At 44.6% G+C, this 72,089-nt stretch overlaps 1 protein-coding gene across 1 annotated transcript; it reads right to left on the bottom strand.

The window, feature by feature from the left end:
* Positions 1-32,823: 32,823 nt before the first annotated feature.
* On the bottom strand, positions 32,824-46,172 carry LOC109897425 (extensin-like). Its single transcript, XM_031813735.1, has 3 exons — positions 46,163-46,172; positions 44,881-45,966; positions 32,824-34,043 (listed from the first exon to the last, which is right to left on the bottom strand). The coding sequence occupies exons 1-3, from the start codon at positions 46,170-46,172 to the stop codon at positions 32,824-32,826; spliced, it is 2,316 nt and encodes a 771-aa protein (XP_031669595.1).
* Between the last annotated feature and the right edge of the window lie 25,917 nt (positions 46,173-72,089).

Here is a 72,089-nt window from a genome sequence, read left to right as displayed (position 1 = left end):
AGAATCTTGTTTCTCATGGCCACTCTACCATAAAGCCCTGATGGGAATAGTCTTGGTGGTTCCAAACATCTTCCATTTAAGATTAATGGAGGGCTCTGAATTCTTGTGGACCTTCAATGCTGCAGACATTTTTATGTATGACACAATCCTGTCTCGGAACTCTACGGACAATTCCTTCAACCTCATCGCTTGGTTTTTGCTGTGACATGCACTGTCAACCGTGGGACCTTTTATAGACAGTTGTGTACCTTTCCTGTCCAATCAATTGAATTTACCACAGGTGGACTCCAATCAATTTGTAGGAACATCTCAAGGATGATCAATGGGAACAGGATGCACCTGATCTCAATTTCCAGTGTCAGAGGGTCTGAATACCTGTGTAAATAAGGTATTTCTGTTTTGTTTTTCTGAAAACCTGTTTTCGCTTTGTCATTATGGTGATTTATGTGTAGATTGCTGAGGATTTAATTTAAAAAAAAATCAATTTTAGAATAAGGCTGTAACATAACAACATTTGGGAAAAGTCAAGGGTTCTGAATACTTTCCGAAGGCACTGTAAATGTTGATAGTATCTAAGATACTATGTCTCATAATCAATATTATATAACAGGCTTAGGCTTAACGAGTTGGTAACATAGCAACCAGACATAATAAACAGCCATAATAAATTACACTTATCAATCATGACTCTGGAGTTAGTGATTATGTATCAGTTAATTGCAACGGACAACGTAATTATATTTATGGTAATGCCAGCTGCAGGGATGGGGATCGCTCATGGTTTCTATTGTCACAATATAGTAGTAACCGCGGAGCTATCAACATGTCATTTGTAATGCTAACAACACCACAGATTATATACTTTGTATTGGTAACAAAACCACAGATGATGTTTGCCCTTGTATAATATAAAAGAACCACAGAACCATGTATCTGTCCACCTCAGTGTTTAGTACATGAGGCTACAGATACAATACCACAGATGATATCACATTCAGAAACGTAAATGTTTGCAAATGACAAAAGCATTGGAACAGAGCACCGGGGAAGCAGTGAAGCCACGTTACTTCTGCACTGACGTTATGCAGAAAACATTTAGCTTGTGAAGGTGCAGGCAGAAAGCAATGATAGTATAGTGATTCTTCTAAATCTACCAGTGCATGATGGTTATGTGTACATTTAGCCTGTGTCATAGGGTAGGGTTGGGCCGGTGGGTGGTGATAGTTAATTGTGCAGCTAGCCTTAGACAGGATGATGAGAGGCGGAGACAGAGACAGAGGCAGAGACAGAGGCAGAGGCAGAGGCAGAGGCAGAGGCAGAGGCAGAGGCAGAGGCAGAGGCAGAGACAGAGGCAGAGACAGGGGCAGAGGCAGAGGCAGAGGCAGAGGCAGAGGCAGAGGCAGAGGCAGAGGCAGAGGCAGAGGCAGAGGCAGAGGCAGAGGCAGAGGCAGTGAGTGAGTGAGTGAGTGAGTGAGTGAGTGAGTGAGTGAGTGAGTGAGTGAGTGAGTGAGTGAGTGAGTGAGTGAGTGTCAGTGGAGTGAGTGAGTGAGTGTGTCAGTGGAGTGAGTGTGTCAGTGGAGTGAGTGGAGTGGAGTGGAGTGTGTCAGTGGAGTGGCCCTCCACCCCTCTGCCCTCCACCCCTCTACCCTCCACCCTCTGCCCTCCACTGATCGCCTCAGATTAAACAAACCTAATATCGTACACTGGCTCTGTAAGAGTGAATTAAGGTTTCTTCCCAAGAGGGTGGCTGTAGTGGATGTTTTCAAACATTTGGGGGGGACATTTTACATAAGCAAATGGCATTGAGAAACTCGCAATTGCATGTCATGCACTGTGCAGTTTACTAATGTCTGGTTGAATTACTGTCACCTCAATGCACATTGTCTGAAAAAAGTTACAAATGGAATCGTGCTACAGATTAAAATGACTTTTATAGTTGTTTTGCAGATATCTTACGAAATTGTTAATGATTTCGTAAGCTCATCAGGTATGCAGTGATTCTTTGTTATGGTGGTTAAATCTGCTTTGTTTTGGTTTTACACAAGGTCAAGGATCAACAAGTTGCAGGTAAACCAAAGAGTACCTTTAGACAGAAACTAACATCAAAGGAAAGTGTTATTTTACAAGATTGTTGCTATAGTGAAACTCGCGCCCTTTGACATAGTGAAGTAATCAATAATGTATTTTTGAGGTACATCCCATGGCACAAGACTGATTGACTGGTGACCTCAATAAGAGAGGTGCCAGAGAACGGGCAGTTGTGAGCATGTGCCAACTTAAAGGTTTGCTGCACTGCACTGTCACCACTCAGAATCTTCTAAGAACTGCTTCGCTCCCATTGACTATTTTATCATGGCCCCTCCCCTTCTCGCCACATTGAAATATGTTAGCGATTCACTTCATTTGTCTCCTAGAAGCTCATTGGCTGCCGGGGAACACCTGTTGATGAACAGAAGGCAGTGTTGCTATGCTGACAATGTTTTTTTATGAGACGTCCACAGACCGCCGGTGTGGAAATCTTGACTACGTCCCAAATGGCACCCTTTCCCTATATAGTGCACTACTTTTGACCAGAGTCCTATGGGACCTGGCCAAAAGTAGTGCACTACATAGGGAATAGGATGCCATATGGGACGCAGACAGAGTCTGATGTAGTAATAACCCTGGCTAGACTGATAATGACCTGATTAAGGAAGAAAGATCTGAGGAAAGAAGAACAGATCTCTCAGACGATGACGCTCCAACGGGATGTGGTTAACGTTACGCTGTACCTGTCTTGTCTTTCCTCAGCCGTGCAGCAACGCCTGATCCTTGGCAAAATAGTCAAATAGCTGAAAATGTAGTGGTCAGTCAGTCCATGCTTAGCATTTTCACAGTTGCTGACCAATGTTGATAATTCAAACCAACGGTGACCACAGTACACCCTCGGGGTTCATCTCACAGCTAGTGTTGATCAGCATTTTAGCGGACACAGTATATCTCCTTAGAAATACGATCAGAATGTTGACAGTAAAATGTGACAGTATTAGTTATACATTACTATGATGAGTCTGACACTACATACAACATGGATTGGGAAGCCAAACATTGCCATGTGAAAGACTCAGTAGTTAGTTTCGTTCCATTCCATTCCATTTGACGAAAGTCAAATGTCAGCTGTAGCATATAACCACAGTGGTGAAATGACACTATTTTGACATACTCCTATTTGGGCTGTTATTGAGATCCTGTGAAATGTTTCTTCTCTCTTCCATGTATCTTTTTACTGTAGAGTTGCATTGAGTAGGCCTACAGTACAGTACTTTACTGCAGAGTTGCATTGAGTAGGCCTACAGTACAGTACTTTACTGCAGAGTTGCATTGAGTAGGCCTACAGTACAGTACTTTACTGTAGAGTTGCATTGAGTAGGCCTACAGTACAGTACTTTACTGTAGAGTTGCATTGAGTAGGCCTACAGTACAGTACTTTACTGCAGAGTTGCATTGAGTAGGCCTACAGTACAGTACTTTACTGCAGAGTTGCATTGAGTAGGCCTACAGTACAGTACTTTACTGTAGAGTTGCATTGAGTAGGCCTACAGTACAGTACTTTACTGTAGAGTTGCATTGAGTAGGCCTACAGTACAGTACTTTACTGCAGAGTTGCATTGAGTAGGCCTACAGTACAGTACAGTACTGTAGAGTTGCATTGAGTAGGCCTACAGTACAGTACTTTACTGCAGAGTTGCATTGAGTAGGCCTACAGTACAGTACTTTACTGCAGAGTTGCATTGAGTAGGCCTACAGTACAGTACTTTACTGTAGAGTTGCATTGAGTAGAGCTACAGTACAGTACTTTACTGTAGAGTTGCATTGAGTAGGCCTACAGTACAGTACTTTACTGCAGAGTTGCATTGAGGAGGCCTACAGTACAGTACTTTACTGCAGAGTTGCATTGAGTAGGCCTACAGTACAGTACTTTACTGCAGAGTTGCATTGAGTAGGCCTACAGTACAGTACTTTACTGTAGAGTTGCATTGAGTAGGCCTACAGTACAGTACTTTACTGTAGAGTTGCATTGAGTAGGCCTACAGTACAGTACTTTACTGTAGAGTTGCATTGAGTAGGCCTACAGTACAGTACTTTACTGTAGAGTTGCATTGAGTAGGCCTACAGTACAGTACTTTACTGCAGAGTTGCATTGAGTAGGCCTACAGTACAGTACTTTACTGCAGAGTTGCATTGAGTAGGCATACAGTACAGTACTTTACTGCAGAGTTGCATTGAGTAGACCTACAGTACAGTACTTTACTGTAGAGTTGCATTGAGTAGGCCTACAGTATAGTACTTTACTGTAGAGTTGCATTGAGTAGGCCTACAGTACAGTACTTTACTGCAGAGTTGCATTGAGTAGGCCTACAGTACAGTACTTTACTGTAGAGTTGCATTGAGTAGGCCTACAGTACAGTACTTTACTGTAGAGTTGCATTGAGTAGGCCTACAGTACAGTACTTTACTGTAGAGTTGCATTGAGTAGGCCTACAGTACAGTACTTTACTGTAGAGTTGCATTGAGTAGGCCTACAGTACAGTACTTTACTGTAGAGTTGCATTGAGTAGGCCTACAGTACAGTACTTTACTGTAGAGTTGCATTGAGTAGGCCTACAGTACAGTACTTTACTGTAGAGTTGTATTGAGTAGGCCTACAGTACAGTACTTTACTGTAGAGTTGCACTGAGTAGGCCTACAGTACAGTACTTTACTGTAGAGTTGCATTGACAGTGTGATGGAAAACCCAGAGCCCTGGCTGACTCCTCCTATGCACCAGTCTTTCAGGCGATAACAACAGTACAGCCACACTGAGTAGGCCTACAGTACAGTACTTTACTGTAGTGTTGCATTGACAGTGTGATGGAAAACCCGGAGCCCTGGCTGACTCCTCCTATGCACCAGTCTTTCAGGCGATGACAACAGTACAGCCACACTGAGTAGGCCTACAGTATGACTGAGACAGGACCCGGCATTCCTGTTGTCTGCTCCAGTCACAGCCACTGTCTGACAACACAGCAGTGAGACTCATTAAACAAACCGCAAGAGCACTCACTACTGATAACCTCTGTTTATTCATTCACATGGACTTCAGACAGCTTTTGTTGTCCGCCGCCTGTCTGCCACAGTAACATACATACCACACATTGCTGAGTGAGGAGAGTCTTATGACAACAGAACGATACAGTAGGTATAGATGCTCAGGGAGATTTATGGTTGTTCAAGTCACCGCTCAGCCAAACAAAAGGGAATCATGGAGTATAGCTGCAAATGGGATTTTCCCCTATGTGACCCTCAAAAGTGACATATAAGTAGTACATAAACCTAGGTGACATAAAACTACAAAGGTTAAAGGTCGCTATTTTGGCATATTCTAATGAGAAACAGGTAATACTGTACTGTACAGTTTGTGGTTTAGTTTTGAAAGGTAGGTTAAGACCAGATCTCAGGTGGAATTAGTATTGTTTCCTGTGCTCTGCACTCTACTCACAGTAGGGTCCAGGCCTGTTCTGATTTCACCAGTAGCCCAGGACTCTAGTCCACTAGAGGCCTGTTCTGATTTCACCAGTAGCCCAGGACTCTAGTCCACTAGAGGCCTGTTCTGATTTCACCAGTAGCCCAGGACTCTAGTCCACTAGAGGCCTGTTCTGATTTCACCAGTAGCCCAGGACTCTAGTCCACTAGAGGCCTGTTCTGATTTCACCAGTAGCCCAGGACTCTAGTCCACTAGAGGCTTGTTCTGATTTCACCAGTAGCCCAGGACTCTAGTCCACTAGAGGTCTGTTCTGATTTCACCAGTAGCCCAGGACTCTAGTCCACTAGAGGTCTGTGTGATTTTACCAGAAGCCCAGGACTCTAGTCCACTACAGGTCTGTTCTGATTTAACCAGTAGCCCAGGACTCTAGTCCACTAGAGGTCTGTGTGATTTCACCAGTAGCCCAGGACTCTAGTCCACTACAGGTCTGTTCTGATTTCACCAGTAGCCCAGGACTCTAGTCCACTAGAGGCCTGTGTGATTTTCTGTAATGTAAAGGACTCTCTGTCTCTCAGATGGAAAACTGGCCAATCAAAACCCCCAGATCTCCAAGTAATCAGACAGGAAGGCTATCAACGCTGACAGAGCTGTTATTTTTAGGGGGTTTTATGGGCGACAAGCTTGTCCATTCTCCCTTGTTGACATTTCAAATGTAAAAGTATCTAATAAATTGTGCGTTTTACCTTCTTTTTTATTTGGAAGGCATGAAGCTGGGACAGGACGACCACAGACAAGGTACTGAACCACATTGGGAGAAATGGACAGTCTTTTTTTAAACAAGACAAATCAAGGACTCAGTTATGTCTACTGACCATGAGGAAACTTTACTACTTCAGAACACCACATGAGACAGTTTGACTCCCAGTGTCTTACTCTACATAGTCACACTGTGTTAAATACATAGACCTTATTGGATGGCATAACGTGTGACATATTTAGAGCTGGGCTTCTGAACCCTGAAGTACAGTAGTCATACACAGTAAACTGATGAAATGCTGTGGTTAGATAGTGATACAGTGACTTCACAAAATATTCAGACCCCTTCACTTTTTACACATTTTGTTATGTTACATCCTCATTCTAAAATGGATTAAATCGTTTTGTCCCTCATCAACCTACACACAACACCCCATAGTTGACAAAGCAAAAACAGTTTTTTTAGAAATGCTTGCAAATAAAAAACGGAAATATTACAATTACATAAGTATTCAGACCCTTTACTCAGGACTTTGTTGAGGCACCTTTGGCAGCGATTACAGCCTTGAATATTCTTGAGTATGACGTTACAAGCTTGGCCCACCTGTATTTGGGGAGTTTCTCACATTCTTTGCATATCCTCTCAAGCTCTGTCAGGTTGGATTGGGAGCGTTGCTGCACAGCTATTTTTAGGTCACTCCAGAGATGTTCCATTTAAATCCAGGCTCAGAGACTTGTCCCGGAGCCACTCCTGTGTTGTCGTGGCTGTGTGCTTAGGGTCATTTTACTGTTGAAAGGTCTGAGGTCCTGAGAGCTCTGGAGCAGGTTTTCATCAAGGATCGGATCTCTCTGTACATCTTTGCCTCTCCTGACTAGTCTCCCAGTCCCTGCCGCTGAGAAACATCCCCACAGGATGATGCTGCCACAAACATGCTTCACCGTAGGGATGGTGCCAGGTTTCCTCCAGATATAACGCTTGGCATTCAGGCCAAAAAGTTCAATCGTGGTTTTATCAAATCTGGTTTCTCATGGTCTGAGAGTCATTAGGTGACTTTTGGCAAACTCCAAGTGGGCTGTCATGTGCCTTTTACTGAAGAGTGGCTTCCGTCTGGCCACTCTACCATAAAGGCCTGATTGGTAGAGTACTGCAGAGATGGATGTCCTTCTGGAAGGTTCTCCTATCTCTACAGTGGAACTCTAGAGCTCTGTCAGAGTGATCATCAGGTTTTTGGTCACCTCCTTGACCAAGGCCCTTCTCCCCCGATTATTCAATATAGCTGGGCGGCCAGCTCTAGGAAGAGTCATGGTGGTTCAAGACATCTTCCAAAAAAGAATGATGGAGGCCACTGTATTCTTGGGGATCTTCAATGCTGCAGAATTTTTTTGGTACCCTTCCCCAGATCTGTGCCTAGATACAATCCTGTCTCTGTGCTCTACGGACAATTCCTTAGAACTCATGGCTTGGTTTTTGCTCTGACATCCACTGTTAACTTTGGGACCTTATATAGACAGTTTTGTGCCTTTCCAAATCATGTCCAATCAATTTAATTTAGCACAGGTGGACTCCAATCAAGTTGTAGAAACATCTCAAGGATGAACAATGGAAATAGGATGCACCTGAGCTCAATTTCGAGTCTCATAGCAAAGGAGCTGAATTCTCATGTAAATAAGGTATTTAGGTATTTATTTATTTTTAAAAACCTGTTTGCACTTTGTCATTATGGGGTATTGTGTGTAGATTTCTGAGGATTTTTTTGTTATTTAATCAACTTTAGAATAAGGCTGCAACGTAACAAAATGTGGAAAAAGTCAAGGGGTCTGAATACTTTCCAGAGGCACTGTACATTCAGCAAATTACTGAATCCCTGTAGTGTTACCAGGGAGACCGAATAGCTTAAAGAAAATGTGTAAACAATCACATTTTCTGGAAAACAAAGCAGAAACAAAACACCTCGAAGATGATTTTTAATAAGGTCACAATATATCATGTCTTACAGCATCTTGTTTCAGCTTTCCCTTTTCAATGAATCTTCTTCTGGAGGCACCTCTGCAAAGTGGTCCCCAGCTGGCACAGCCACAAAGTCATCACATCTGGAGGCACCTCTGCAAAGTGGTCCCCAGCTGGCACAGTTACAAAGTCATCACATCTGGAGGCACCTCTGCAAAGTGGTCCCCAGCTGGCACAGCCACAAAGTCATCACATCTGGAGGCACCTCTGCAAAGTGGTCCCCAGCTGGCACAGCCACAAAGTCATCACATCCGGAGGCACCTCTGCAAAGTGGTCCCCAGCTGGCACAGTCACAAAGTCATCACATCTGGAGGCACCTCTGCAAAGTGGTCCCCAGCTGGCACAGCCACAAAGTCATCACATCTGGAGGCACCTCTGCAAAGTGGTCCCCAGCTGGCACAGTCACAAAGTCATCACATCTGGAGGCACCTCTGCAAAGTGGTCCCCAGCTGGCACAGTCACAAAGTCATCACATCTGGAGGCACCTCTGCAAAGTTGTCCCCAGCTGGCACAGTCACAAAGTCATCACATCTGGAGGCACCTCTGCAAAGTGGTCCCCAGCTGGCACAGTCACAAAGTCATCACATCTGGAGGCTCCTCTGCAAAGTGGTCCCCAGCTGGCACAGTCACAAAGTCATCACATCTGGAGGCACCTCTGCAAAGTGGTCCCCAGCTGGCACAGTCACAAAGTCATCACATCTGGAGGCACCTCTGCAAAGTGGTCCCCAGCTGGCACAGTCACAAAGTCATCACATCTGGAGGCACCTCTGCAAAGTGGTCCCCAGCTGGCACAGTTACAAAGTCATCACATCTGGAGGCACCTCTGCAAAGTGGTCCCCAGCTGGCACAGTCACAAAGTCATCACATCCGGAGGCTGGTGGTCACTTCAACTGAGGAGGATGGGCATGTGGTAATGGCTGGAGCGGAATAGTTGGAAAGGTATCAACAACATCAAACACACGGGTTCCATGTATTCTGCCTCCAGGACAAGACAATAAACGTCAACCTGCCTTTTGCAGATGAGGACACTTGGACAAGAGGGGCAGGACAAAAAAAGTTCAGCTAGTTTCATGGTTGACTCTTTCATGGTAGTAAAAAAAAATAATCCAAGACCTCGCTGTACATCATATGTCATTTTAGATTCCTGAATCCTGTTAAACCACATGTAGGGAATTCTCCACATTTTGGGCCAGAGCATCTTGTTTTCCTGTTTGAATAATTAAACTGTCAACATTTTGACCTGACCATCAGTCACAGACATTAGAGCAAACTACTTAATAAATAAAATAATCCAAAGGGCTGTTTACACTCTAATTTGTTGTCCTGACCGATATTAATAACGTGGATTGTAAACTTGACTTTTTTAGAAGGAAAAGTTGTAAATGATGAATGCAGTGAATATGCCTGCTAGGAATGAACAGTACAAAGAGGTCTGTGTTGGAGACTCGGGGAACTTGGTAGGAACAACTGTTGTACATCTCATTAGAACATGTCATGAAGATGGTTCTTGAAATGTTTCAGTAGATACATTACAAACAAAGTATGATAATATGTATATATATATATTTATGTATAACAGGTAAAATAGTCAAACCTAGGATGGCTTTGCCATAATGTTCAGTAAAAAGATTGACCTCCATATTTGAAACATCACCTATCTCACAATAAGCTGCACGGTGTCTATATTAAGACCTGTGTGACTAATATGGACATTGTGAAAATGTGTCATTACTGTATGTGGGGGTGAAATGAGCCATCCTTTAACCCCACAACTTGGATAATAAGATCATCTTTCCTAACCTCATCACAACAGCCCTTACACAGTAACTGTACACTGTTCACATTCCATGTGTTTTACATTTCCTTTTGGGATCAGTGTGAAATTGAGCATTCTTCCACAACTGTCACACAGTTTACTCACGTGTGGTTTGGGAGGCCTGACCTATTATCTGAGCATGTGCCTATCAGACAGCGGAAACTTTTCCCCCTGCAGCTCTAAGGGGGACTTTTTCACCTCTCAATGCATGTAGACGGATTCTGGTACATCAAGCCCTTAATGTAAGGCCAGCCAATCCAAGTGTCACTGGTGTGACAAACACATCTATTTTAAATGGACTTTGTGCTGATGGTACTGACGGTGAGAAAGCAAACACAGGCCTTGGCACGTCAAATATTTGCCAAAGTCAGTGAAGTGGCATGTTGTTGGCTTGCGTCTCCAATCTACTAGTTTCTCTGAGATGGCTGGTGGACATGCTGGCTTATAAAGGTCTCTGTGTGACAGACTGCACCTTCTGTCTACCACAAAACTGTGTTAGCCTGCTGAGCTAAAGCCTAGGTATTAGCTTGAGCCTAGCTAAAGCCTAGGTATCAGCTTGAGCCTAGCTAAAGCCTAGGTATTAGCTTGAGCCTAGCTAAAGCCTAGGTATTAGCTTGAGCCTAGCTAAAGCCTAGGTATTAGCTTGAGCCTAGCTAAAGCCTAGGTAAAGCAAGTCTTCTTTTCTCAAAGATTGTTACTCATCACGCAATTATGGTTTACGAAAACATGCTACATTTGCATATAGAAATTGTATAAACAAATGTGTCCCAATGTTATTGTTATATTATAACAATAATAATTGTAATATTAATATTTTCTGCCAATTGTGGAACCCTATGATTGTAAATCTAACAAGTAAAACTTTTCCTTGATTGTGGCTTATTCTGTGACAACAGACAACAGTTCAGTTTGATGTTTATTGTTGAGATGGGTTTCTGTGTAAAGAAACACAGCATATCATTTGCTCAGAATGTTTATTTTTACACACCTTTTCATCCCCCATACTGGTTTCCTTGTCTAAACATCTCTAAACTCTCCTCCACCATTCACCACCATTCACCATTCACAACTCTACCTTTTCATCCCCCATACTGGTTTCCTTGTCTAAACGTCTCTAAACTCTCCTCCACCATTCACCACCATTCACCATTCACAACTCTACCTTTTCATCCCCCATACTGGTTTCCTTGTCTAAACGTCTCTAAACTCTCCTCCACCATTCACCACCATTCACCATTCACAACTCTACCTTTTCATCCCCCATACTGGTTTCCTTGTCTAAACGTCTCTAAACTCTCCTCCACCATTCACCACACATCAAATTAACTCAACAACTAATTTCCTCATAAACCAACCGTTGCCTTCACATTGCCTTTCTGTGAGTCAACAAAGATACTATTACCTGACTGCTCTATAATTAGCTGTGTTCCTACCTGGAGGCTGCACACACCCTTTCTCCTACCTCCGACTGTATTACAGCCTTAAACTGTCACCCATCCTCCTGCAGTACACAGTGGTGAGAAGTTCATTCATCTGATCCACATTTGCCCTCAAGTAAGTCTCCAATGCAACAAAAGGAAAAAAAGCACTTTAAAGTGACAGTCAGGGATTTAAACAACAAGAAAGTGGTCACCCGAACACCTTTTTGGGTAAATTCAAAAGTTTCGTTTTAAGCATATATGTAAGCTGTTGATTTACAATTGCATTGTTTACAAAAAATGGGAATAAAATAAGATAAGCTTGTATTTTGAGTTCTGATGGGGTAAGATAAAGAATAAATAACTACACATATTTAATTTAAAGTCAACAAAAATAAGTGATGTACCAATCCCAGATTGCCCCTTTAAAATGTTCCAGAAGGGTGGAGGGCGTTCTCCTTTTACCATACATATGGCCTGCAAATAATCCAGTGGAAAAACATATTCAGCTATTTTGGAAGTCGTTTGTGGTCATCCCCATGTTTGCTTTAATAACTGAGCATTCAACTTATTTATTAGATCGAACATAAATATATATATTTTCCCCTGCAGTTAGTTATCACTGAGACTAGTCGTTGGTAATAGATGGAATACTATTCCAAATGTATTACGCATACAACTCATCACACAATCATGCATACACAACGTACATACATGCACATGCACGGACACATACAGTGCATTCGGAAAGTATTCAGACCCCTTGACATATTCCACATTTTGTTAATTAAGTTACAGCCGTATTCTAAAATCGATTCCCCCCCCAAAAATGCATCGATGTATACACAATACCCCATCATGACAACACAAAATGCATTAAAAAAATACATGTAAATATCACATTTACGTAAGTATTCAGACTCTTTACTCAGTACTCTGTTGAAGCACCTTTGGCAGCGATTACAGCCTTGAGTCTTCTTGGGCATGACACTACAAGCTTGGCCCACCTGTATTTGGGGAGTTTCTCCCATTCTTCTCTGCAGATCCTATCATGCTCTGTCAGGTTGGATGGGGAGAATCAATACAAAGCAATTTTTCGGTCTCTTCAGAGATGTTTGATCGGGTTCAAGTCCGGGCTCTGGCTGGGCCATTCAAGGACATTCAGAGACTTGTCCCTAAGCCACTCGTTGTCTTGGCTGTGTGCAGTCTGAGGTCCTGAGCCCTCTGGAGCAGATTTTCATCAAGGATCTCTCTGTACTTTGCTCCGTTCATCTTTCCCTTGATCCTGAATAGTCTCTTAGTCCCTGCCGCTGAAAAACATCCCCACAGCATGATGCTGCAACCACCATGCTTCACCATAGGGATGGTGCCAGGTTTCCACCAGACGTTACACTTGGCATTCAGGCCAAAGAGTTAAATCTTGGTTTCATCTAAGACCAGAGAATCTTGTTTCTCATGTTCTGAGAGTCCTTTAGGTGCCTTTTGGAAAATTCCAAGCAGGCTGTCATGTGCCTTTTACTGATGTCATGATGTTGGCCTGGGTAGGTTTATGACCATCATAAATACCTCTTCCCCACTTTTTCCTCTCTATACCCTACTGATGTTACATTTGCAAACACCTTGGTTAACGTAAAGATTCTGGGATCATCAGAAGGTGGAGGGAAATGAACTATATTCTGGTAATCCGACCAATTGAACATATGCGGTGGTACTTAATGAATATGATGTCAGGTCGGTTGTCATCTGAGACATTCTCATCAATGATAAGAGGACATGAACTCTACAGTGGAAAGTCTACACATCGGAGTTATCGGATTCACATGGAAATGTTTTTCAATTTAAATGTTTGAATATGAAATTATTCGTGATGGGATGAAATGTGATTTTAGCTTCTAAAATGTGAGATTTGGGTTTTCATAAGGTAGGGCTCTGCTCAATCAGTGGTCCGCCCCTGTGAAGGGACATGGGCTATAAAACCTTTCAAACACGCCCTTCTCTCCCTTCCTATATAAAGCCTTGACGACAATATAACCTCCTGTTCCGAGGATGTGAGGACGACTGTTACGATCAACTAGGAGTGGTGGTGGGTGGAATCAGGCGCAGAGAGCAGGGTTCAGTCTTTCCTTCAAATTTATTCCCCAGTACAACAAAACAGTCACGCCAACACACAGGGCGTATAATAAGTTGCCGGTCCAAACAACAGGACAAAATAGTCCGGAGAATAAATGTACGAATAACTCACACCATCAAACACAGAGTAACACAAACAAGCCCGCACAAATACCCAGCGGGCCTAGTGCCCTTAAATACCCTACAAACAAACCCTAATACAAAACAGGTGTACCCAATTACCCAATAACCAAAAACAAACGGAAAGGAAATCGATGGCAGCTAATAGGCCGGCGACGACGACCGCCGAGCACCGCCCGAACAGGAAGAGGCACCGTCTTCGGCAAGGTTCGTGACAACGACGGTCCGATGTCAGAATGGTACAGATAATAACTACAGAACGAAGCCAACATCATCGTGAGCTTGGTTGTGAATGGTATGAACTTTGAACTCTTATACACTACAGAAGTGATACCTCCTAGCCGTTTAGTTAGCAACAGCCGCTGCAAACGAGGGTTAGGAAGGAACAGACAGAGTATCCCGTCTATCAAACAACAATGTTACTACAACGTATCCAATTGACCACCATAGACATTCTTCAAAGGACAAAGGACTCGGTTTGGCAACACGGCCTTCCATCTACCACCAACCTACGGAAGCGTAGCTCAGAGTAAATATTTATTGCATTTTCCTTTTCCAAATGGGCGGTAATTTAGAATGCATAAGATACTGTATTTACCATAGCACAGCTTTGCCCTTTGTTCCTCAGTCTTCCCGCTCTTTCACTCAAACCCAGCCTCTTTTCTTTTGTGTAACAAGCTGTCATATCTGTTCCGCCCGCTAGGGACGTTTTCCTTTATGGTGTAATTTGTAATCAAGTTATGATTAATTATGTGTATGTGTAATTCTGTGTGATTAGTTAGGTATTTAGTAAATAAATAATAAACCCAATTTTGTATTGCTGATTCAACTTGTTAGCCAGGGTTCGTGAAGATAACCAAGAATTTACAACTTTCAAATGAAACTGAATTAAGATGACGATTAATATTGACTGCTATTGATGTAAAATATTACTAGGTCTTTAAGAGTTTATTCGGAAGATAACAGCTCTATAAATATTATTTTGTGGTGCCCAGACTCTCTAGTTAATTACATTTACATGATTAGCTCAATCAGGTAATATTAATTACGCAGAAATTATTTTATAGAATAGCATGTCATATCACTTAATCCGGCATAGCCAAAGACACGACACTGAGGAATGGCTTCCGTCTGGCCGACGACAATAAAGCCCTGATTTGTGGAGTGTTGCAAAGATTGTCCTTCTGGAAGGTTCTCCCATCTCCACATAGGAATTCTGGAGCATGACCATCGGGCTCTTGGTCACCTTCCTGACCATGGCCTTTCTCCCTGATTGGTCAGTTTGGCTGGGCGGCCAGCTCTAGGAAGAGTCTTGGGGGTTCCAAGCTTCTTCCATTTAAGAGTGATGGAGGCCACTGTGTTCTTGGAGACCAACAATGCTGCAGAAATGTTTCAGTCCCCAGATCAGTCCCCAGATCCCTTCCCCAGATCTGTGCCTCGAGACAATCCTGTCTCGGAACTCTATGGACAATTCCTTCGACCTCATGGCTTGGTTTTTGCATTGTCAACTGTGGGACCTTATATAGAAAGGTGTGTCCAATCAATTTAACTAACCACAGGTGTAGAAACATTTCAATGGAAACAGGATGTACCTGAGCTCAATTTCCAGTCTCAAAGCAAAGGGTCTGAATACTTATGTAAATGAGGTCTTTCAGTTTTAAATTTTTTATACATTTGCTAACATTTCTATCTGTTTTCACTTTGTCATTATGAAGGTATTGTGTGTTGATTGATGAGGGAAAAAAATAAGGCTGTAATGTAACAAAAGTCTACGGTTCTGAATACTTTCCGAATGTACTGTACATGCACACACACACACACACACACACGCACACACACACACGCACACACACACACACGCACACACACGCGCACACACACGCACACACACGCACACGCACGCACACACACGCACACACACGCACACACACACACACACACACACACAATCACAATCACAATCTCCCCCCACCCACCCACACACAAACGCTATTGTGTTTTTCCAGTTTTTGTCCTCCAGACAGTTTAGTGTAGTGGGCGTGGTGACAGGTGTTCTGCAGGGTATGTTATGAACCAGACACAGACAGACAGTAGTGTAGTGGGCTGCTCTCTCATGCTAACACCAAGAAGACATACGCATGTTCCAGACGGCTGTTGTGAATGAATCATTCCTTTGCTGTTTCCTGGACTGGTAATCCTGTTTATTTTTCTTCACATTCCCCTTATAGATGCTCAGTGGTACGTTGTACATTTCAGGACATCCCTACTCCGTAGGAGGTCCTAAAATGTACACCGTGCAGCATACTTTAGGTGTTACCCAGCAATGATCTGATGCATAGAGCATACACGTTTCTCCCCAAACCTGGGCACGAGGAGGTAAAGGAACTCTGTATCAAAACGGAGAGATACTGAGTGTAGCTGCTGTGTGTCCAGTGTGACAGGCTGATTTCAAGATGTCGTGCAGACACTCCCAGGCCTACACATGTTTTGCTGGTGGCATTCACTACGTTCCCCTGCTATTTGACAGGAAAACCCCAGCTTGTCATGTATCAGTTTCTGTTGTAAATCTTTTTTTTTTAAAGTCATCATTTTCTATTCTTTATAGGCACTATACAGACATGGAGCTCTAATTACTGTAGATTGATAGGAACCATGTCACCAGGTGTAAACTGGGTGTTGAACAGGTGTCAGTGTAGCTCTGATTACTGTAGATTGATAGGAACCATGTCACCAGGTGTAAACTGGGTGTTGAACAGGTGTCAGTGTAGCTCTGATTACTGTAGATTGATAGGAACCATGTCACCAGGTGTAAACTGGGTGTTGAACAGGTGTCAGTGTGAACAGGTGCTGAACATCCTCACATCAAAGATAGGAGCTGAATGAAACTAATCATTACAGTAAAGTAACCTGGGAGCAAGAACATACAAGGTATATGTAGTGTGTGTGTGTGTGTGCTCATGTGTTTCTGCTCCATACTCCTCCATACTGCTCCATACTGTTCCATACTGCTCCATAGTCCTCCATACTGCTCCATAATGCTCCATAGTCCTCCATACTCCTCCATAGTCCTCCATACTACTCCATACTCCTCCATACTGCTCCATAGTCCTCCATACTGCTCCACAATGCTCCATAGTCCTCCATACTCCTCCATACTCCTCTATACTCCTCCATACTGCTCCATACTGTTCCATAGACCTCCATACTGCTCCATACTCCTCCATACTCCTCCATACTGCTCCATAGACCTCCATACTGCTCCATACTGTTCCATACTGCTCCATAGTCCTCCATACTGCTCCATACTGTTCCATACTGCTCCATAGTCCTCCATACTGCTCCATACTCCTCCATAGTCCTCCATACTGCTCCATACTCCTCCATAGTCCTCCATACTGCTTCATACTGTTCCCTACTCCTCCATAGTCCTCCATACTGCTCCATACTGTTCCATACTACTCCATACTTCTCCATAGTCCGCCATAGTCCTCCATAGTCCTCCATACTCCTCCATACTCCTCCATAGTCCTCCATAGTCCTCCATAGACCTCCATAGTCCTCCATACTCCCCCATAGTCCTCCATAGTCCTCCATACTCCTCCATAGTCCTCCATAGTCCTCCATAGTCCTCCATACTCCTCCATAGTCCTCCATAGACATCCATACTGTTCCATACTGCACCATACTCCTCCATACTACACCATACTTCTCCGTAGTCCTCCATACTGCTCCATAGTCCTCCATACTCCTCCATAGTCCTCCATACTCCTACATACTGCTCTCCCTCCAGCTGTGGGCCATTTGGGAAGTGTTCTAGATCATGGATACAGACAATACAAACGTTTCCATGGAGAGAAATTACATTTTGACTCTCTATTTTCTATTTTTAATAGGGTCAGACTGCGTCAGACTGCGTCAAAAAATGTTACCTTACCAATAACCTTGAGGGAATGCTCCGGAAACGTTACACACCGACTTGGAACAATCTGGATGAACTCCCACACTCTGTTGGTCTGTGACTGTGTTTTACAGGAAGTCTTATATATTGGTTGGAATCTTTCCTTTATCGCCCTCCAGTGTAATACCACCACATGGTGTCGGCAGGCGTTGAAGGTGATGACGTTGGTGCTTTTCAGGGCCTGCTTGTGGCCGTCTTAATCTCTCGCTATTAATATGACACAGGCGTCATATTTTATATGCAGGGGTCAGAGTTCACAAGGGAGGTGCAGGAGTTCCGGTGCTTTGAGGCATTTGTCAGAGGACAGATCTCCCCGACCTTCCTCATACATCCACATCCTCCTCTCCCCCTCCTCACACACTCAGGTCCTCCCACAGGTTTGACCTATGACCTATGACTGCTGGGGCCCCTGGCCTCCACGTCCCCTCAGCGTCCCCTATTGATTCCTGGCGATGAACTTGACTCTAGGGGCCTCTGGGGACCACAGTGACAACAATGAAAGGGACATTGTCCCCTCTCTCAGAGATAAATTCCCCAACCAAACAATAGCTTTGCACTTTCCCTTATTCACCCTATTCATTAAAACCAGCCACTTATCTTGAGCTGTCCTGGTTCTTTTTCAGCAACTGATTCATGAGTGGGAAGTGAGGGGTAATGCATGCATTTCCTGTCCATGGGAGAAGACAAGGCCTATTTACTCAGACTAATAGCCGGATGATGAGAACTATATGTGAGTGAGACATCATATGCCCTCATTATGAAACCTGACCATTGATGCTGCAGATTGGGGCCTGAACACATAATGAATGAACACATTATGAATGAACACATTATGAATGAACACATTATGAATGAACACATTATGAATGAACACATTATGAATGAACACATTATGAATGAACACATAATGAATGAACACATTATGAATGAACACATTATGAATGAACACATTATGAATGAACACATTATGAATGAACACATTATGAATGGAATTACTGTTGGAAACATTTACACATTATAGAGAATACTTTAAGGACTCCAAATACACAGTGTCTGCACTCCTTTTGTAAGACGTTGAAATTGGTGAATACTGTTACATCCAATAATGACGTATAGTATATATGACATCATTAGAGAAACATATTGTGCTGTTTAATTTATCAAATGGCTGAGCAGCACTCTATTGTAAAGTACTGCAATGTAAAATACCAGATATTTGGAAGAAAAGGGACAGATATGGATTTGAAATTTAAAACCAATTACTTCAGATCATTATTGATTAGACACTGCATCGCACGGGAAAGACCTTTTCACTTAGTCTTACCAGGGCCAATTTAATTAGGGGCTCTATTCAATCCACATTGCGGAGTTCAGCTTTACAGCGTGATTGAAATTTAAAGGCAATGTTCCCTCTTTAGCGCAGACCTCATTCACGGTGAACGGTGCATATGAACGCTCAATCAGAAATGACCTTTACATGTCTATTGTGGAATCTGTAACGCTTCAGTGAAACAGACTGAATAGAGCCCTCAGGCACACAACAGAACACGCTTCAAAGTGTATTACAACACAAAACAATGTCAAGTTCTTATTGGACAAGTCCAGGTAGTCCCTCTGTTTCAGTCCTGTTGCCTAATAAACATGACCCAGGTCATTATGGGCCTTCATCACAGCTGTTTGACCTAGGCTACCAAAGGTCAGTTCCCCAGTTAGACCCACTCTCTTTTATTTACTGTTATCCCGCTGTTACAACCTCCCGGACCTGCCTACCAAAGGGGAAGGGCTTTGGAGGGGTAACTGCCTGGCTCTCTGGAATGTGGTTCCAAGTCCAGGTGTCAAACTCACCCACAAATCTACCACAGACTCCGATGCTATTAGCCATTGTGGCTTGCCAAACAACTAGTTTATCCTTTGGGATCCTGTCTTCAAAAGGCAAGGGCTTAAGAGCTGTTCTCACTACAATGAGTATAATATGATTATTAATTCTGTGTGGCTCAGTTGGTTAGAGCTTTGTCCAGGCAAGGTTGAGGGTTCAATTCCTGCAGGGATCTCGAACACATGCTACAACTGTAAGGCTGTTTTGATAGTTATGATCTATCTTTTGTGGAATACAACCCTTAAAGGGGCCTAGCAGGTGCAATCATTATGCAGCCACGGTGCTTAGTACAAACTAGATGGCCCTCTTTTTTATCTTGTATTCGTTTTGTGTAACCCTTTTTAATCTTCCATTCCTGCTTCTGTGTCCGTTTGGACAGATACCAGAAGACAGAGGCCTATGTGGCGGCCAGCTGTGGCTGACAACACGTTACTTTCTATACTAGAAAGAGACACAAGGTCAAGGGGAGACAGTCTGCACATGAAACACTTATCTCTGTTTGGTAAAACAACAATGATTAGAGACCGTAGCTTCTTCAGCAAAATGTCTCTGCAGACTCAGCATTTTGCATTGATATAGTTTCATATAATTTCTCGTTTAATTTAAAGCACATTTACAACATTGCAAGAGTTGTTGTCTTCATAATGATATAGTATTTGGTGGCAATCACTTTCAGGTTGGAAGATGTCAAATTGTGAACTGTGGAATTCTTAAATTCTTTAATATGCAGTACAGTAATGACATTGTATTGAGAGGTGTGATTCTAATGGGTAAAAAGTATGTGTTCAGTCCTGCTTGGGGTCAGAGTAGGAAGTTCCAGTTCCAGACGAGAGCATCGAAGGTGATTTGTGAGTCCGTTCTAATCACAGGAAGTCACTCTTGTTCCAATCAGGGAAAACATATTCTGTCATCTGTATATTTACATTAGTGAAACCAAAGGGGTCTCCCATGGTAATTAGTGAAGGTAAGTATTTCATCATGTACTTCCAACAACATTGGCTTTTAATGAAGCGTGCATTCTCCTACTGTTCCAATGGCTAATGTTGATTTGATTTGTTTATTGTAATGATTTGAGGGAGTATTTACACCAGTAGAAATCAGTGAATTGACTTTCTAATTGGCTACCATTGGTCCTGAGGTAAAGGACCCAGTGTATTTTCATTTTCATAGGTCTGCATTGGAATCATTATTTCTTTCTAATTAAGGTGAAACATAAAGTGGCTAATTAGGCCATCTCGTGTTACAGTCTTTCCCATGTGGAGTGTTTCTGCTGGTGATTACTAGACACTACATTCCAGTTGAAATGATGATCAATCAATGTATTTGGACATTTAGAATTACATGACTTTTAACATTTATTGAAAAAACAGAAACTATTTTGGCCTTGATTGGCATGGAATGGGAGTGGAACAGATTTGCCTTTGGATGCAATGCACTACATTGGGAAAGACTGTAACACGAGATGGCCTAATTAGCCACAGACAGACAGACAGACAGACAGACAGGCAGGCAGGCAGGCAGGCAGGCAGGCAGACAGACAGACCACAGCCCCAGATGTGAGAGCCTGGCTGTGTGTGAGGGCAGAGTGTGAGTGACTCTGTAACAAACCGTGGGGACACAGAGGGGCTCAGTGTCCTGAGCTGCCAGAACACTGCCTTTCACAGCCACTAAATCCACCAGCTTGAGACGACTGGAAAAATATGAAGTCCCCGGCCCGACACTCTGGTCTGGTCATCCCATAGCTCCAGCATTAATACGAGGCACACTAGATGAAGAAAAGCTACAAAAGAAACAAGTGGCCGTATTACTACCACCTTAGAGCTGATGAATGTGTCTATGACCTCTACATATTACCATTATTGTTAAATAGCTTAAAACTCAAATGTGCGATTCCTACTGGACAATTTCAGTGAGTACCTCCCTGTTTCACTCCTTTTCTGACTGTTTTATCCTCTTTGGTGCCTAATGATCATGACCCTGTTGTACGTCAGTCAGAAGCACAAGAGGTAGACAAAACAGAGACTAGACCGAGGTGGAGTCACCTGTTTATACCTGCCCTTAACATGCGTCCTTTTTCCTGATCTGGTCCTGAACATGACCCGATCTTGTCTGTTTACACTTACAGTATAAGATCTGATCACAATGAGTCTTTTAGTCGTCTACACAATCAGAATGTGGACAAGATCAGGACACAGGATGTATGCTAGAACCAGGTCTAAACAGGGCTAGAGCGTCAAAACTAATCAAACACACTGCAGACCTGACTGATATAAAATAACACAACAAAAACACTTTGCAGAGCTTAGTTAGAGCGTGAATCTTGTCACAACGTTTAAATATGTAGATTTGCATGCCATTAGATTTATTGAATATGATTGAGATTCAACCGAAGAAACATTATGATTTGATGCCTTATGATGAGGGTAAACAGCAACACCCAAGAATGTACACCAGTTGTAACATTTTTCAATTCATGTTGCTCTTTTATATAAAAAAAACCCCTGATGTGTTTCAACATCATTATTTATCAAAACGTACATCTGTGATTTGGCACATTCAGCAAAAATGATGTTACACTCCAATGAGCGATACTGATTCTGATTCAACCTCTCCCACTTCAAACTTTCGCACACTTCCCTGTCTAAACAGCCAATCAGGATCCATTTAGACGAGGATGGCTTGGAACAGGAACTGACAGGTCCTGGCTGAGGTGTTCCAACCTACAAAGTCCACATGTGGTGCCATGGAAGACTTCATCAGGCCACAGCTGAAATCCACACTGTGGTTTGCATAAAGCCATAGACACATGCTGATTAGCGGTAGTGCTGCCGGTTGCAGACGTGCAGGACGAGGGTGTCGGGTCCCATTGGCTAATGGACAGAGAGTGAAGTCACATCTCCAGAGTCTGAGATGATGGAACGTTCTCTGTGTGGATGAAACATGCCTCTGCAGCAGCGATGTTTCCTATGTCACACACTACGTGTTATCACTATCCATAGAATCTCTCACTTTCGTTTACACCTCTTTTAGAACTTATAGACAATGATATACCTAGAGACATTTTGTCTATAATTGTAAAGTGTAGGGTGCTGTGTAAGTGATGACAAGTGACTGTCTTTTAGAAAATGATATCCTTATGATGCAACTTCCACAATTTTATAGAGAATGATATCCTTATGATGCAACTTCCACCGTTTTATAGAGAATGATATCCTTATGATGCAACTACCACCGTTTTATAGAGAATGATATCCTTATGATGCAACTTCCACCGTTTTATAGAGAATGATATCCTTATGATGCAACTTCCACCGTTTTATAGAGAATGATATCATTATGATGCAACTTCCACAGTTTTATAGAGAATGATATCCTTATGATACAGCTTCCACAGTTTTATAGAGAATGATATCATTATGATGCAACTTCCACCGTTTTATAGAGAATGATATCATTATGATGCAACTTCCACAGTTTTATAGAGAATGATATCATTATGATGCAACTTCCACAGTTTTATAGAGAATGATATCATTATGATGCAACTTCCACCGTTTTATAGAGAATGATATCATTATGATGCAACTTCCACCGTTTTATAGAGAATGATATCATTATGATGCAACTTCCACAGTTTTATAGAGAATGATATCCTTATGATGCAACTTCCACCGTTTTATAGAGAATGATATCATTATGATGCAACTTCCACAGTTTTATAGAGAATGATATCATTATGATGCAACTTCCACAGTTTTATAGAGAATGATATCCTTATGATGCAACTTCCACCGTTTTATAGAGAATGATATCATTATGATGCAACTTCCACCGTTTTATAGAGAATGATATCATTATGATGCAACTTCCACAGTTTTATAGAGAATGATATCATTATGATGCAACTTCCACAGTTTTATAGAGAATGATATCATTATGATGCAACTTCCACCGTTTTATAGAGAATGATATCATTATGATGCAACTTCCACAGTTTTATAGAGAATGATATCATTATGATGCAACTTCCACAGTTTTATAGAGAATGATATCATTATGATGCAACTTCCACAGTTTTATAGAGAATGATATCCTTATGATACAGCTTCCACAGTTTTATAGAGAATGATATCATTATGATGCAACTTCCACAGTTTTATAGAGAATGATATCATTATGATGCAACTTCCACCGTTTTATAGAGAATGATATCATTATGATGCAACTTCCACAGTTTTATAGAGAATGATATCCTTATGATACAGCTTCCACAGTTTTATAGAGAATGATATCATTATGATGCAACTTCCACAGTTTTATAGAGAATGATATCATTATGATGCAACTTCCACAGTTTTATAGAGAATGATATCATTATGATGCAACTTCCACCGTTTTATAGAGAATGATATCATTATGATGCAACTTCCACAGTTTTATAGAGAATGATATCATTATGATGCAACTTCCACAGTTTTATAGAGAATGATATCATTATGATGCAACTTCCACAGTTTTATAGAGAATGATATCCTTATGATGCAACTTCCACCGTTTTATAGAGAATGATATCATTATGATGCAACTTCCACCGTTTTATAGAGAATGATATCATTATGATGCAACTTCCACAGTTTTATAGAGAATGATATCATTATGATGCAACTTCCACAGTTTTATAGAGAATGATATCCTTATGATGCAACTTCCACAGTTTTATAGAGAATGATATCCTTATGATGCAACTTCCACCGTTTTATAGAGAATGATATCATTATGATGCAATTTCCACAGTTTTATAGAGAATGATATCATTATGATGCAATTTCCACAGTTTTATAGAGAATGATATCATTATGATGCAACTTCCACAGTTTTATAGAGAATGATATCATTATGATGCAATTTCCACAGTTTTATAGTGACTGTTAGATTTCAGCACATTTTCTAAATTGATGAGAAAATCAAGTTATGTTATTTTGAGTACTCTCTTTGTTGAGTCGTTATAATGCCTGAGTGTCATGGCTTCAAATGACGCTAGCAAACTAGCAACAGCACAGATCAATGGCAGACGATAACAAGAACCAGTCTCGCTCTTACAAGATAAATACGTGGTTACTTAGCGACCGGTTCTGTTAGTATGTTCTGCATTATTTGTATTTATCTTATGTAAACCCTGGCTCTTGGACCATGGCTCTGCTGCCAGATCACCTTTCAGAAGCAATTTCACTGTCCTGCTTTCCACGCTTGGATTAGCGTGTTTTAAACAAACTGGGCTCTGGGCTTCGTGACGCCATTCCAACCCCAATCATTGTTGAGGGCCCAATCAGACACGTCCCATTCAAAACACTCTGTTTTGTTATACAACGCTGTGATGCAATTCATTCTTGTTCACCACTCTCATTGTCTCAAAATTGAATGAATTGATTGCAGTTTATTTTCTGAAGTGGCTCAGATAATTTCAGCAAGTTATACATTTGTAAGAATTATTTTGTGCTGAAAAACACTGAAAGATCAGGTAATGATTATGATTATGATCATTCTGTTATGGTTATGATTATTGAGTAGGCATTTTGCTGGTTAGTTATTGGGCCAGGATGCTGACAATGTTTCTTGTATAATTAGTCATATTATTACTGTTGTCTTGTCGTAAGATATTGCAGTTGACTGAATGCTGTATCATATTCTGTTCAGCTGAAATCGTAATGAAAATGTAATACTTATCTTAAAACCTACTCTGAAATGTACTCTTAACAACCTTGGTAAACATAATAAATGGTTGAAGAAGAGAAAAACTTGAAAAATGTTTCAAGGAAAGCTTCAAAAGGAACAACTTTTCTGCAGTGGCCCAGTAGACTACGTCCAACAAGCTGCATCTCCACTGCCTAATGCACAGAGGCACCATACTGGCTAGCCACTGCTTCACTGATAACACTTCCGCCTTTTAAAAGTAGCCTATCCAAATGAGCTCGAACTTCAAACCCCTCGTTTACAGAAAATACAAGTAAGCCTACTGGGGTGAAGTATGACTCTCAAAACAAAAACAACCAAAATAGGTTCAGAAAGCCCCTCGCCTGTTTACCTTTTGCATTTCGCCCAATTTGTCTCAATTGCCCAGTCAGGTCACTGTAACAGTATGTGTCCTGTCAGAACGCAGGCAGAATATGACACTTGATCCGTTTGGAATGTTTGGAAGTTGTGTTCTCTTTCCATGGCGCCACACTCAGCCTGCCTGAACATTTAATACATCAACTTTTATTTACACTTCTAGTGTACATCCTGAATGGCACCTGAGTCCCTATTTTGTGCACTTCTTTTCACCAGTGCCAGATGTTCCCTGGTCAAAGTGCAATAAATAGGGAATAGACTCTTTGAAAAAAAAGGTGCTCTCTAGTACCTAAAAGGGCCATTTGGCTGTCCCCATAGGAGAACCCTTTGAAGAACTATTCTTGGTTCCAGTTAGAACTCGTTTGGGTTCCATGAAGAATCCTTCATGAAACCAAAAACGGTTCTACCTGGAGCCAAAAATGGTTATCCTGTGGGAACAGCTAAAGAACCATTTTGGAACCATTTTTTTCTAAAAGAGTAGTGTGCCATTTGGGACCCAGAATAGTCTTTGCTTTAACTTGGAGAGAAACAGTCGGCCTATGTATATGTCAATGTGTTTAATTATCACTGAACACCCATATAGCAGCCAGGGAAGCTTGGCATGTGTTTGGTTTGCTCAGGGTTCAACACAACAGCCCCGTAAAAACAGTCTATTTACGATCCAGTAATTACCATCAAAGGACATTCTCTATCATTTCTGCGGTGTGTTTAAAATGTCTGCCAGTGTCACTTTCTCAAATGGAAAAGGTCATGATTACCGAGACATTTTATAGTAGATAAATAAGAAAGCCTCTCATAATTTGAACGATTCAGCTGAGCCATATAAATGATTCAGCTGTGCCATATAAACAATTTAGCTGTGCCATATATGAATGAATCAAATCTGATTTTCATTTCCATACCTATGTATTTTGAATCACAATTTGTGTTCAGCAAAGAGGTGAGAAATATAACTCAGGAGGACCCCTGTTTTGGTTGCTCAAGACTTTCCCTTATTTCACTGGAACATCCTCCAGGGTTTTAGGATGTTTACTAAAACCCAAAGCATGACCGTTTTAGTAAACCCACCACAATCCATCCATCTTCCAATAGCAAACGAACAAATGAGTCTGTTTCCACCGAGGGACTATAAGACAGAGTGTGGAGGGCGTCCAGAATACTTCAATGGATACAGGGTGTTTGGGGTGCCTGTGTTTGATAGTAGACAGACACGGCCTCAACATCATCCCCACACAGTACAAGGAACATATGGTCCGGCTCCATTTCACCTAAAATCACTTGTTATTGCGCTACGGTGACCTGAGAAAGCAGTTTGATGCTTCCCACAGCTATTTCTTCTGGAGTCTATTCTGGGAATGAGATGCCCACCTTTACTTCACCAACATGGTGCAACATAACGTTTCATATGCATGAAACACCCAACACTGCCCCTGCCCCCTTCCTTGTTAACAAAGTGTGAACAAATCCTACCCATGTAGTTGAAAGACAACAACTCATTGTTTGTGGTTTCAAACACTAATTAACAAGTGGAGTCTGGTCCAGGTAGGAAGAACAGAATGGACCTCCCTTGTGAATTCGTGAAAGCTTTAAAATAATCAAGCAAATGAGCAAACGCATATACAGTACCAGTCAAATGTTTGGACACACCTACTCATTTCATTTTCATTTTCTACATTGTAGAATAATAGTGAAGACATCAAAAGTATGAAATAACAGATATGGAATCATGTAGTAACTAAAAAAGTGTTAAACAAATCAAAATATATGTTGTATTTTTCAAAGTAGCCACCCTTTGCCTTGATGACAGCTTTGCATACTCTTGGCATTCTCTCAACCAGCTTCATGGGGTAGTCACCTGGAATGCATTTCAATTAACAGGTGTGGCTTGGTAAAAGTTCATTTGTGGGATTTCTTTCCTCCTTAATGCGCTTGAACCAATCAGTTGTGTTGTGACAAGGTAGGGGTGGATAGCCCTATTTCGTAAAATACCAAGTCCATATTATGTCAAGAAAAGCTCAAATGAGCAAAGAGAAATGACAGTCCATCATTACTTTAAGACAAGAAGGTCAGTCAATTCTGAAAATGTCAAGTGCTATGATGAAACTGGCTCTCATGAGGACTGCCACAGGAAAGGAAGACCCAGAGTTACCTCTGCTGCAGAGGATACGTTCATTACAGTTACCAGCCTCAGAAATTACAGCCCAAATAAATGCTTCACAGAGTTCAAGTAACAGACACATCTCAACATCAACTGTTCAGAGGAGACTGCGTGAATCAGGCCTTCATGGTTGAATTGCTGCAAAGAAACCTCTACTAAAGGACACCAATGATAAGAAGAGACTTGCTTGGCCAAGAAACAGGAGCAATGGACATTAGACCGGTGGAAATCTGTCCTTTGGTTTTATGAGTCCCTGTTAGTGAGAATTTCTCCTTAACCAATATAATCCATCCAGCTGACAGATGTGGCAATTCAAGATACTGATAAATAAACAGCATGGTCATTATTCAAGTGCACCTTGTGCTGGGGACTATAAAAGGCCAATCTAAAATGTGCAGTTTTGTCACACAATGGCACAGATGTCTCAAGTTTTGAGGGAGCTTCGAATTGGGGTGCTGACTGCAGGAATGTCCACCAGAGATGTTGACAGAGAATTTAATGTTCATTTCCAATGTTATTTTAGAGAATTTGTTAGTACGTCCAACCGGCCTCTCAACCGTGCACCACATGTATGTCGTTGTGTGAGCGAGCGGTTTGCTTATGTCAACAGTGTGAACAACAGTGTCCCATGGTGGCAGTGGGGTTATGTTATGGGCAGGCATAAGTACAGACAACAAACCTAATTGCACATTATCGATGGCAATCAGCCGCCATCACCTCATGTTTACAGCATGATAATGCACGGCCCCATGTCACAGGGATCTGTCCACATTTCCTGGGAGTTAAAAATGGCCCAGTTCTTCCATGGCTGCATACTTACCAGACATGTCACCCATTGAGCATGTTTGGGATGCTCTGGATCAACATGAATGACAGCATGTTTCAGTAATATATCCAATATCCAGGAATTTCCCACAGCCATTGAAGAGGAGTAGGGACAACATTCAGGCCAAAATCAACAGCCTGCTCAATTCTATGTAAAGGAGATGTGCTGCGCTGCGTGAGGGAAGTGGTGGTCTGTGACCAACAGATGCATATCTGTATTCCCAGTCATGTGAAATCTATAGATTAGGGCCTAATGAATTTATTTCAATTGACTGATTTCCTTAATATAACTGTAACTCAGAAAAATCTTTGAAATTGTTGCATGTTGAGTTTATATTTCTGTTCAGAACATACAGTATTTATAGAGTTTATATTTTTGTTATACATACAGTATATCACCAATTCACCCATATACGCCAAAACACTTTTCTCTCTCTCAGTGAATTCCCCTTGGGAGAAAGGGATGTGGGTTACTCATTCAGAGCAGAGCATGAGGTCCTGAGATGTTGGTTGACCTCAGTGCCGACGCTTCTCTCTTTCCTCTGTAGATAAGCTCTGATTACAGGGACACACTTCACTGCTTCTGAAGGAGGGAGGTTGTACTGAACCTCTCTAGCTGTAAGTGGCTGAATGACTGGACAAGTGCCAAGGCAAAAGGAGGGAAGGTCTGGCAGGCTGGTGGGCAAACTGACAGGTTAGTACACTGGAGCTCCATACTCCTGGTCCTAGACCTGTTTATTCTCTATGACCAACTCCCATGGGAGCCTGGTCCCAGATATGTTTGTGCTGTATAGCCAATGCTTGTGGGAGTTACTTAAACAGCAATAACTGATCTGGGACCAGTCCACCATGCATGTGGATGGGAGTGATTATTACGGATAAGGGGGACTTGGCCCGATGCATCATGAGAACAATCAGAAGGCAAGCAAATAAACACATAACATGACATCTACATCCACATAATGATGTGCGTCTGTGCTACCCTATAAACAAGGCACTTGTTTCCGTCCAAAACGGAGGGAAGATCAAATGCATTATGGGTAATAAATCACAGTATCTGATTAAGGACAGGTTGGTGACATCATTCACAGTCGATTTCCAGCAGCCATTCAGGCTTTAATTGGGGCAATAAATCCCTCTTGTCTGTCTGTTTTGAGCTGCCTCTCTGGCTCTCTCTGGCTCTCTCTGTCTCTCTCTTTCTCTCTCTGCCTCTCTGTCTCTCTGCCTTTGTCTCTCTCTCTCTCTGCTTCTCTGTCTCTCTGCCTCTCTGTCTCTCTCTGCCTCTCTGTCTCTCTCTCTGTCTCTCTCTGCCTCTCTGTGCAACTGTGCCTCTCTGTCTCTCTCTCTCTCAATGTGTCTCTCCACCTCTGTCTCTCTCTGTCTCTCTCTGCCTCTCTCTCTCTCTCTCCCTCTCTCTGCCTCTCTCTGCCTCTGTCTTTCTCTACCGCTCTGCCTCTCTGTCTCGATCTCTCTCTGCCTCTCTCTCTCTGCCTCTCTGTGCCTCTCTGTCTCTCTCTCAATGTGCCCCTCTGTCTCCCTCTCTCTGCCTCTCTGTCTCTCTCTGCCTCTCTGTCTAGCTCTGCCTCTCTGTGCCTCTCTCCCTCCCTGTCTCTGTCTCTCTGCCTCTCTGCCTCTCTGTCTCTTTCTGTATCTCTCTGCCTCTCTGTGCCTCGCTGTGCCCCTCTGTCTCTCTACCTCTGTGCCTCTCTGTCTCTCTCTCTCTCTGCCTCTCTGCCTCTGTCTCTTTTTGTATCTCTCTGCCTCTGTCTCTCTCTGCCTCTCAGTCTCTCTCTGTCGCTCTCTGCCTCTCTGTGCCACTCGTTGCCTCTCTGTCTCTCTCTCTCTCAATGTGTCTCTCCACCTCTGTCTCCCTCTGCCTCTCTCTCTCTCTCTCTCTCTCTCTGCCTCTCTGTCTTTCTCTACCTCTCTGCCGCTCTGTCTCGCTATCTCTCTGCCTCTCTCTCTCTGCCTCTCTGTGCCTCGCTGTGCCCCTCTGTCTCTCTCTCTCTCTGCCTCTCTGTCTCGCTCTGCCCCTCTCTGCCTCTCTGTCTATCTCTGCCTCGCTGTTCCTCTCTGCCTCTCTGTCTCTTTCTGCATCTCTCTGCCTCTCTGTCTCTCTCTGCCTCTCTGTCTCTCTCTGCCTCCCTGTCTCTCTTTGCCTCTCTGTCTCTCTCTCTCTGCCTCTCTCTCTCTCTCTCTGTCAATGTGTCTCACTACCTCTGTCTCTCAATTCAAATTCAATTTCAATTTAAGGGCTTTATTGGCATGGGAAACATATGTTAACATTGCCAAAGCAAGTGAACTAGATAATAAACAAAAGTGAAATAAACAATAAAGATTACACTCACAAATGTTCCAAAATAATAAAGACATTACAAATGTCATATTATGTGCAAATAGTTCAAGTTCAAAAGGGAATTTAATTAAACATAAATATGGGTTGTATTGACTATGGTGTTTGTTCTTCACTGGTTGCCCTTTTCTTGTGGCAACAGGTCACAAATCTTGCTGCTGTGATGGCACACTGTTGTATTTCACCCAATAGAAATATGCATCTCTAGTATGGTCATACTGTAAATTTGGCAGGAGATTAGGAAGTGCAGCTCAGTTTCCACCTAATTTTGTGGGAAGTGTGCACATAACCTGTCTTCTCTTGAGAGCCATGTCTGCCTACGGTGGCCTTTCTCAATAGCAAGGCTATGTCCACTGAGTCTGTACATAGTCAAGTCTTTCCTTAAATTTGAGTCAGTCACAGTGGTCAGGTATTCAGCCACTGTATATTCTCTGTTCAGAGCCAAATATCATTCTAGTTTACAATTTTTTGTTGTTGTTAATTCTTTCCAATGTGTCAAGTAATTATCGTTTTGTTTCTCATGATGTGGTTAGGTCTAATTGTGTTGCTGTCCTGGGGCTCTGTGGGGTCTGTTTGTGTTTGTGAACAGGGCCCCAGGACCAGCTTGGAACTCTTCTCTCTCTGTCTGTCTGTCTGTCTGTCTGTCTGTCTGTCTGTCTGTCTGTCTGTCTGTCTGTCTGTCTGTCTGTCTGTCTGTCTGTCTGTCTGTCTGTCTGTCTGTCTGTCTGTCTGTCTTGTTCACACTCACACACTCTCAATCTCAATTCAATGGGCTTTTTAGCCTGTGAAACATATACACATTGCCAAAGCAAGAGAAATAGATAATAAACAAAAGTGAAATAAACATTCTCTCTCTCTCTTTCTCTCTCTCTCTCTCTCTCTCTCTCTCTAACTCCCTCGCCCCCTCACTCTGTCTCTGCCTCTCTCTCTCTCTCTCTCTCTCTCTCTAACTCCCTCGCCCCCTCACTCTGTCTCTGCCTCTCTCTCTCTCTCTCTCTCTCTCTCTCTCTCTCTCTCTCTCTCTCTATTTCTCCCTCCCTCCCCCCTCACTCTGTCTCTGTCTCTGTGTCTCTCTGTCTCTGTGTCTCTCTGTCTCTGTCTCTCTGTGTCTCTCTGTCTCTGTCTCTCTGTCTCTCTGTCTCTCCGTCTCTGTGTCTCTGTCTCTGTGTCTCTCTGACTCTGTCTCTGTCTCTGTCTCTGTCTCTGTCTCTGTCTCTGTCTCTGTCTCTGTCTCTGTCTCTGTCTCTGTCTCTGTCTCTGTCTCTGTCTCTGTCTCTGTCTCTGTGTCTCTGTCTCTGTGTCTCTCTGACTATGTCTCTGTCTCTGTTTCTCTAAGTCTCTGTCTCTGCCTGTGTCTCTGTGTCTCTCTGTCTCTGTCTCTCATTCTCTCTCATAAACACGGTGAGGGTGTGGAGTGTGTGTGTGTGTGGGGGGGGGGGGGGGGGGCTCAGTGACAGGTCCATTTTCTAATGGCTTCACCATACATAGTCCGACCCAGCAGGGGATATCCTCCCCCTTCACACCTAACCCTATTAAACACCAGCTCTGCCCTTATCTTCCCCCGTCTTCTCTACACTTCACTAAACATCAGACATGATAATAATCACATTATCATAAATGCTAAACAATTCCTTTCAGGGTATTGGACAACTTCAAAGTATGTCAAATATATCTATTTCACGTTGTATTTATGTTTTTTTCAAAGCCTTTTTCAACACATCAATACCAGTCAGTCAAATTGTCCCTTAAATTGACCCAAATTGGCCCTTTAATTGAGCCAAATTGACCCTTAAGTTAGCCCAACTTCAACCAGGAAGTGAGTATTCTTCCCCTGTAGGTGTTGTAATGCAGGTGATTCGGGCTCTGAGAGGCTGGCAAAGTGGTTGGTGCAGGCAAGGCTGCAAGGCTGCCAGGCGGGTAGGATGGGAGGTGGGGGTGGTGCGGAGTGGTTGGTGCAAGCAAGGCTGCCAGGCGGGTAGGATGGGAGGTGGGGGTGGTGCGGAGTGGTTGGTGCAGGCAAGGCTGCCAGGTGGGTAGGATGGGAGGTGGGGGTGGTGCGGAGTGGTTGGTGCAGGCAAGGCTGCCAGGCGGGTAGGATGGGAGGTGGGTGTGGTGCGGAGTGGTTGGTGCAGGCAAGGCTGCCAGGCGGGTAGGATGGGAGGTGGGGGTGGTGCGGAGTGGTTGGTGCAGGCAAGGCTGCCAGGTGGGTAGGATGGGAGGTGGGGGTGGTGCGGAGTGGTTGGTGCAGGCAAGGCTGCCAGGCGGGTAGGATGGGAGGTGAGGGTGGTGCGGAGTGGTTGGTGCAGGCAAGGCTGCCAGGCGGGTAGGATGGGAGGTGGGGGTGGTGCGGAGTGGTTGGTGCAGGCAAGGCTGCCAGGCGGGTAGGATGGGAGGTGGGGTTGGTGCGGAGTGGTTGGTGCAGGCAAGGCTGCCAGGTGGGTAGGATGGGAGGTGGGGGTGGTGCGGAGTGGTTGGAGCAGGCAAGGCTGCCAGGCGGGTAGGATGGGAGGTGGGGGTGGTGCGGAGTGGTTGGTGCAGGCAAGGCTGCCAGGCGGGTAGGATGGGAGGTGGGGGTGGTGCGGAGTGGTTGGTGCAGGCAAGGCTGCCAGGCGGGTAGGATGGGAGGTGGGGGTGGTGCGGAGTGGTTGGTGCAGGCAAGGCTACCAGGCGGGTAGGATGGGAGGTGGGGGTGGTGCGGAGTGGTTGGTGCAGGCAAGGCTGCCAGGCGGGTAGGATGGGAGGTGGGGGTGGTGCGGAGTGGTTGGTGCAGGCAAGGCTGCCAGGCGGGTAGGATGGGAGGTGGGGGTGGTGCGGAGTGGTTGGTGCAGGAAAGGCTGCCAGGCGGGTAGGATGGGAGGTGGGGGTGGTGCGGAGTGGTTGGTGCAGGCAAGGCTGCCAGGCGGGTAGGATGGGAGGTGGGGGTGGTGCGGAGTGGTTGGTGCAGGCAAGGCTACCAGGCGGGTAGGATGGGAGGTGGGGGTGGTGCGGAGTGGTTGGTGCAGGCAGTGGGCAGACTGCACGGATGATGTGCTTACAGCCAATGGGGTGAGAATGTGCACGACCATACAAAGACAGCGCCAGGACAGAGACAGAGAGAGAGGGAGAAAAAGAGAGAGGGACAGAGAGAGAGTGATTTGGATACAATTTTTATTTAACCTTCATTTAACTAGTTGAACCTTTATTTAACTAGGTAAATCATTGAGAACGCATTCTCTTTTCCAATAACAACTTGACCATGATAGGGCAATAACCAGTATCCATGCAGCAAAGCAGACAGGAGAAAACATGCAGACAAGCAGATATTTCTTAAAAACAGGAGAACTAACTAGCAGCTACAGACTGTAAAAACAGTCGCAGGGGTGGATAAAAAGACAGAGAGAGAGAGAGAGAGAGGGGAGGGTGGATAACCAGACAGAGAGAGTAGGGTGGATAACCAGACAGAGAGAGGGGAGGGTGGATAACCAGACACAGAGAGAGGAGGGTGGATATCCAGACAGAGAGAGTAGGGTGGATAACCAGACACAGAGAGAGGAGGGTGGATAACCAGACAGAGAGAGTAGGGTGGATAACCAGACAGAGAGAGGGGAGGGTGGATAACCAGACACAGAGAGAGGAGGGTGGATATCCAGACAGAGAGAGAGGAGGGTGGATAACCAGACACAGAGAGAGGAGGGTGGATATCCAGACAGAGAGAGTAGGGTGGATAACCATACACACAGAGAGGAGGGTGGATAACCAGACACAGAGAGAGTAGGGTGGATAACCAGACAGAGAGATGGGAGGGTAAATAACCAGACACAGAGAGAGGAGGGTGGATATCCAGACAGAGAGAGTAGGGTGGATAACCAGACAGAGAGAGAGGAGGGTGGATAACCAGACTCAGAGAGGGGAGAGTGGATAACCAGACACACAGAGAGGAGGGTGGATACCCAGACACAGAGAGAGGAGGGTGGATAACCAGACAGAGAGACGGGATGGTGGATAACCAGACAGAGAGAGAGGGAGAGGGGGGGGTTGCATAACCAGACAGAGAGAGAGAGAGAATAACCAGACGTAGAGAGGAGAGGGTGGATAGCCAGACGTAGAGAGGAGAGGGTGGATAGCCAGACGTAGAGAGGAGAGGGTGGATAGCCAGACGTAGAGAGGAGAGGGTGGATAGCCAGACGTAGAGAGGAGAGGGTGGATAGCCAGACATAGAGAGGAGAGGGTGGATAGCCAGACATAGAGAGGAGAGGGTGGATAGCCAGACGTAGAGAGGAGAGGGTGGATAGCCAGACGTAGAGAGGAGAGGGTGGATAGCCAGACGTAGAGAGGAGAGGGTGGATAGCCAGACGTAGACAGGAGAGGGTGGATAGCCAGACATAGAGAGGAGAGGGTGGATAGCCAGACGTAGAGAGGAGAGGGTGGATAGCCAGACGTAGAGAGGAGAGGGTGGATAGCCAGACGTAGAGAGGAGAGGGTAGATAGCCAGACGTAGAGAGGAGAGGGTGGATAGCCAGACGTAGAGAGGAGAGGGTGGATAGCCAGACGTAGAGAGGAGAGGGTGGATAGCCAGACGTAGAGAGGAGAGGGTGGATAGCCAGACATAGAGAGGAGAGGGTGGATAGCCAGACATAGAGAGGAGAGGGTGGATAGCCAGACGTAGAGAGGAGAGGGTGGATAGCCAGACGTAGAGAGGAGAGGGTGGATAGCCAGACGTAGAGAGGAGAGGGTGGATAGCCAGACGTAGACAGGAGAGGGTGGATAGCCAGACGTAGAGAGGAGAGGGTGGATAGCCAGACGTAGAGAGGAGAGGGTGGATAGCCAGACGTAGAGAGGAGAGGGTGGATAGCCAGACATAGAGAGAGGGAGAGGGAGGAGAGGAGATAGTGAGATATACAAAGAGAGAAAAGGTGAGAGAGATAGAGACAAACAGACAGACAAAGAGATATAGAGAGAAAGAGGGAGTGAGAGAGAGAGAGAGAGATGTGCAGTATGAATTAATAACTGTGTGTGTGGGTCTGTGAATGAGTCTGTTTGCAGCAAGGCTTATATGTGTGCCAACAAGTTTCTAATTGTTTGTGTGTCTGTGTTAGCTGAAGGAAATATGTGTCTCTAGTATGGTCATACTGTACTGTGTACTGTGCATGTAGACCATCCAAGCTCTGCAGTAGAAGTCTACTATGCAAATATATAGACAAGCAAAACTCTGCAAGAGGAGTCACTCATTCCTTCTTCTGTAATGCCATGACCTCCCAGTAGGTGGACAGAAAAAGTATTGCTATGAGGTCTATATCACAGGCTTTGCTCTGGTGTCCTCTAACCTGAGCCTAGTGCTGTTCCAGGAGATATCTAACCTGATCCTAGTGCTGTTCCAGGAGATATCTAACCTGAGCCTAGTGCTGTTCCAGGTGATATCTAACCTGAGCCTAATGCTGTTCCAGGAGATATCTAACCTGAGCCTAGTGCTGTTCCAGGAGATATCTAACCTGAGCCTAGTGCTGGTCTAGGAGATATCTAACCTGAGCCTAGTGCTAGTCTAGGAGATATCTAACCTGAGCCTAGTGCTAGTCCAGGAGATATCTAACCTGAGCCTAGTGCTGTTCCAGCAGATATCTAACCTGAGCCTAGTGCTGTTCCAGCAGATATCTAACCTGAGCCTAGTGCTGGTCTAGGAGATATCTAACCTGAGCCTAGTGCTAGTCCAGGAGATATCTATCCTGAGCCTAGTGCTAGTTCAGGAGATAACTAACCTGAGCCTAGTGCTTGTCTGGGAGATATCTAACCTGAGTCTAGTGCTAGTTTAGGATATATCTAACCTGAGCCTAGTGCTAGTCTAGGAGATATCTTACCTGAGCCTAGTGCTAGTCTAGGAGATATCTTACCTGAGTCTAGTGGTGTTCCAGGAGATATCTAACCTGAGCCTAGTGCTGGTCTAGGAGATATCTAACCTGAGCCTAGTGCTAGTTTAGGATATATCTAACCTGAGCCTAGTGCTAGTCTAGGAGATATCTTACCTGAGCCTAGTGCTAGTCTAGGAGATATCTTACCTGAGCCTAGTGCTGTTCCAGGAGATATCTAACCTGAGCCTAGTGCTAGTCTAGGAGATATCTAACCTGAGCCTAGTGCTAGTCCAGGAGATATCTAACCTGAGCCTAGTGCTGTTCCAGCAGATATCTAACCTGAGCCTAGTGCTGTTCCAGCAGATATCTAACCTGAGCCTAGTGCTGGTCTAGGAGATATCTAACCTGAGCCTAGTGCTAGTCCAGGAGATATCTAACCTGAGCCTAGTGCTAGTTCAGGAGATATCTAACCTGAGCCTAGTGCTAGTCTGGGAGATATCTAACCTGAGTCTAGTGCTAGTCCAGGAGATATCTAACCTGAGTCTAGTGCTAGTCTAGGAGATTTCTAACCTGAGCCTAGTGCTAGTACAGGAGATATCTAACCTGAGTCTAGTACTGGTCTAGGAGATATCTAGCATGGCCTGAGAGTCTAAAGAACACAAGTGGGAGAGCACCAACATGGCAGTGTGACTCCTACTGCTAGTCCTAGTCCTAGTCTTAGTCCTAGTATGACTACAACTGTGGAACAATCCATCTTTAACCCTCTCACTGTACATCACTGTACATCACTGTTGTACTTTACCTCACATTTAACCTGTGAATGACTCTATGACCCCCCCCTTCCAAACCCAAGACCTAAATCTTGCTAAACTACCATAACGTTGATGAATGTGCGTGTGCCCTTAACTTGAATGTACACTATAGTCCAACAGGGACGGTAGAAGTGCATCTCCAACATGTTCTGGACGTTGTCCAATGCTGCTGGAGTCCTTGGTTTTAAGTGTTCACCCTGTAGACGAATCAGGGTGTATTAAATACGCTTGTCACTCTCCACTGGCAGTAGACGGGGGAATGTATTTTGACAAACTCAGCTCCACAATACCTAAGTGTCCCTGGCTGACGCCAAGAGATAAATACCCCTAAATTAGGAAATGGCTTGAATTTGGGCAAAGTAGGCTTTTAAAACATACATTTCTCCCTGTCACTATAGTCTAGCTAAGGTCAACAAACAGACATTGAGTGACAAGTCAAATTGGTTAATCTAATTTTGTATCTAAAGCCAAAGGTTAATGTCTGACTACTGTATATTATTCATCTAGTGATAGAAAAACAGCTATGATGCTTGTTTATTGACAAGAAAGACTGAAAAACAGAAAGACAGACAGACAGAAAGACAGACAGACAGACAGACAGACAGACAGACAGACAGACAGACAGACAGACAGACAGACAGACAGACAGACAGACAGACAGAAAGACAGACAGAAAGACAGAAAGGCTGTGTCAGCACCAGAACAAGACAATGTTCAGATGGTGAATTAAACAGGTGTGTGTGTGAGAGAAGTGCGGAGAGGCTGGGCTAACACTGGGACTAAACTGTTCCAAAGGAAAGAAAGGGAAAAGAAAATGTCTCCACATGCTCTGACAAGTGTTCAGCACTGTCAAGGCACTTGTTATGTCCCTCAAATCCCTCATGTGTATAGATTGTATAAATAAAAGTATCTGCTAAATGACTAAAATGTCAAATGTAAACGCATTGTCGGTTTGTAAGGTTGTACAGTGTGTGTGTGTTTATGTGTGTGCATGAGCGCGAGTGAGTACCTGCGAAAATGACTAACATTCATTCAAAGCATACTTATTTTTCAAAATTTCACGTACACAATGGTTACTATTTAGAATGCATGTACTGGTAATCAGACATGACGTGTCTGTGCATGTGTGTGAGTGCATGCACACGCATTCACCTGAACGTCTCTGCATTTGACTCGACTACTCATTCTGCATGTCTCATACTGCATGTCTCATATACTGCATGTTTCATATACTGCATGTCTCATTCTGCATGTCTCATACTGTATGTTTCATATACTGCATGCTTCATATACTGCATGTTTCATATACTGCATGTTTCATATACTGCATGCTTCATATACTGCATGTCTCATATACTGCATGTTTCATATACTGCATGCTTCATATACTGCATGCTTCATATACTGCATGTTTCATATACTGCATGCTTCATATACTGCATGTTTCATATACTGCATGCTTCATATACTGCATGTTTCATATACTGCATGTACATATACTGCATGTACATATACTGCATGTTTCATATACTGCATGTCTCATACTGCATGTCTCATATACTGCATGTACATATACTGCATGCTTCATATACTGCATGTCTCATATACTGCAGGTTCATATACTGCATGCTTCATATACTGCATGTTTCATGTTGCACTGGAGATTATGTGTTTGGTAGAATAAGGACCAAATGAGGTCAGAAGACTGAAAATAGTCCCTCCACTTGGCCATGGCACCAACTTGCTGTCAGCTGCCAGGATTTCAGACCACACAGAGAGAGTCCTGCTCCATGGACCCATCAGCTTTGACTGATGCCTCTAATGCATGAGAGCTGCCATGACATACCGTACTGTAGGTGAGTGGTTCAACATGCCAACTGGGTATGTATGTGTGTGTGTGTGTGTGTGTGTGTGTGTGTGCGCGCGTGCGCGTGCGTGCGTGCGTGTGTGTGTGTGCGTGCGTGCGTGTGTGTGTGTGCGTGCGTGTTTGTGGGTGTGTGTGCGTGCGTGCGTGTTTGTGGGTGTGTGGGTGTATGTGTGTGTGTGTGCGTGCGTGTTTGTGGGTGTGTGTGCGTGCGTGTTTGTGTGTGTGTGTGTGTGTGTGTGTGTGTGTGGGCTATAGCTAGATGTACAAACTATAAATACATGAATGATTACAGTAACGGTTTATAAACTACTTATGAACCTTTATACTTTAATTGTGACGACATGGGAAATGGGACATGAGATATGGGATATGGGACATCGTAACATGGGATATGGGTCAAGGGTTATGGGACATGTGACATGGGACATTAAATCAAAATCAAATCAAATGTTATTTGCCACATGTGTTCTTTGTGACAATAGGGAACATGGAATATAAGATATGGGACATGGGTTATGCGATATGCGATATGGGATATGGGACATGAGACATGAGACATGGGACATGGGACATGGAAATTGGGACACGTGAAACGGGATATGCTACATGGGACATGGTAACATGGGATATGGGACAAGGTAACATGGAATATGGGACAAGGTAACATGGGATATGTGACATGGGTCCTAGACTTGGAGCTATGGTACCGCTTGCCGTGCGGTAGCAGAGAGAACAGTCTATGACTTTGGTGACTTGAGTCTTTGACAATTGTTTGGGCCTTCCTCTGACACCGCTTAGTATATAGGTCCTGGATGGCAGGAAGCTTGGCCCCAGTGATGTACTGGGCCGTACGTACTACCCTCTGTAGCGCCTAACGGTCAGATGCCGAGCAGTTACCATACCAGGCGGTGTTGCAACCGGTCAGGATCCTCTCGATGGTGCAGCTGTAGAACTTTTTGAGGATCTGGGGACCCATGCTAAATGTTATAAGTCTCCTGAGGGGGGAAAGGTGTTGTCATGCCCTCTTCACGACTGTCTTGGTGTGTTTGGACCATGATAGTTCCACTACAGCTCCACTACAGCCCCGTCGATGTTAATGGGGGCCTGTTCGGCCCTCCTTTTCCTATTGTCCACGATCAGTTCCTTTGTCTTGCTTACATTGAGGGAGAGGTTGTTGTCCTGTCACCTCACTGCAAGGTCTCTAACCTCCTCCCTATAGGCTGTCTCATCGTTGTTGGTGATCAGGCATACCACTTTTGCGTCATCAGCAAACTTAATGATGGTGTTGGAGTTGTGCTTGGTCACGCAGTCATGAGTGAACAGGGAGTACAGGGGGGACTAAGCATGCACCCCTGAGGTCCCCAGTGTTGAGGACCAGCGTGGCAGATGTGTTGTTGTCTACGGTTACCAACTGGGGACAGCCCGTTAGGAAGACGAGGATCCAGTTGCAGAGGGAGGTGTTTAGTCCCAGGGTCCTTAGCTTACTGATGAGCTTCGTGGGCACTATGGTGTTGAACGCTGAGCTGTAGTCATTGAACAGTATTCTCACATAGGTGTTCCTTTTGTCCATGTGGGAAAGGGCAGTGTGGAGTGTGATTGAGATTGTATCATCTGTGGATCTGGTGGGGCGGTTTGCGAATTGGAGTGGGTCTAGGGTTTCCAGGATGATGGTGTTGATGTGAGCCATGACCAGCCTTTCAAAGCACTTCATGGCTACCGACGTGAGTGCTATGGGGCAGTAATCACTTAGGTACCTCAAATCAAATCAATTTTTTATTTGTCACATACACATGGTTAGCAGATGTTAATGCGAGTGTAGCGAAATGCTTGTGCTTCTAGTTCCGACAATGCAGTAATAACAAACAAGTAATCTAACTAACAATTCCAAAAAACTACTGTCTTATACACAGTGTAAGGGGATAAAGAATATGTGCATAAGGATATATGAATGAGTGATGGAACAGAGCAGCATAGGCAAGATACAGTAGATGATATCGAGTACAGTATATACATATGAGATGAGTATGTAAACAAAGTGGCATAGTTAAAGTGGCTAGTGATACATGTATTACATAAGGATGCAGTCGATGATATAGAGTACAGTATATACGTATGCATATGAGATGAATAATGTAGGGTAAGTAACATTATATAAGGTAGCATTGTTTAAAGTGGCTAGTGATATATTTACATCATTTCCCATCAATTCCCATTATTAAAGTGGCTGGAGTTGAGTCAGTGTCATTGACAGTGTGTTGGCAGCAGCCACTCAATGTTAGTGGTGGCTGTTTAACAGTCTGATGGCCTTGAGATAGAAGCTTTGATGCACCTGTACTGACCTCGCCTTCTGGATGACAGCGGGGTGAACAGGCATTGGCTCGGGTGGTTGATGTCCTTGATGATCTTTATGGCCTTCCTGTAGCATCGGGTGGTGTAGGTGTCCTGGAGGGCAGGTAGTTTGCCCCCGGTGATGCGTTGTGCAGACCTCACTACCCTCTGGAGAGCCTTACGGTTGAGGGCGGTGCAGTTGCCGTACAAGGCGGTGATACAGCCCGCCAGGATGCTCTCGATTGTGCATCTGTAGAAGTTTGTGAGTGCTTTTGGTGACAAGCCGAATTTCTTCAGCCTCCTGAGGTTGAAGAGGCGCTGCTGCACCTTCTTCACGATGCTGTCTGTGTGAGTGGACCAATTCAGTTTGTCTGTGATGTGTATGCCGAGGAACTTAAAACTTGCTACCCTCTCCACTACTGTTCCATCGATGTGGATGGGGGGGTGTTCCCTCTGCTGTTTCCTGAAGTCCACAATCATCTCCTTAGTTTTGTTGACGTTGAGTGTGAGGTTATTTTCCTGACACCACACTCCGAGGGCCCTCACCTCCTCCCTGTAGGCCGTCTCGTCGTTGTTGGTAATCAAACCTACCACTGTTGTGTCGTCCGCAAACTTGATGATTGAGTTGGAGGCGTGCGTGGCCACGCAGTCGTGGGTGAACAGGGAGTACAGGAGAGGGCTCAGAACGCACCCTTGTGGGGCCCCAGTGTTGAGGATCAGCGGGGAGGAGATGTTGTTGCCTACCCTCACCACCTGGGGGCGGCCTGTCAGGAAGTCCAGTACCCAGTTGCACAGGGCGGGGTCGAGACCCAGGGTCTCGAGCTTGATGACGAGCTTGGAGGGTACTATGGTGTTGAATGCCGAGCTGTAGTCGATGAACAGCATTCTCACATAGGTATTCCTCTTGTCCAGATGGGTTAGGGCAGTGTGCAGTGTGGTTGAGATTGCATCGTCTGTGGACCTATTTGGGCGGTAAGCAAATTGGAGTGGGTCTAGGGTGTCAGGTAGGGTGGAGGTGATATGGTCCTTGACTAGTCTCTCAAAGCACTTCATGATGACGGATGTGAGTGCTACGGGGCGGTAGTCGTTTAGCTCAGTTACCTTAGCTTTCTTGGGAACAGGAACAATGGTGGCCCTCTTGAAGCATGTGGGAACAACAGACTGGTATAGGGATTGATTGAATATGTCCGTAAACACACCGGCCAGCTGGTCTGCGCATGCTCTGAGTACATGCAGGCTTTGTAAATGCCGCAACTTTGTAAATGCTGACCTGTTTATGGGACATTGGACATGGGATATGGGATATGGGATATGGGATATTGGACATGTGTCATGGGACATGGGACATGGGTCATGGGACATGGGATATGGGATATGGGACGTGTGTCATGGGACATGGGACATGGGTCATGGGATATGGGATATGGGATATGGGATATTGGACGTGTGTCATGGGACATGGGTCATGGGATATGGGACATGGGATATGGGATATGGGATATTGGACGTGTGTCATGGGACATGGGACATGGGATATGGGATATGGGATATTGGACGTGTGTCATGGGACATGGGACATGGGACATGGGACATGGGACATGGGATATGGGATATGGGATATTGGACATGTGTCATGGGACATGGGACATGGGACATCGGATATGGGATATGGGATATTGGACGTGTGTCATGGGACATGGGACATGGGCCATGGGACATGGGACATGGGATATGGGATATGGGATATTGGACGTGTGTCATGGGACATGGGACATGGGCCATGGGACATGGGACATGGGATATGGGATATGGGATATTGGACATGTGTCATGGGACATGGGACATGGGACATCGGATATGGGATATGGGATATTGGACGTGTGTCATGGGACATGGGTCATGGGATATTGGACATGGGATATGGGACATGGGACATGGGACATGGGATATGGGACATGGGATATGGGAGACATCCAGTCCAAATGATCATGCAAATAATTGATTCCATATTATTGTCTAAATGTTATCTCTATATAGAATACTGTATGTCAAACCAATGAAATATTCCAAGTATACAACAGCTTTATGATGTTGATTTCATAATGACGTCCTCCAGTCCTTTTTACTGGGAACTGTTCTCAGCAGGATCAATGGCTCAGGACAGGCTCCTCTTCTCTAGTTAAGCAGGTACGCTCTCATCCCTGTAAATCCTGCTGAAGGGGTTTCACTCCCCCCAAATCCTATTAAAGTCAAGCTGGGCAGAGATTAACCCGATGATCATTTCAAGGCCTGGGGACCCGATGGTTCCTCTCTTCGGCCCCATGTCCTCCCATTTACCCTATGTCACCAGACGGTGAGCAGAAGTGTCTGTTTAATGCTTAATGTCTTTACCAGGTTTACCAGGCAGGGGGCCCCGACTGGGCCCAGTGTCCAGCCCCCGGGGCCACGACCCTGGCCACATTCGCTGGGATGATGGGCTGGCTGGACGGTGGGAAGGGAAGCACCTCTCCAGGCTAAGCCCAGGGCAATAAGGCCTGGTTAACTATGGCCATGCAGGGAGCCACAGTGACCCCATTCTGACTGTGTCATAAAGCTTTGGGACCAATAGATAATGAACAAGTTGTGCTGAGACTGAGGATGTCCAAATATGGACACAAAAATATAAAATATAAAAAAGACTATGGATGCTATAGAGATATTAAATCAAGCGACTGTATACATTGTTGATGGCAATCTGCTTTGATGCTGTAGGACTAACTAGTTGTGCAATGGGACCATGTAACCTGGAACTTGACCAGTCATTAGGGATAGTCCTTCTGACCCCAAACACCAGGAGACTTGGCTGTAACCATGGTAACTGAAACAGTGGTGAGAACCTATGAGGCAGGGGGATGGGGGTGATACGGTCTGATGCAGGTTGGGATAAGTGGCTGGGGGTGATATGGTCTGAGGCAGGTTGGGATAGGCAGCTGTAGGTGATACGGTCTGAGGCAGGGTTGGGATAGGCAGCTGTAGGTGATACGGTCTGAGGCAGGTTGGGATAGGCAGCTGTAGGTGATACGGTCTGAGGCAGGTTGGGATAAGTGGCTGTAGGTGATACGGTCTGAGGCAGGTTGGGATAGGCAGCTGTAGGTGATACGGTCTGAGGCAGGTTGGGATAGGCAGCTGTAGGTGATACGGTCTGAGGCAGGGTTGGGATAGGCAGCTGTAGGTGATACGGTCTGAGGCAGGTTGGGATAGGCAGCTGTAGGTGATACGGTCTGAGGCAGGTTGGGATAGGCAGCTGTAGGTGATACGGTCTGAGGCAGGTTGGGATAGGCAGCTGTAGGTGATACGGTCTGAGGCAGGTTGGGATAGGCAGCTGTAGGTGATACGGTCTGAGGCAGGTTGGGATAGGCAGCTGTAGGTGATACGGTCTGAGGCAGGTTGGGATAGGCAGCTGTAGGTGATACGGTCTGAGGCAGGGTTGGGATAGGCAGCTGGGGGTGATACGGTCTGAGGCAGGGTTGGGATAGGCAGCTGTAGGTGATACGGTCTGAGGCAGGTTGGGATAGGCAGCTGTAGGTGATACGGTCTGAGGCAGGTTGAGATAAGTGGCTGGGGGTGATACGGTCTGAGGCAGGGTTGGGATAGGCAGCTGTAGGTGATACGGTCTGAGGCAGGTTGGGATAAGTGGCTGGGGGTGATACGGTCTGAGGCAGGTTGGGACAAGCAGCTGGGGGTGATACGGTCTGAGGCAGGTTGGGATAAGCAGCTGGGGGTGATACGGTCTGAGGCAGGTTGGGACAAGCAGCTGGGGGTGATACGGTCTGAGGCAGGTTGGGATAGGCAGCTGTAGGTGATACGGTCTGAGGCAGGTTGGGATAGGCAGCTGTAGGTGATACGGTCTGAGGCAGGTTGGGATAAGTGGCTGTAGGTGATACGGTCTGAGGCAGGTTGGGATAGGCAGCTGTAGGTGATACGGTCTGAGGCAGGGTTGGGATAGGCAGCTGTAGGTGATACGGTCTGAGGCAGGGTTGGGAAAGGGTACTGGGGGTGATACGGTCTGAGGCAGGTTGGGATAGGCAGCTGTAGGTGATACGGTCTGAGGCAGGGTTGGGAAAGGGTACTGGGGGTGATACGGTCTGAGGCAGGGTTGGGAAAGGGTACTGGGGGGAGTCACTGTTGTAGATGATGCTAATGACCAGTTCACGTTGTGAAACAAAATAGCTTCATTGTACTGGGATTTATCTCGTGCTGAGACACAAAGGCTCTGGGGAGGTTACGCTCCCGTACACAGATTATTGTAATCCTCAGGCAATTACCGAACTGCATCGTCTCAAGGGAGAGAAGAACTGATCAACAAGACATGAAAAGCTGACTGCATAGCCAAATGCTATCCATTTTAGGAAATCCCTCAACTGAAGTTCGAATGAAAACTGACCGACTTCCTAACATGGATTCCGTAACGATCCCTGTGGAGAGCTCTGTCTAAAGACAGTCACAAACCAAAGTTGTTCAACAAAAGCTTCCAACACTTTGTGTCACTCGAACAATGCATATTTATGTGGATCCCAAATAGAGGCTATTTTAGAGCTGGCTCACTGTGAAAAAGCTCCAACAAGTATCCTTTTTAAGAATTGGCTATATCTTAGGACTCCAGCACTTGCATGTGTTTTTAATGCTTGCTCCCAAGCCACAATGGCCTTTGTCTTTATAGTCCTTTCAATGCCTTTAAAACATGTCATAGGATTCTTTTCTTCCCCTCTGAAGCCACAGAGAGCACACTTGGCTGGCTAGTCACACCCCCTTTTCTTGGCATTTGACAGGAAGCTCCTGATGTTTAAATGTACCCTGCATAATGAATGTGATGAATGAGGCGATGCAGGATGAGAGAGAGAAGGCAGTGGATGCAGCAGACAATCCAGAGAAGCACCTGGGCTGAACAAAGATGCCCTTTCTGACATGGGATGTGTCTCTGTGTGTGTGTGTGTGTGTGTGTGTGTGTGTGTGTGTGTGTGTGTGTGTGTGTGTGTGTGTGTGTGTGTGTGTGTGTGTGTGTGTGTGTGTGTGTGTATATGTGTGTGTTTTCGTGCCCTGGTACCAACTCTCCCCATCGCCCCAGCTCTGCGCCCAGCTGCAATGGCATTCAGTCCCCGCCACACAGCGCCGCCCGCACCCGCATTCATCTCGCCTCAATCTCGCCCTCTTCCAGAAAGGGACACTGTCTCCTGCAGACATAAAGAGGTCTTTATTTGATTTGTATTGATAGCCCACAAGCTGTGGACAAACGTTTTGGGAACAAGTTTCTAACTGTGGCTCCCGGGGGGGGGGGGCGTGTGAGTTCGTATGAGGGCGGTGGCCGTGCTTCGTATTGTCACACTGTTGCAAGGAGCCTGTCTGGTTGTCAGTGTTCCTTCAGTCAGGGCCAGACTATCATCAGTTTGAGCCACAGTTTAGCTGAAATTACCATACAAATGCAGTTTAAGAACAGCTGACTGTGTAATAATTTATTTTACAGCATCAGACATCTTTTCTCATGGAATTTTTTATATATTTTTTTATCTTTATTTAACCAGGCAAGTCAGTTTAGAACAAATTCTTATTGACAAGAATAGCCTAGGAACGGTGGGTTAACTGCCTTGTTCAGGGATTTGATCTCGCAACCGTTCAGTTGCTGATCCAAACCTCTAACCACTAGGCTACCTGCCTCTAACCACTAGGCTACCTTCCTCTAACCACTAGGCTACCTGTCTCTAACCACTAGGCTACCTGCCTCTAACCACTAGGCTACCTGCCTCTAACCACTAGGCTACCTGCCTCTAACCACTAGGCTACCTGCCTCTAACCACTAGGCTACCTTCCTCTAACCACTAGGCTACCTGCCTCTAACCACTAGGCTACCTGCCTCTAACCACTAGGCTACCTGCCTCTAACCACTAGGCTACCTGCCTCTAACCACTAGGCTACCTGCCTCTAACCCCTAGGCTACCTGCCTCTAACCACTAGGCTACCTGTCTCTAACCACTAGGCTACCTGTCTCTAACCACTAGGCTACCTGCCACCCCAGGAATAGTCTAAGGAAAAAGATAGATTCTATTGATGACAAAAGTACATTAAAATCACAAGTAATCACCTTTTATTTAATCAGTTACATAAACGAAGGAGGGAGGAATAGAGAGAGATGTTAGTTTCCCACCCCTACTACCAAACACAGGGCCTATGACCATGACATGAACTTGTCTGTCTCTGTTATGTAGACAAAGCCAATAGGACTGAAAGGAATAATTAGCCAGTTTGTGTGACTGGTCTTTCATTTAGCGCCCAGTCTTTGAGCCAATGATAGATGATTAATATATGCATCCCACAAGATTTACTACAACAACAGACAACTGCAGTCCCCACCCCCTAGCCACAACACAACACACAACAATGCATGTCATTTAGTTGTGAGCGTGTGTATGTGTGTATGCGTATACAAGGCCAGCCAGCTTGGCACAGAATGAGCTGGTGGCATTGTTGCAGTGGTTGCAGTCTCCAGCTGGGTAAGATTTATGCCTGTGGGGGAGTGCTGGAATCCGGGCCGCTTTCTCTGTCCCAACTCAGCTGCATTGACAACCCAACTCATCGGGGCCCAGCTGCAGATCTTAGCATGGGTTTCTCTGTCTCTCTGTCTCTCTCTCTCGCTGTATTTCGCTCACTCTCTCTCTCTCTTTCTTTCCCTCTCTCTTTCTCCCTCTCTCTGCATCCTCCTGTATTCTCTCTCTCTCCCTCTCTCTCTCTCTCTCTCTCTCTCTCTCTCTCTCTCTCTCCCCTCTCCACCCCCAATCCCCCCACCCTGTCATCCCATCCCCCTGGACGTAGGGTTCCTCTGCCTCACTCTGTTGTCATGGTAATGACTCAGCCCAGTAGAGAATATGTTAAAGTTGATTTCAGTCAGAAAACGAAGAGGGGAAAGCAACGAGAAACAGAGAGAGGACAACATAGAACATAATTATTCATAAATGATTGAGTTCCCCTGAGAAAGTCAAGCCAGTGTGTGTCAGGCATACACACACACACACGCACACACGCAAACACACACATACACACAGAAAACACACACACAGAAAACACACGCATATTTACTCATAGACACAGCAGCAAATAATCAAAACAATGTTTTATTGGTCTGTCTTGGTCTGCACCAGTTGCATGTATTACATAATGGTGCTGCACTGTTTGGTTTTACTCTGTTTTTATGTGAAATCCTTGTCCGGTTATCCTCCTACAGCAGTGTTCTCTCTCAGTGCTCTACATGATGATAACATGTGACACAGCACATGGCAACAGTTACCAGAGAACCCAAATAAAGAGTGTTACACGTTGTTCTACAGTCTGTATTACCCCACTGTGACAAAGCCCACTATCTAATGTTAAAACATAGGATCAGTAACAGGAGCAGAAAGGTTTAACATCAACATGACCCACATAGTGGGAACGACGTGAAGAAAAAGACATGCATTCCTGGCTTCTACTACTTGTCCCACCTTTCAGGAGTGTCTGGGAGTCAGGGAGATGAGAACTATAACACTTTACATCCTCAACACATGAGAACTATAACACTTTACATCCTCAACACATGAGAACTATAACACTTTACATCCTCAACACATGAGAACTATAACACTTTACATCCTCAACACATGAGAACTATAATAAACAGTCCTTGCATCCGTAGCTCTGTCTATTGAGTTGAGTGTGGTTACGTTTCTGTTACCCCATCCCTCAGCTGTTACCATATCAGTGACAGGGTGGCCAGCACAGCAGATTGCCCCTTCATAGGGATAGTTAACCTTTTTTGGTCACTTCAGTTCCTGTGAATACAGTCATTGAGTAACATCAGATTTGGCACCAGGGTGCAAACACAATGCTGGTTGGATTGGTAACACTTTACACTAAAAGGGTACTTCACTTCTGAAGTGTATCTTATTTTCAACTTCCCTGGGGTTGTTTCCTCCTAAACGTTTTTAAACGTTTCCCTGGTTATTTAGCAATGTCTTGAATATTCTTGAGAAGCAATATGTTAACTTATTAGAAGAAAATAAGTTGAAAATAAGCTATTTAAAAAATGTAGCTATACCTTTAATGTGAAGCGTTACCAAAATGGGTGTTGGGTCGCTGCTCTGTAGCCCTGAGTTATGACCATCAGTGTTTTACGCCTTCTGCCAAACCTGACGTTACTCAATGGCCGTATTCAGAGGAGCCAGGGTGGCTCGTTGCACAATTTCTTAGGGATTGATGTGGCTATGTTCCTCTTTACAGGGGGGGGGGGGGGGTCTACCCCTCTACCACTCAGCCTGGCGGTCAGCCCTCCTACCCCTGCCTCTCACCTCAGGCCAGATCATGGCCCATGGATGGAATATTGGCCAGCAATAACAGTGAAGCCATCCCACCCACCATCACCAGCAGATACTGTATAATCATAAACCAGCCTGAACCAATGATGTTTGTTTACACCAAGTAAATAAACTACATGCTGTAATGCTGGAGGCTGGCTGCAAATAGCTCATTACAGAGGCCATGGTGTCTTTTCTGGAATATTCTCTCCCTTTCAAGGTGAAAATAGAAGACCAATAACCCCTGAAGTGATAAACACAGAAACAAAATAACTCTACGAAGCTGCTTCCACGTAGAGTTCTGAAGAAGATAACGTTCTGGAATTTAGGAAGATATTCATAGGAAGACAAAGCTTTGTCTGAGCAATATTCCTACGTTCTTTTTTCTAACTCTGCCTGACACTCCAAGATAGTGAGTACGGTTACATGCACACAGTAATGTGATTATTGCAAAAATAATGATGTCCCTAATAATCCTGTTTACATGGACACATCTGAACTCAGGCTACCTGATGGCACTCAGATAAATGCAGCCATTCAAAAGAAACGTTCTTCCACCATGTTATTTTTGGGAAGCAAAAAGTTGGGACATGTAAAGTTGTGAAAGTAAGTGAAAACTACTTCTAATGATGTATACATCAAATTCTTCCAAACTCACTTCACTCGCGCTAAGGAGGGAGGCTAAAGAGGGAGGCTCGCACCTCTGTATATAGCCTCATTACTGTTATTTTATTGATGCTCTTTTCTTTTTTAAATATTTTTCTTTTTTAATTTATTTCACTTAAGTTTACTTCGTAAATACTTTCTTAAAACTTATTTTCTAAAAACTGCGTTGTTGGTTAAGGGCTTGTAAGGAATAATTTCATTGTAATTCTGCGCATGTGACAAATACAATTTGATTTGATTTGAAATATGCCACAAGAACGCCGATTAAGGTGTTTACATACCCTAATATGTGTTTACATGCCCTAATATGTGTTTACATGCCCTAATATGTGTTTACATGCCCTAATATGTGTTTACATACCCTAATATGTGTTTACATACCCTAATATGTGTTTACATGCCCTAATATGTGTTTACATACCCTAATATGTGTTTACATACCCTAATATGTGTTTACATACCCTAATATGTTTTTACATGCCCTAATATGTGTTTACATACCCTAATATGTGTTACATACCCTAATATGTGTTTACATACCCTAATATGTGTTTACATACCCTAATATGTGTTTACATACCCTAATATGTGTTTACATGCCCTAATATGTGTTTACATGCCCTAATATGTGTTTACATGCCCTAATATGTGTTTACATACCCTAATATGTGTTTACATACCCTAATATGTGTTTACATGCCCTAATATGTGTTTACGTGCCCTAAGAATGAGAAACATTGCAAACCAGGTGTTTTAATCGCCGTATTCTTACTTCCATTTTGACACCGATTAAGATAAGCAGAGTAAGGTGTTTACATGACTATTGCATAATCTGCCTGCTTCCAAAATCAGTTTAATATTGAATTATTACTGTTATTACTGTCCTGTCTGTTATTACTGTCCCGTCTGTTATTACTGTCCCGTCTGTTATTACCGTCCCGTCTGTTATTACCGTCCCGTCTGTTATTACTGTCCCATCTGTTATTACTGTCCCGTCTGTTATTACTGTCCCGTCTGTTATTACCGTCCCGTCTGTTATTACTGTCCCATCTGTTATTACTGTCCCATCTGTTATTACTGTCCCGTCTGTTATTACTGTCCCGTCTGTTATTACCGTCCCGTCTGTTATTACTGTCCCATCTGTTATTACTGTCCCATCTGTTATTACTGTCCCGTCTGTTATTACTGTCCCATCTGTTATTACTGTCCCGTCTGTTATTACTGTCCCGTCTGGTATTACTGTCCCGTCTGTTATTACTGTCCCGTCTGTTATTACTGTCCCGTCTGTTATTACCGGCCCGTCTGTTATTACTGTCCCATCTGTTATTACCGTCCCGTCTGTTATTACTGTCCCGTCTGTTATTACTGTCCCGTCTGTTATTACTGTCTGTTATTACTGTCCCATCTGTTATTACTGTCCCATCTGTTATTACTGTCCCGTCTGTTATTACTGTCCCATCTGTTATTACCGTCCCGTCTGTTATTACTGTCCCGTCTGTTATTACTGTCCCGTCTGTTATTACTGTCCCATCTGTTATTACTGTCCCGTCTGTTGTTACTGTCCCGTCTGGTATTACTGTCCCGTCTGTTATTACTGTCCCGTCTGTTATTACTGTCCCGTCTGTTATTACCGTCCCGTCTGTTATTACTGTCCCGTCTGTTATTACTGTCCCGTCTGTTATTACTGTCTGTTATTACTGTCCCATCTGTTATTACTGTCCCATCTGTTATTACTGTCCCGTCTGTTATTACTGTCCCATCTGTTATTACCGTCCCGTCTGTTATTACTGTCCCGTCTGTTATTACTGTCCCGTCTGTTATTACTGTCCCATCTGTTATTACTGTCCCATCTGTTATTACTGTCCCGTCTGTTATTACTGTCCCGTCTGTTGTTACTGTCCCGTCTGTTATTACTGTCCCATCTGTTATTACTGTCCCGTCTGTTATTACTGTCTGTTATTACTGTCCCATCTGTTATTACTGTCCCATCTGTTATTACTGTCCCGTCTGTTATTACTGTCCCGTCTGTTATTACTGTCCCGTCTGTTATTACCATCCCGTCTGTTATTACTGTCTGTTATTACTGTCCCATCTGTTATTACTGTCCCATCTGTTATTACTGTCCCGTCTGTTATTACTGTCCCATCTGTTATTACTGTCCCGTCTGTTATTACTGTCCCATCTGTTATTACTGTCCCATCTGTTATTACTGTCCCGTCTGTTATTACTGTCCCATCTGTTATTACTGTCCCGTCTGTTATTACTGTCCCATCTGTTATTACTGTCCCATCTGTTATTACTGTCCCGTCTGTTATTACTGTCCCATCTGTTATTACTGTCCCATCTGTTATTACTGTCCCATCTGGTATTACTGTCCCGTCTTTTATTACTGTCCCGTCTGTTATTACTGTCCCATCTGTTATTACTGTCCCGTCTGTTATTACTGTCCCGTCTGTTATTACTGTCCCATCTGTTATTACTGTCCCGTCTGTTATTACTGTCCCGTCTGTTATTACCGTCCCGTCTGTTATTACTGTCCCGTCTGTTATTACTGTCCCGTCTGTTATTACTGTCCCGTCTGATCACTTTTGTTTTTGGTGACATTTCTGACCTCCATGTCCTTGTCTAAATGACTGTGATGGACCCATTGTATATTGTTCTTCTCAGGTAGATTGAGGGAACGCTCACATTTTTTTATTGAACCTCGGGACTGAGTTTGACTTTCATTTGACAACTCATCATATTAAAGAGAGGAATCTGTACTTTGCATGTGACATCACATCGTCCATAAACAGAAAATGTATTTATGGGTGATGAGGTAAATTCCACTGTGAGGTCAACGTCTGACGGTGAGGGAGCGGATCACCGGTTCCCTGGCCAGCATGGATCTGTCTGCCCCAGCGAGACACCACCAACCCTGGGCCAACCTTCCTCCATGCAGCCTCCATCCTCCCTGTGCCTCAGGCCACCTCACTGGTCATAAGACCCCAGAATAATAGCATTGGTCATGGCTAAATGGATCCCGGATTATGGGCTCTGTGGTGGTGTCATGGTCAGAGGAATGTAATTGCATGAAACTGTATGGGGGCTAGCGCATTAGGAAGCCCCCGTCTCCCATCCCCCACTCTTTACCCAGTGAGAACCAGACAGCTCAAAGGACTGGAGTCATATGGAGACTGTCCCCTGGGGGCTTGGGTGTCATGACTCCAATAGCCCCAGTCCACAGGGGCTAGCTCGCCTCCTCTCTCCCCAGTGGCCCTCTCTGCTGCCTTGGGGCATGGTCACCAGTTGAAGGAGTGGATGGTGGTGATGGGGCTGAGAACAGACCTGTGATTCCACCCATATTACCAGAGAGATTTCTGACCCCACTGTGTGCTGTCTTGCCATTCTGCTTACTGGCTCTGCATAATAAGTCCAATTAGTAACCAATCTGGACCCCATAGTCACGGTAAGTACCCAGAGAGGACTGGGGCGCTAGCCTGGGCCAATGCAGGAAGAGAGAGGGACAAAGGTACCATCCCACTGATCCAACATCCAGCTGATCACATTCCTTTCTCCTCAGGAGTAGGAGGAAGGCACAGGAGACCATCTATTAGATCTACATCAGGGTATTGACGTTCTCACTTTAGGGTAATGACGTTATCTCACATCAGGGTAATGACCTTGTCTCACATGAGGGTAATGAAATTATCTCACATTAGGGTAATGACTTTATCAAATCAAATCAAACTTTATTTGTCACATGCCGTGAAATGCTTACTTTTACAAGCCCAGTGAAGTTCAAGAAGAGTTAAGAAAATATTGACCAAATAAACAAAAGTAAAAAATTATAAAAAGTAACACAATAAAATAACAATAACGAGGATATATACAGGAGGTACTGGAACCGAGTCAGTGTGCGGGGGTAGAGATTAGTTGAGGTCATTTGTACATGTAGGTAATGACGTTATCTCACCTCAGGGTAATGACGTTATCTCACATCAGGGTAATGACATTATCTCACATCAAGGTAATTACATTATCTCACATCAGGGTAATGACATTATCTCACATCAAGGTAATTACATTATCTCACATCAGGGTAATGACATTAACTCACATCAGGGTAATGACGGTAACTCACATCAGGGTAATGACGTTATCGCACATCAGGGTAATGACGTTATCTCGCTCATTGCGGGCGTCTCTGTCGGAAGCAATCAAATACAGTTTAAGAACCAATCACTAAAATATACTTTGGAATGTTGGCAATTAGTCAGTCAGATGAATTCATGGATACCATTGTTATGTCTCTGCGTCCAGTATGAAGGAAGTTAGAGGTATTGTTGCGAGGGAATGCTAACTAGTGTTAGCACAATGACTTCATGCTAGGTTGTTTTACAGTACATGTCTGTCAGTAATCAATAACCAGCCAAGGGTAACCAAAAGCTACTTTGCTGAATGTCTAATCTGTATATGGTTCGTTAGCTAGTTTCTTAGCTAGCTTGTAGCTTGCGGTAGTGAGTTTGGTAAAATAAAACCATTGCATTCTACCGGAGAATTGTAGAACTTCTGTAGTGTCTTGTTGCTGTCACAGTCAGGTAACCATAAAGGACGCAACAGGGTCAAAGTTGAACATATTTTCTGTCTGCTACAAGAAAAATGACTGTCAGAACGACAGTCTACAGAGAGTAGACCTGAGTATAAATGAAATGTTGTTTTTGCCAATGACACTTGTCACTTACAGTTTATTGACATTGTGTTAGACCTAGTATAAACCAGCCTTCAATAGTAATGCAGCTATAACATCAAGTTTAATTTCAGGCGATAATAAGCAACTGGGTCTGATTAGACAATATTTGAGAGAGATTTTAGGGGTTCCATCAGGGTCTGTCTTGAGTCCCTTCAAAAGCCTCCTTGAAGTATATTTCTAAGAAACTAGAAGAATATCTTTGAAATATATTATTTTATTCCATTATAGTATAATTTTTTTCATCCATTTAAACATATGCCATAGAGAGCATGAGACCATTGCGGGAGCAGCTAGGAGATTGAGGTTTTAGATATATCCATTAAAATGCCAACTCTCTCTCAGCGATGGACTTCTGCTGTTTAGATAAGACTGCGGTCTCTCTGCAGATGAGACCACCATGGTCATGGATCCACAGACACGTGCCACATATTAGACCAACTCTTTACCTGCTCCACTGGCTGCAAGTACATCACTGTGGTCTGTCCAGAAGTTCAAGCTCACACCTGGATCAACATTCTGTGTGTGTGTGTGTGTGTGTGTGTGTGTGTGTGTGTGTGTGTGTGTGTGTGTGTGTGTGTGTGTGTGTGTGTGTGTGTGTGTGTGTGTGTGTATATTCCCATTTGGGTCTGCACTACAGAATCTCAGACAGAACTGGTCCGAGTTGCTGACAACTTTGAGTAGTCAGTCCCCAATGGCGCAGTGTAAAAGCACACTGAACAGAATCTAATCCATAGCAAATAGTGAAACACCAGTAGATCATGTAGAATTATTCAAATAGCCCCACAAATGAAGGGTGTATTCAGTCCTGTACTACAGACCAAAATATCTCTGCTACACTGCAACTAGAATACTGTACCAGTGTAGCAGAACTGCTCATCGAGGTCACATGTGGAGGTTAGAACGTTTATCTTCTGTGGAGGATGCTCCCCTGACCCCTGACCCCTGGCCACTCTGGCACCTATCTGATCATCAGTGCCACTTTAGTGGGGACCTGCAAAGGCCCCTGTTTATGCATTAACCAGGTTGCAATAATGAGCGCCGGTCCCTGACCAATTACAAGGAGATTTACACGAGGCTCCATAGCCTCCTGCAGCACATGGGCTAATCTTCCTGGGTGATCTGCAGTGCTTTGACTCTAAAACTCTCCAACCTCTTACATAGTCATGGAACACTGTTGCTGGTAGCCCTCGTAGTGTGATTTCATATTTTCGGAGGAGGACCCTAACTATGGGGCCAGTTTGTGTGTGTGTGTCCATTCGTGCATGTTTATGTGTGTATGTGTGTGAGGCAGACTGCTTGTGGAACAAATCTGGCGAACAGCCCACTCAGGACATTTGACCCTGTGGATTTTCTCGCTCCTCCATGTGGTTTTCTGGAGCTCTAACTTTTCCTCTAGCAAGGACTAAAAGGCTCAAAAGGGTGGAAAAAACAATGTTTTCTTAAGGCTTCTGGACGCCAGGTTGCATAAAAGGTTCCACATGCGTTTGCATCAAACCTCGACTGTTGAGACCACAGGTTCTGTTTTTATTGCCGTAAAACTGACTACCTAAGAAAGTACATATACATATATTCCATTCGCCCTGAATCTTATAAATGTAAATGAACTGCGAAATCAGGTTTACTCCCAAAAGGAAAACAGAGAGCTAAATGTATCTTGCATGTGCATATGCGTGAACGCTTGAATGCAGAGGTGCATGTGTGCATTTGTGTTTGTGCATAGGTGTACGTCCTGTGTGTTCATCTGTGTCTGTATGGCTGTTAAAGCACCTGAAGACTCAGAGACAAACGTTCAGAAATGAACCATTTTTGAGGCAGTTTCCTCATAATTTATTAATCAGACTTAAATGACTCGTAAATGGATTAAAGGGACCATAATTAAACACCTTATGAATGATTTATTAATACATAAGGTTGTTTACAAACGTTTACAAATGTGGCAGTAATGATGTCTTATTGATGGTTAATGACTGCATGTTATTATAAAGATTACCTGATAGCCTTTGCATTATAAGCTGCAGTGATAAAACACATCCCAATGGAAGGCCTCCCTTGTTTAGCAATGCTGCCTCCCGACTTCCCCCTTTGGTCTTATGAGGTGGTGGTATGGGGACACAGGAGACTTTCTCTGTTCTCTAGCCCCTCTTTACCCTCTCTCCCACTATCATCTCTCCCTCTATCCTCTCCCCCTTGTCTGATAACAGTAATTGTAGGTTTCTTACTCCACAGCCTTTCAGAGAGGGGAAAGGAGAACACAAGCTACTCTGAACCCTGAAAACAGCACTATTTTAATCAGCTGTGTAAAAAAAAAGCCCATGAAGATTCCTGTAGCATGAAAGGAGCCTCTATCACCTACAACCTTTTATCTGACTATACCCTTACATTACATTGAAAATACATTGAATCATTTTAAATGTGTAGGCTATTTATAAATGTAGCTTTAGTTCAATATCTTTAATTTGGTCACTGTATCACGTAAAATATTACACATAGAAATACAATAAATATACAACACATACTGTATGTAGCTGGAATAACTATACAATATTGTCTTGTGATCAAGTGAATACTCTGTGAAAGTTACATTATTACACAACAGCGCACACATGTACCCACCAATGGTACATACACCCAGCAATGGTACATACACCCAGCAATGGTACATACACCCAGCAATGGTACATACACCCACCAATGTCGCATACACCCAGCAATGGCACAAACACCCAGCAATGGCACAAACACCCAGCAATGGCACATACACCCAGCAATGGCACATACACCCACCAATGTCGCATACACCCAGCAATGGCACATACACCCAGCAATGGCACAAAAACCTAGCAATGGCACATACACCCAGCAATGTCACATACACCGACCAATGTCACATACACCCACCAATGGTACATGTATCCACCAATAGCACATACACCCACCAATGTCAAATGTACCCACCAATGTCACATGGCCAGCAATCACTGGACAAATAAGACTGCCTGGAGGCCTAAGGCGGTGAAGTGTGCCCCACTGATAGTTAAACTTCTTTGGGATCGGTGTCCCTTCCACGGGATGGTTGATCTAACGTAGGCTAATTCGATTAGCATGAGGTTGTAAGTAAAAAGAACATTTCGCAGGACGTAGACATATCTGATATTGGCAGAAAGCTTAAATTCTTGATAATCTAACTGCACTGTCCAATTGACAGTGAAATAATACCATGCTATTGTTTGAAGAGTGCACAATTTTGAACATGAAAAGTTAATAATTAACAAATTAGGCACATTTGTGTGATATTATATAAAACTGTCTGAGACTCCCAGCTCTGTTTGCTGCTACCATGGAGGTGGACTACCGTGACTGGCAGGAAATGGCATGTAAACACTTTTACCACATTCCACACGCTATAAAGAAACCCCCACAGAATGGACACTAAGTTTGTGGTAGTGAACGAGGGGCTTTAGCTGTAGGGAGAGGGGACCAGTGTGGGGACAGAATGGGTCAGGCCATGTGCAGTGTTATCAAACAGAAAACTTTAAGTATGGTTGTTATTCAGGGCTTCCATGTTGGATATATTCCCCTCTGGAATGGGGTTCTTCCCTCATGAACTGTACAATGCATGCTGGGAACCTCAGTTCACCGGGCATGATTTTCCATCATGCTTTATGAGCACAGGGGATCAAATCTGTTTACTCTTGGTCAAGAATGCAATTAGCAGACACACACTCTGTGATTAACGTTAGCATATCACCAGCCGTCAACCATAGGCAAACATGTTTTCCCACTGAACTGATAGGAATGGAATGTCAAATAATGAGCACGGTCACCAGTTAATAACACTTCCTGGAAAGGCATTTTACAAGGTGTTCAAAGTTCACACATATTGCTTTTTCCATCTAGATGGTAGAGATTATAGTAGTCTAGTAGATACTGAGACTGATTTGCATCATAGTAGAAATATCAGTGTGTGTGTGTGTGTGTGTGTGTGCGTGTGCGTGTGCGCGTGCGCGTGTGCGTGTCCATGTTACTCATGTAAATGTGTACCGGTGCCTTGCATGGCTGTCTTTCACCCTGCCCACACAGATTCACTCCACCCCAGTACCCATCCCTGTCCTCCAGGAGTCCTCCTGTCCATCACAGCACCACCACTCCACTCTGCCCCCAGACAAACAAAGACCCAGGCAGGGCCAGTAGATGCCAGTACTGGTTCTCACAGCCACAGCCATCCCCAGATAGCATCTCAGTCCCTCCCATCCCAGCTTGCACACATTCACCAGGACCCAGCCACACAGATAGGGTTGCAAATGAGTGCTTCTGTGAGTTCCGAGCCTGGGGAGGGACAGGGAGGTTTCAGGGTGGGATACTGGGACACTGGATGGGAGCCCTGCATGGACATCACCCCCAGTGGACTACCCCTTGTTCTCCACCATTAATTGATCGATACCTGATATTTGGACTGCGATTCAGGGGCAACTCTCTGGGGCTGGAGACCACTCTCACTGATATGTGTGGGAACTGAGTGGGGGGGCCACAGAGGTGCACCTGCTGAATGGCTGTTGGGCCCTATTCCCTCTGCACCCTCAGCATTGTCAAGGGTTTCTATTCCGTTTCTCTTCTCAGATGAGCCACACAGTGAAGCGCTACCAAAGTGGGCTATTTGTCAGGGGGGAGACTATTGAAAGGGGTGACATTGGAAGGAGGGAGGCAGGGATGGAGGGAGGGAAGGAAGTGGCCGACATAGAGCCTAAAGTTCTCTCACAGCATTGAGGGTAGAGTGGTGATGTCATACAGAGGTAGAAGTTGTGGTTTTGTGTATTTGATTTAGGAACCTTTCAGATTTGGTCTATGACATATTTTGGGTGTCCATCCAGCATTATTATAGGGAAGGACATTCAACAAATTATGATTGGTACAAAGATTGTGGGGGCTGTTTTGTAAGAATTCAGTGCAGCTTTTGACATTATTGATCATAGTCTTCTGCTGGAAAAACATATGTGTTATGGATTTACACCCCCTGCTATATTGTGGATAAAGAGTTACCTGTCTAACAGAACACAGAGGGTGTTCTTTAATGGAAGCCTTTCCACCATAATCCAGGTAGAATCAGGTATTCCCCAGGGCAGCTGTCTAGGCCCATTACTTTTAAAAATCTTTACTAATGACATGCCACTGTCAGTTTCTATGTATGCGGATGACTCAACTCTATACATGTCAGCTATTACAGCGACTGAAATGACTTAACAAAGAGTTGCAGTTAGTTTCGGAGTGGGTGGCAAGGAATAAGTTAGTCCTAAATATTTCCAAAACTATAAGCATTGTATTTGGTACAAATCATTCACTAAACCATAAACCTCAACTAAATCTTGTAATAAATAGTTGAGGTGTCTAAACTGCTTGGAGTAACCCTGGATTGTAGAACTGTCATGGTCAACAACAGTAGCTAAGATGAGGTGAGGTATATCAATAATAAAGTGCTGCTCTGACAGCACTATCAACAAGGCAGGTCCTACAGGCCCTGGTTTTGTCGCACCTGGACTCATGTTCAGTCGTGTGGTCAGGTGCTACAAAAAATAACTTAGGAAAATTGCAATTATGAGAGGTATTGACATGTTGAATGCACCGAGCTGTCTGTCTAAACTACTGGCACACAGCTCGGACACCCATGCATACCCCATAAGACATGCCACAAGAGGTCTCTTCCCAGTCCCCAAGTCCAGAACAGACTATGGGAGGCACACAGTACTACATAGAGCCACGACTACATGGAACTCGATTTCACATCAAATAACTGACACAAGCAGTAAAATTAGATTTGAAAAAACAGATAAAAATACCCCTTATGGAACAGCTGGGACTGTAAAGCAACACAAACATAGGCACAAACACATGCATACACACACACACAATAACATGCGCACTATACACACATGTACACATGGATTTTGTACTGTAGATATGTGGTAGTGGTGGAGTAGGGGCCTGAGGGCACCCAGTGTGTTGTGAAATCTGTGAATGTATTGTAATGTTTTTAAAACTGTATAAACTGCCTTAATTTTGCTCGACACCAGGAAGAGTAACTGCTGCCTTGGCAACAGCTAATTGGGATCCATAATAAATACAAATACAAATATCATTAGATGGTACTAAGGGAAACATTATACAGCAGTTGCTATGCAACTACAATGTTCTTACTGCAACTATGACTGTGTAATTACATTGTTAACTTAATAAGTGTTAACATTTTTCAAAGCAAGAAGATGCAATCTTCAACACCCAATATTTCCTTCTCATATTGAAACAAATCAGACAATTATAGTGAGGTATCTAACCTGCTACTTTAACCTTTACCTGTCCAACTCAGGTCATTGTTGTCATCGCTGCAGATCAGGCTGTGTGACTTCCTCTAATCCCTTCCTCTCCATGTCAACACAGTGTCAATCTCACAGGTCTCCTCTATAAGCCGGGGCTGTGGTCCACTGGTATGCCATGCATCATGCCCCAGCCATGATCTGAAGGAGGGGGTCGAGGGGGTGGAGTCAGAGAGATGGAGGATGAGGAGGAGTATGAAAACATCCATAATTAGCAGATTTAAATAAAGTCCACTTTCCAGCCATCTGGCTAGTGTTTGGGAGGGATAGGGGTGGAGGGATAGGGGTGGAGGGATAGCGGTGGAGGGATAGGGGTGGAGGGAAAGGGATGGAGGGATAGGGGTGGAGGGATAGGGGTGGAGGGATAGCGGTGGAGGGATAGGGGTGGAGGGATAGCGGTAGAGGGAAAGCGGTGGAGGGATAGGGGTGGAGGGATAGCGGTAGAGGGAAAGCGGTGGAGGGATAGGGGTGGAGGGATAGCGGTAGAGGGAAAGCGGTGGAGGGATAGGGGTGGAGGGATAGGGGTGGAGGGATAGGGGGTGGAGGGATAGCGGTGGAGGGATAGGGGTGGAGGGATAGCGGTAGAGGGAAAGCGGTGGAGGGATAGGGGTGGAGGGATAGGGGTGGAGGGAAAGCGGTGGAGGGATAGGAGTGGAGGGATAGGGGTGGAGGGATAGCGGTAGAGGGAAATCGGTGGAGGGATAGGGGTGGAGGGATAGGGGGTGGAGGGAAAGCGGTGGAGGGATAGGGGTGGAGGGATAGCGGTAGAGGGAAAGCGGTGGAGGGATAGGGGTGGAGGGATAGGGGTGGAGGGATAGCGGTGGAGGGATAGGGGTGGAGGGATAGCGGTAGAGGGAAAGCGGTGGAGGGATAGGGGTGGAGGGATAGCGGTAGAGGGAAAGCGGTGGAGGGATAGGGGTGGAGGGATAGCGGTAGAGGGATAGGGGTGGAGGGATAGGGGTGGAGGGATAGGGGTGGAGGGATAGCGGTGGAGGGATAGGGGTGGAGGGATAGCGGTAGAGGGAAAGCAGTGGAGGGATAGGGGTGGAGGGATAGGGGTGGAGGGAAAGCGGTGGAGGGATAGGGGTGGAGGGATAGGGGTGGAGGGATAGCGGTAGAGGGAAAGCGGTGGAGGGATAGGGGTGGAGGGATAGGGGTGAAGGGAAAGCGGTGGAGGGATAGGGGTGGAGGGATAGCGGTAGAGGGAAAAGGGGGGCAGGAGGGGGTAAGCGGGGTTGCCTAAGAAGGCTAATAAAGCTGAGAGGTGAAACCACTTATTTTCATTCCAGTATCCTAGAAGTTGCTCCCCCAGGCAGGACAGGAGCCAAAAGAAGCTCAAGTTAAACCTGTCTCACTGGACTCCGGGATCAAAATGTAGAATACAATGTGCCATTCACCGATTGGAAAGAGAACGTGACCTCCCAGCAAACTTGTGCTGTCTCTCTTGTCGTGATGTGTGTTTTGTGTATATATTTGTGTATATATTTATTTTAAATCCCAGCTTCCGTCCCCTCAGGAGGCCTTTTGCTTCTTGGTTGCCTTTTTTGCTTTTTTTTGTCATTGTAAATAAGAATTTGTTCTTAACTGACTTGACTAGTTCAAAGGAAGGTTACATAAACCAAATACAAAAACAGGGGACATCCAGGGTACGATGATGTTCCAGGGACGTCCTAATGACACATTTTTGTTTGCTGTGCTCTAAAAACACATTATAGAACACAAACGTATAAAATGTGTCAAATACACAGATACTTCTCACTACATTATTTATCAGACTAAAGTATGGGGTGCCATATGAGTTGGGCACCCGAGTGGCGCAGCAGTCTAAGGCACTGCATCTCAGTGCTAGAGGCATCACTACAGACCCTGGTTCGATCGTGGGCTGTATCATAACCGGCCGTGATCCAGAGTCCAATAGAGCGGTGCACAATTGGCCCAGCATCATCCGTGTTAGGGGAGGGTTTGGCCGGGGTAGGCCGTCATCGTAAAATAACAATTTGTACTCAACTTACCTAGTTGACAGTTGAAGTCGGATGTTTACATACACTTAGGTTGGAGTCATTAAAACTCGTTTTTCAACCACTCCACAAATGTCTTGTTAATTAACAAACTATAGTTTTGGCAAGTTGGTTAGGAGATCTACTTTGTGCAAGACACAAGTAATTTTTCCAACAATTGTTTACAGACAGATTATTTAACTGTATCACAATTCCAATGGGTCAGAAGTTTATATACACTAAGTTGAATGTGCCTTTAATAGCTTGGAAAATTACATAAAATGAAGTCATGGCTTTAGAAGCTTCAGATAGGCATTTGAGTCAATTGGAGGTGTACCTGTGGGTGTATTTCAAGGCCTACCTTCAAACTCAGTGCCTCTTTGCTTGACATCGTGAGAAAATCAAAAGAAATCAGTCAATACCTCAGAAAAAAAATTGTAGACCCCCACAAGTCTGGTTCATCCAAATGCCTGCAATAGTACGCAAGTGTAAACACCATGGGACCATGCAGACGTCATACCGCTCAGGAAGGAGATGCGTTCTGTCTCTTAGAGATGAAAGTACTTTGGTTCGAAAAGTGCAAATCAATCCCAGAAGAACAGCAAAGGACCTTGTGAATCTGTAGGAAACAGGTCCCAAAAGTGTCTTTATTGACAGTAAAACAAGTCCTATATCGACATAACCTGAAAGGCCGCTCAGTAAGGAAGAAGCCACTGCTCCAAAACCGCCATAAAAAGCCATACTACGGTTTGCAACTGCACATGGGGACAAAGATTGTACTTTTTGGAGAAATGCCCTCTGGTCTGATGAAACAAAAATATAACGGTTTGGCCATAATGACCATCATAATGTTTGGAGGAAAAAGATGGAGGCTTGCAAGCCAAAGAACACCATCCCAACCGTGAAGCACGGGGGTGGCAGCATCATGTTGTGGGGGTGCTTTGCTGCAGGAGGGACTGGTGCACTTCACAAAATAGATGGCATCATGAGGAGGGACAATTATGTGCATATATTGAAGCAACATCTCAAGACATCAGTCAGGAAGTTAAAGCTTGGTCACAAATGGGTCTTCCAAATGGACAATGACCCCTAGCATGCTTCCAAAGTTGTGGCAAAACGGCTTAATGACAACAAAGTCAAGGTATTGGAGTGGAAATCACAAAGCCCTGACCTCAATCCTATAGAAAGTTTGTGGGCAGAACTGAAAAAGCGTGTGCGAGCAAGGAGGCTTACAAACCTGACTCAGTTACACCAGCTCTGTCAGGAGGAATAGGCCAGAATTCCCGCCAACTTATTGTGGGAAGCTTGTGGAAGAATTCCTGAAAAATTTGACCCAAGTTAAACAATTTAAAGGCAATGCTACCAAATACTAATTGAGTTTATGTAAACTTCTGACCCACTGGGAATGTGATGAAAGAAATAAAATCTGAAATAAATAATTCTCTCTACTATTATTCTGACATTTCACATTCTTAAAATAAATAGGTGATCCTAACTGACTTAAGACAGTGCATTTTTACTTGGTTTAAATGTCAGGAATTGTGAAAAACTGAGTTTAAATGTATTTGGCTAAGGTGTATGTAAACTTCCGACTTCAACTCTATATAAAGGTTAAATAAAGAAATAAAATAAAACATTATTTGTCCCTCCTGAAACTGTAGAATATGGATCTACAGTCGCTGGCGTGCATCACACCACCCCATGAATAAACTGTGGGTCTACAGTCGCTGACGTGCATCACACCACCCTGGGAAAAGACTGTGGATCTACAGTCGCTGACGTGCATCACACCACCCCATGAATAAACTGTGGATCTACAGTCGCTGACGTGCATCACACCACCCTGGGAAAAGACTGTGGATCTACAGTTGCTGACGTGCATCACACCACCCCATGAATAAACTGTGGATCTACAGTCGCTGACGTGCATCACACCACCCTGGGAAAAGACTGTGGATCTACAGTTGCTGACGTGCATCACACCACCCTGGGAAAAGACTGTGGATCTGCAGTCTTTGAGGTGCATCACACCATGGGAAAATAGTCAAAGGAGGAAATGAGAACACCAGATCAGATTGCCTTGTTTGAGTCCCTGAATAAAGTGACCAAGGACCAAGAGAATGCCTCTATCCACAAACGTAGTGCTCTGAAATTAGGGACAAAACATTCTGTCAGAGCTCATGATTGATCAGTCTGGAGTGTTTTGTCAAAATTCTGCCATCCTTACATCCACTCCCCCCAGGCACTTCCTATAATCAAAGGCCCAGTGCCCACCCATGGCTAATTACATATTAAAATAAACTTCAGCAAGGCCTGATTTAAAGCAGCCTCCCTTGGACCTGAGCAACACAAAGTGTGAGTCCCAGATGGCACCCTATTCCCTATATAGTGCACTACTTTTGACCAGGGCCCAATAGGGGTTAATAGAGTGCCATCTGGGACACAGCCATAGAGATAGATAAAGAGAGAGATCCAGATCAATATTGAAGGGGCCACTATTGTTTGCTAAAATGCCAGAGAGGGTGAGATAAATCAGATAGCTGAGGGACGAGAAGAGACCCGCGATCTTGTTCTCACGGCTCCCCGGGCCACTGCACTCAGAACAGACACACCTGGCCTAACAAAGCCCAGGAACAGTGGGAGGGACAGACACACACACGCAAACACAGATGCATGTTCACCCACTCACATGCTCACACAGACGCTCACACACAACCAATGTTAGACACGCTTTTGAACCGGATGGATTTCACTAACATTATTGTATATACTATGGTACACATGCAAAACCGGAGGGTAAAGCAGCACATTTACATGTATGTGTATCTGCAGCTGCAGGCTCATTCTCTAGGGTTATACAGGGTGGACAGAGATGCAGGCATTGTCAGAACACTGAGGAAGTACACTGGAGGTTTATACATGCTGAGCCACTCTTGTGATTCTTCTGTGAAGATGCAGTAGACTGTTAAAGATCACTACCAGACTGTAAAGTCAACAGTACCTCAACGTGCCAGTTTGTAGAATGTGTCTTCACAGCACAAGGCACCTGTAACCATACAGGAAAAGCCCACTTGCACTCTCAGCCTTTGGGTTTGCAGATGGCTCTTCAGGATGCGTCAGTGTGCCAGACCACACCGCATTACAGTACCTAAAGAGTGCTGAAGGAGAGCCAGCTTCCAAACTTCACAGAATAGGATAAAAAAGGGGATATGTAACTGAGAGATGACTGAATTGGGGGTGGTGAGAGATGGGAAATAATCAGTTTAGGGGGAAAGCGAGACGTGTGAGACTAACCGAATAATCACACCGAGGGGCTGAAGTCCAAACTTACAGGGTTACAGCTTTCTCTGAATAAACTCTCACTTTTTCAATGTTTAACTTTTTCACTCCTCCCCTTCTCCCCTCCTCCCCTCCTCCTCCCCTTCTCCCCTCCTCCCCTCCTCCTCTCCTCTTCTCTCATTCTCCCCTCCTCCTCCCCTTCTCCCCTCCTCCCCTCCTCCTCTCCTCTTCTCTTATTCTCCCCTCCTCCTCCCCTTCTCCCCTCCTCCCCTAATCATCTCCTCTTCACTCCTTCTCCCCTCCTCCTACCCTTCTCCCCTCCTCCTACCCTTCTCCCCTCCTCCCTCCTTCTCTCCTCTTCACTCCTTCTTCCCTCCTCTTCTCTCATTCTCCCCTCCTCCTCCCCTTCTCCCCTCCTCTTCTCTCATTCTCCCCTCTTCCTACCCTTCTCCCCTCCTCCTCCCCTTCTCCCCTCCTCCCCTCCTTCTCTCCTCTTCACTCCTTCTCCCCTCCTCCTTCCCTATCCCCTTCTCCCCTCCTCCTACCCCTTCTCCCCTCCTCCTATCCTTCTCCCCTCCTCCTCACTCCTCCTCCTTCTCCCCTCCTCCTACCCTTCTCCCCTCATCCTACCCTTCTCCCCTCATCCTCCACTTCTCCCCTCCTCCTCACTCCTCCTACCCTTCTCCCCTCCTCCTACCCTTCTCCCCTCCTCCTACCCTTCTCCCCTCCTCCTCCACTTCTCCCCTCCTCCTCACTCCCCTTACCCTTCTCCCCTCCTCCTACCCTTCTCCCCTCCTCCTACCCTTCTCCCCCCTCCTACCCCCCCCTCCCCTTCTCCCCTCCTCCTCACTCCTCCTACCCTTCTCCCCTCCTCCTACCCTTCTCCCCTCCTCCTACCCTTCTCCCCTCCTCCTCCACTTCTCCCCTCCTCCTCACTCCTCCTCATCTCCTCCCCTCCTCCCCTTCTCCCCTCCTCCTCCCTCCTTCTCCTTTCCTCCCCCCTCCTCCTCCCTCCTTCTCGACCCAGTTCTTAATCATCTGTTGTTGGATTCCTCCTTAAATCATCCTGTCACTTCTCACACTCAGCGCCTGTGGAGCGTGAGCCGAGCCTGAGCTGGTTTCAATTTGAGTCCCGGTAGAAGTTAATACGTTTGTGATAAATTCTGCTGAGTCTGGCTGAAGCTGGAGCTGATTTGGAAGCGGTGTTTGCTTTCGGCTCCTGCCTTGATTACCTACCCAGCTACCTCTCGTCCTAGACTTCATTGGGAAAACACAAAGAGAGCCTCTGTTTTCCACTCTGACCCCTGATGCAACACGACCCCATGCAGAGAGAAGCCTGCTATTGTTGCTTCTTAGAGGGCTTATGTTACAGGTGGGCCCAGGTATTAAAAAGATAACAGTGACGTGGTGAATGCATGGCTGCTGGCTACTGCAATAGTATACGTGGTGTCAAGGGGGGAAAAGTAGATTTCCTTTCTTGCCGGTACAGGACACAGAAGTGCACGCACATTTTGTTATACTACAACAATGACAGGGGAGCCTCTACTCTGCTGACACTGACAAACAGATCAATATAAATGATGTTGTCTGATCCGTATAATCGGCCTACGAAAAAGGGAGACACAAATACAATATGACATCCATCTAACCTGAGGAGGAAATTATTGTCCAAAAACAAACAAAAGTGGCACTGACCCAATGAAAAGGACAGTGAATATGCACATTTACCTGGGATATGGCCGATGTTCTCTAATGGTGCCAATAAGAGGCTACTATTAGCTGGATTAAATTAAGAATTTTCATAACTGAATGACAGATTGGAGTCTTTTCATTGTCATCTCATTAAATCAATCGCCATTTGCTTTCCAAAACAGTTTTTCCACGATTGCATTTTTTAATATTGCAAATGCATGGCTGGGACTCTCTGCTTTTCACGGACAGTCCCAACTCAATAATAATCTATTTGGTATTTGCAGTGCGTGCTGCCCAAATTGCAGACCCTTCCGACAATAGTCTATGCTATTTAAAACAATCCACAGCTTTTTAAAGAAGCTAATGATCCTCTGTGGCCAAATCATGCTTTCTGGGGTATTAGCTTATGAGTGTATTTATTTATGTATAGAGAGGAGTAAGCTAATTAGGCTATATCATTTTGCCAATGTAATTCAATGTACTTTAGTTTCCTCCAGCCTTGTGGACACACCGCCTACACCTTTTAATATGTCATACACACCACCAGTCATGATGTTTTCATCTGATGGTCAAACAATCATCTAACCAAGGCGCTTCTGCAGGCTACACATGCACATTCGTCCACCCACAAAAAAAATTCAGCATCCAAACCTCAACAGTGCGCTGTGCACCCGCAATCTGATGAATGGAATGAGGCATCTGTTATAAAACAACTACTTGTATTGTAATGACATTCTGCGATTGTCATTAGGCCTACATTTGTAGCCTAATTGATGAAGCCACTGTTGTTCTCGTGATGCTTCGACTTCAGTCTCAGCCACAAATCTCTGCATTGCCAAAATGTAAGCGTATACCACCCAGTTTCGTGTCAATTTGGAGAGTATATACCACCCAGTTTCGTGTCAATTTGGAGAGTATACCACCCAGTTTCGTGTCAATGTGGAGAGTATACCACCCAGTTTCATGTCAATTTGGAGAGTATACCACCCAGTTTCGTGTCAATGTGGAGAGTATACCACCCAGTTTCATGTCAATTTGGAGAGTATACCACCCAGTTTCATGTCAATTTGGAGAGTATACCACCCAGTTTCATGTCAATTTGGAGAGTATACCACCCAGTTTCGTGCCAATTTGGAGAGTATACCACCCAGTTTCGTGTCAATTTGGAGAGTATACCACCCAGTTTCGTGTCAATGTGGAGCGTATACCACCCAGTTTCATGTCAATTTGGAGTGTATACCACCCAGTTTGGTGTCAATTTGGAGAGTATACCACCCAGTTTGGTGTCAATTTGGAGTGTATACCACCCAGTTTGGTGTCAATTTGGAGTGTATACCACCCAGTTTGGTGTCAATTTGGAGAGTATACCACCCAGTTTCATGTCAATTTGGAGTGTATACCACCCAGTTTGGTGTCAATTTGTAGAGTATACCACCCAGTTTGGTGTCAATTTGGAGAGTATACCACCCAGTTTCGTGTCAATTTGGAGAGTATACCACCCAGTTTCATGTCAATTTGGAGTGTATACCACCCAGTTTGGTGTCAATTTGGAGAGTATACCACCCAGTTTGGTGTCAATTTGGAGTGTATACCACCCAGTTTGGTGTCAATTTGGAGTGTATACCACCCAGTTTGGTGTCAATTTGGAGAGTATACCACCCAGTTTCATGTCAATTTGGAGTGTATACCACCCAGTTTGGTGTCAATTTGTAGAGTATACCACCCAGTTTGGTGTCAATTTGGAGAGTATACCACCCAGTTTCGTGTCAATTTGGAGAGTATACCACCCAGTTTCATGTCAATTTGCTAATGTTTCATGTGGCTGACCGGCAGTAATGTTAACTACTGGTGTAGTAGCCTATAGGTTTTCTGCAGTAATGTTAACTAATGGTGTAGTAGCCTATAGGTTTTCTGCAGTAATGTTAACTAATGGTGTAGTAGCCTATAGGTTTGCTACATTAGTTGTGATTGGCTCACGGTTTAAAGATATGCAGCACCACACTATTTATTTTGCAGGATGCCGTAATGGACCTATTGCCTTACTCTCACCCTGGTGGCGTCCCTAGTGAATGCTTGGGAAACACATCAGGAACTTATGGAAGGGAGTCTGCCTGATCCACCACATCAACACCATGACAATAAGGGCTGGAAAATGTAACATTTCATTAAAGAGAGTTGTGTCACAATCTGAGGATTTTACAATCAAACATCTGTTTTAGTCCAACTAAATGTAAAATGTAGAAATTAAATATTGTAGAAATTAAATGCTTGAGCAATTGGTTTGTGGATTAAGGACCAGCCCCTGTTCCTCTTGTGTAATTACAAAACCCTCTCAACGGACCACTGAGCTCGACATAGACGTATTGCAGCATGATCATTATTGGTTATTTTCTAGGACCTACTCTACTTTTTCAGACAAGTCTTCATTGTACCTGGAGAGAAATGATTCCCAGTCGTAGAGGAGCTGACTGGTAGCTAGCAGCTAGCAGCTACACCATAAGTGACAATGGCATTTAGTAAAACAAACCTCGCAGCCATTTAATAGTCATCCGTGGTAACCTTTGGAAAACGGCATGATGTTGGTAAGCACCCGTTTGGCCATCATTAACCAGCTGGAAATGAGTAGAGCCTTTCACTGCCAGACAAAATGATTGGACGGCATCCGCCAGTAACCCAACACAGCGGCCAATTAGAGATCATTTAAGACTAAAGTCATTTGGACAGTTTTTCTGGATATGACTGTAGAGGTCTTGTTGCCGTTGTTGAACACATACAAATGAACAAGCGAGTGAAGGGGATATTTTGACAGGTTTTTGCCAAAAACCAGAGAGAGAGATCATGGAGAGACAGAGGTTATATGTTGCCTAACATCCCTGTGTTGATTTGAGGTAAAGTAATGGGGTTAAGCGAGGTCTAGTTAGCACGGTTGTGGATTACCAGAAAAAATTCATTGGGCACAGACGTCAATTCATCATCTATTCCACATTGGTTCAATGTAATTTAATTGAAATGACGTGGAAACAACGTTGATTCAACCAGTGTGTGACCAGTGGAAAATTTAACAAAACAAAGGGTCTCCCAACTTCAACTCACCTGTCCCCCAATTACCTTTCCATAAACATGCTGAATCGCTGCATGAACAC

This window comes from Oncorhynchus kisutch, unplaced genomic scaffold, assembly GCF_002021735.2.
Source record: "Oncorhynchus kisutch isolate 150728-3 unplaced genomic scaffold, Okis_V2 Okis06b-Okis10b_hom, whole genome shotgun sequence".
Classification (NCBI taxonomy): domain Eukaryota; kingdom Metazoa; phylum Chordata; class Actinopteri; order Salmoniformes; family Salmonidae; genus Oncorhynchus; species Oncorhynchus kisutch.
This window is presented reverse-complemented; position numbering and strand designations above follow the sequence as displayed.

Coding starts and splice junctions, on each gene's coding strand:
- LOC109897425 (XM_031813735.1), bottom strand. Junction 34,044..44,880: donor ATCCCAACCTGCCTCAGACC/GTATCACCTACA, acceptor TCATCCGTGCAG/TCTGCCCACTGCCTGCACCA.